This window comes from Natator depressus, chromosome 5 (genome assembly GCF_965152275.1).
Source record: "Natator depressus isolate rNatDep1 chromosome 5, rNatDep2.hap1, whole genome shotgun sequence".
NCBI lineage: Eukaryota > Metazoa > Chordata > Testudines > Cheloniidae > Natator > Natator depressus.
In genome coordinates this window covers 42,539,814-42,598,522 of record NC_134238.1, presented here as the reverse complement: position 1 = coordinate 42,598,522, position 58,709 = coordinate 42,539,814, and the positions used below count along the sequence as shown (strand labels likewise).

At 44.5% G+C, this 58,709-nt stretch overlaps 2 protein-coding genes across 2 annotated transcripts; both read left to right on the top strand.

Moving 5' to 3' along the window:
• The first annotated feature begins 28,156 nt into the window (after positions 1-28,156).
• LOC141987936 (uncharacterized) lies at positions 28,157-32,491 on the top strand. Its single transcript, XM_074953768.1, has 3 exons — positions 28,157-28,874; positions 29,454-29,892; positions 32,476-32,491. The coding sequence occupies exons 1-3, from the start codon at positions 28,292-28,294 to the stop codon at positions 32,489-32,491; spliced, it is 1,038 nt and encodes a 345-aa protein (XP_074809869.1). The 5' UTR covers positions 28,157-28,291.
• A 1,395-nt stretch (positions 32,492-33,886) lies between these two features.
• Positions 33,887-36,662, top strand: LOC141987935 (uncharacterized). The gene is made up of 3 exons (XM_074953766.1): positions 33,887-33,931; positions 34,522-34,588; positions 35,361-36,662. The coding sequence occupies exon 3, from the start codon at positions 35,409-35,411 to the stop codon at positions 36,660-36,662; it is 1,254 nt and encodes a 417-aa protein (XP_074809867.1). The 5' UTR covers positions 33,887-33,931; positions 34,522-34,588; positions 35,361-35,408.
• The last annotated feature ends 22,047 nt before the right edge of the window (positions 36,663-58,709 follow it).

Genomic DNA, 58,709 nt, shown 5'->3' with positions numbered 1-58,709 from the left:
AATCTGAACATCGTTTAACTCTGACTTCTGAGGTATTGGCACAACCCTAGTTTTGCTGCTACCACCCACTAACCAGGGCAATGACTGCCACTTGTTAACATTCCCACTCACATTGAGAAACCCGTGCCAGCCTCCCTGGCAAAAAGGAGCAGGAACAGCTGTTGCTGGAAGAAAGGGAGCTCCAGAGTAGCAGGTCCCTGCACCATCCTCCCTAGCAAATGGGAAAAGAGCAGCTGGCACTGGGGAAAGAGTAGTACGACTGTGGCATCTGTACCACTCTGCCCAGACCCTTCACGGACACTGGAAGAGAGGAGCAGTTGATGCCAGAAGAAGAGGAGCCAGCAGCATCTCAAACCAGTCTCCCCAGTCCTTCGATGGGGACAAAGGGAGAGGGCAAGCCAGCTCAAACGTCAAAGCATTTGACGTATGTTTGAGGGAGGACATATGCGACATATACTCTGTAGCAAAATAAATGTACTTTTCTCTCCTCCCCTCAATGTGCAGGCCATCTGTGCATGTGCTGGAACACCCTTTAGCATGAATGAGAGCCGCGTGCCAAAATCACATGCCTCCTCTTCCAGATGAGAATGCACAGTGCCACAGACGGTAGCATGCTTGCGAGATGCTGCTTTTCCAGCACTGCCAATAAGGGAAAGGACAGCGGAAAGTGTTGTTTTTTAAAAATATAACTGCTGTAACTCATAGTCAGGACAGACAGAAAAGGCCACTCAAGCCATCCAACCTGACCCCCGTCACTTTGCAAGTCTACTTGCTGCCTTGTTCACACTAGTATCTAGTTTAATGTACATTTGAACACGTCTCGTGAGAGTCCCTCGACCCTCTTCTTTGGCAGCCTGTTCTAATGCTATATTGTTCTGTTGAGATATTTTCTTGATGGCTAAAGCTTAACTGTTTCCTTCCTTCTCTCTGCTCCTCCATCTTGTGTTAATGTGAAAGTTCCCCTTTTCCTAAGTTCTCCGTTTCACTGAGTGTATTTATAAGTGGTGATTATGTTCCCACTGAATATTCTCTATTACAGACTCTGTAAACTGAGCACTCCCAGTCCTTCTTTGTTATGTCATATCTGTTTATATCATTTGTGTTGCTGTTTCAACTATATTTTTCCCTGTCATTCTTAAATTGGAGCATGTCACACTCTATTCCACATACTGTATTATAGAGCAGGCCAACACAGCATGGTATTTTCGGCACAACATCACACACAGAGAGTAGCACCGAGCATACTGAAGGATCCCAAGACACTTCCCATGTAAGAGTCCTTTTACTCACCTCTGAAATACAGCCAATTCTGTGATGGAAGGCAGAAGTCAGGCGCACGTCCAGTGCACAGCATGGTGCATCAGAGTGGGGAGAATCGTAGAATCATACAATATTAGGGTTGGAAGAGACCTCAGGAGGTCATCTAGTCCAACCCCCTGCTCAAAGCAGGACCAACCCCAACTAAATCATCCCAGCCAGGGCTTTGTCAAGCCAGGCCTTAAAATCTTCTAAGAATAGAGATTCCACCACCTCCCTAGGTAACCCATTCCAGTGCTTCACCATCCTCCTAGTGAAATAGTGTTTCCTAATATCCAACCTAGACCTCCCCCACTGCAACTTAAGACCATTGCTTCTTGTTCTGCCATCTGCCACCACTGAGAACAGCCTAGCTCCATCCTCTTTGGAACCCCCCTTCAGGTAGTTGAAGGCTGCTATCAAATCCCCCCTCACTCTTCTGCAGACTAAATAACCTCAGTTCCCTCAGCCTGTCCTCGTAAGTCATGTACCATAGTCGCCTAATCATTTTCGTTGCTCTCCACTGGACACACTCCAATTTTTCCACATCCCTTCTCTAGTGGGTGGACCAAAACTGGACGCAATAATCCAGGTGTGGCCTCCCCAGTGGCAAATAGAGGGGAATAATCACTTCCTTCGATCTGCTGCCAATGCTCCTACTAATACAGCCCAATATGCCGTTGGCCTTCTTGGCAACAAGGGCACACTGCTGACTCATATCCAGCTTCTTGTCCACTGTAATTCCCATGTCCTTTTCTGCAGAACTGCTGCTTAGCCAGTTGGTCCCCAGCCTGTAGCAGTGCATGGGAATCTTCCGTCCTAAGTGCAGGTCTCTGCACTTGTCCTTGTTGAACTTCATCAGATTTTTTTTTGGCCCAATCCCCCAATTTGTCTAGGTCACTCTGGACCCTATCCCTACCCTCCAACTTATCTACCTCTCCCCCCAGTTTAGTGTCATCTGAGAACTTGCTGAGGGTGCAATTAATCCCATCATCCAGATCATTGATAAAGAGGTTGAACAAAACCAGCCCCAGGATCGACCCCTGAGGCACTCTTCTTGATACCAGCTGCCAACTAGTCATCAAGCCGTTGATCACAAGGACAACTGTTCTCAAGGGAAATGCCATGGGTACTGTAATGGCCATGAAAAGTGGACAGGGCGTCAGTTTTGAGGTCTCAGTGGAAGACCCACAGGCAGCAGACTGTGGAATCATTTGTTGTTATCATCATTCATAGCTTACATGGCAAGCATCACAAAATGAGGCTCTGTTTTAGTAGCAAAGCTATGATTGCTCTGCTCTGCTTCACCGGGCCCTGAATGAAAGAGCTTTGTTATTGCTAATCTCAGGGAGCATGGCATGGAATGTGCAGAACTCTGTCCTGTGGTGACACAAGCGTTTTTCTTTTGACCAGCCAGTAGGGACAGTTTTCAGCAATGTGGATAACTGGGAATCTTATTTAGTTCTAGCTACTTTTAGTTCTGTCTTTTTTCTTGTCTGACGCAGGCCCACTGGCATGTCTTAACTGGTCTTGTGTCTCAAATGACTTCTCCATATTGTCAAGCCCTGCAGAAACAATCTGCTTCAGCTGTCACTGACTGGTATATCCTTTCCTGTTCTGTGGTTCTCCACAGTATAATACTTTTTCAGGCACACTGAGTGAGCACTCACAGGGAGAGAGGGAGGGGTTAAGGAGGCTCAGTTGTTCTGCAACACCTGGCATCATTTAGACAGCCTTAGGCGGCCTGTCTAAGTTAAAGCAACCTGTCCCTGGCTGCCCGTGGACTGCAGCCTAGCCAAGAATCTCCCTGACACATTCCTCCTGGCTTCACCCCGCCCCCATAACAGCACTTGCTGGATCCTCAGAAGACAGGTTTAGGGTTATCTTTCTCAATTTCTGCACTGGGGAATTGTCCAGTAGCTTGATCCAGGTGTTTTAGAGCCCTCTATACTTCTCTGTCCTTCTACTGGGTGTAAAGGGACCAGAGGGAGGATCACACATCATTTTTTAGAGTGGTAGCCGTGTTAGACTGTATCAGCAAAAAGAATAAGGAGGAAAGTTTCAGAGGTGAGTGACCACAAATAAGAAGATATATATACACAGAGAACATGAAAAAATGGGTGTTGCCATACCAACTCTAACGAGACTAATCAATTAAGGGGGCTATTATCAGCAGGAGAAAAAAAACTTTTGTAGTGATAATCAGGATGGCCCATTTCAAACAGTTGACAAGAAGGTGTGAGGAACAGTAGGGGGAAAAATTAGCATGGGGAAATAGTTTTTATTTTGTGTAATGACCCATCCACTCCCAGTCTTTATTCAAGCTTAATTTAATGGTGTCCAGTTTGCAAATTAATTCCAGTTTTGAAGTTTTTTTCTTGAAGAATTGCCACTTTTAGGTTTGTAATCAAGTGACCAGAGAGATTTAAGTGTTGTCCGACTGGTTTTTGAATGTTATAATTCTTGACATCTGATTTGTGTCCATTTATTCTTTTGTGTAGAGACTGTCCCGTTTGGCCAATGTACATGGCAGAGGGGCCCTAAAACTGGCAATTCTTCAAAAAAAAAAAAACCTTCAGAAACAGACTCCAACAAGAAACTGCAGAATTGGGATTAATTTGCAAACTGGACACCATTAAATTAGGCTTGAATAAAGACTGGGAGTGGATGGGTCATTACACAAAGTAAAAACTATTTCCCCATACTAATTTTTTCCCTACTGTTACTCACACCTTCTTGTCAACTGTTTGAAATGGGCCATCCTGATTATCACTACAAAAGTTTTTTTTTCCTGCTGATAATAGCCCTCCTTAATTGATTAGTCACGTTACAGTTGGTATGGTAACACCCATTTTTTCACGTTCTCTGTGTATATCCATCTTCCAACTGTATTTTCCACTGCATGCATCCGATGAAGTGGGTTTTAGCCCACAAAAGCTTATGCCCAAATAAATTTGTTAGTCACTAAAGTGCCACAAGTACTCCTCGTTCTTTTTACATCATTTTTTGTAGTCTCAGTGGTGCTGATGCAAAGGTTTTTTCATGATTGCCTCCATAGCCTTATTTGTGGTCACTCACCTCTGAAACTTTCCTCCTCTACACATGTTGATTTAGTTGGGGATTGGTCCTGCTTTGAGCAGGGGGTTGGACTAGATGCCCTTCTGAGGTCCCTTCCAACCCTGATATTCTATGATTCTATGTTGATGGAGGGAACTGCTCACAACAGAACACAAGTGATTGCATCTCTTTTCTGATCTGTGCATAGCTTACCGTGTTTCTAAGGATGTGAGACCCTTGGATGCATAAATCTCTGGCTCCTTTTCTTGCAGTGACACAGCTCCACGTCCTTACTTGGATATATTGGCCTGAAATGTTACCTCTTTACATATATCATGCTTGGCAAATGTTCTTGCACAGGCAATTAGCTAGTGCACACTGGTGAACGCTGAGCCTCACTGGGCATCCCATTGAACTTCTTTGTGTTCCTTTAGGAGATCTCTTAGTAATGCCACCATTTCTGCAAGGTGTGGTATAAATGTAGGAAGGTAAATCATCATCCCAAGTATCTTTTGCAGCTCAGCACAATTCCCCAGTTTTATAAATCATTGATACTTTTGAAGGAATAAATTTGATATCCCAGATCTGTCAGCTTTTCCTGCACTTTCGGTGAATTAATCCCAAATGCTACCTTGTTTCAAATCATTTCATCCATCTCAGAAAAATGCAGTCATTTAAAATCTGCTATGAACCATAACAGAGTTAATATTCTGTATGCCATGTTCTTTGGCTATTTGGTGTCTTTTGCCCATATCTACTCAGTATTGGCTGTTATGTGCACTAATTTTTTGCTCAGAAAAGATGTCAAGCTAATTGGCCAGTAATTAACTGGGTTTTCTTTATTCTCTTTCTCAAAGCTAAACATCATCACAGAACTGAAAGAATACTTGAAAAAAAGTTCTGAGAATCTTTGCTCAAATAAAATTGAATTTGTTTCAGCTGCGTTCATGCCTCTTTTGAGTCTGCTTCCCAAGAATATTCTAGCAAATACTGGTAGCACATCACTGCAAAGAAGTGAATTTTAAGTAAATATTACAGAATATTCATTAAAAATGAATTTTGACCTCATAAATGTGTCTGTTCACACCAGAAAGCTAGTTTCAGGACTAATGCACATCCAGTCAGAGAATAGAAACTCTAGTCTGTATAATCAATGGGTCCAGTTAACAATTAGTAATACACATCAAATTTCAAATGTTTGCAACAAACTGTTCACAGTCTTCAGGTCAAGAATTATTTGGAGGATTTATTCTTTTGAATTTTGAATAACAAATAAATTCAAGAAAATCAGAAGCTGTTCCCAGGCAATTAGTACCCAGGAAACACAGCTAAATTTATTGAATAAATTATTGGCAGCACTTTATTTGTTAAGATCCACATAATCGTGTCCTTTGAGAAGCATGTAGGAAGCATAAATATCTCCTGCTGACCATAACCACCTTGGCTTAGTGTCTCTGCTAATCAGCACCAGGGGAGATGTCTGTTGCCTCATAAACATTCTCCTGCAGTGAATTTATCATTTAAAAAAACCAGAAATTCTCCATATGCTGAGAAAGGATTATTGCTGCCATCCAGCTGCTTCCTCATCTCTTTTCTCAGAAGGACAATAAATGTATTTACCCTTAAAAAGCCCAGAAGACAAGGGCATGTCGAGTTTTTCATGTGACTACAGAGTGGATTGGAGTATTGGTATGTAATTTCATAGAGAATAAAATAAGCATTCATAACAAAATGTGGGGATAATGGGTAGATAGTCCCAGCACTCTCTCATATAATCACGTTGGTGAATCAGCAATTAAGTGATTGAGGGCCCTAGCATTTATGTCATGCTTTTCATTTTGAAAGTGCTTGCACTGGGCCAGATTCACCGCAGAGTCTGTGCTAATGGGAGCCAGGTCAGATCCTGGCACAGGGCCCACAGCAGTGATAAGTCTACAGATGCAATGGCATGACGTTCACACAGATTTCCTGCCACTACAGGTTCCACCAGGCTCAACACAGGCCCCCAAAAGTAGGGTTGCCAGGTGTTCACTTTTCAACCAGAATGTCTGGCCGAAAAGGGACCCTGGCAGCTCTGGTCAGCTACTAAAAGTCTGGTTGACCGTATTAGCCTGGGGCTGGGCTGCACGAAGTGGACAGCACATGTTGGGGAGGGGGCATTGTTAGGGCAACTGGGGAGTGTGATGATTCATTGTATTCCGCCTGCAGCCTCCATTGGCTCGGTTTCTTGGTAGCCCCTGGTGGCAATTAAAGTTCCCACTGCTGATGAAACCCCAAAGTGAATCTTGGTGAGCAAGTTTGGTGCAGTGGTGCGCTGAAGAGGGATCAAGCGGGCTCCTTGGAAACTCTTATTAAAATTCCATCAGAAGACTGAAGGGAGGTTGAGGGGGATTTTTCTGCTCTCAAAGGGTATGTCTACACTACGAAATTAGGTCGATTTTATAGAAGTCAATTTTTAGAAACCGATTTTATACAGTCAATACCCATACCACAGCAAGCATGGAGCCCGCTCAGCTCACTATCACCGTACATCTCCTGGGTGCTGCTGGCAGATGCAGTACTGCATTGCTACACAGCAGCAGCTCCTTGCCTTTGCGGCAGATGGTGCAGTAGGACTGATAGCTGTCATACATCTCCTGGGTGCTCCTGGCAGACCTCGGTGAGGTTGATGAGAGGCGCCTGGACAGACATGGCTATTTGCCTCTTAGAGCACCGAATGGGAGCCAGAGACTCCAGGTCATTCTCTTCTTTAAGTTTCATCTCATGGAGATTCAGTCCTGCCTGGAATATCATGTGAGCTGGAGGTTTCTGCCTCAGGCTGCTCTCCCAGCCGGCAGCACCACACAGTCGCACCTTCCCCAGCCTACCCTTTGCTCCCATGGCTCATGAAGCCTGGACAGTGGTAAGGAGCAGTTCAACTATAGGCTGAGCAAGTGCACAATGGTGGTAGAATGTGCCTTTGGACGTTTAAAAGCTCGCTGGTGCTGTTTGCTGACTAGGTCAGACCTCAGCGCAACCAACATTCCCATTGTTATTGCTGCTTGCTGTGTGCTCCATAATATCTGTGAGAGTAAGGGGGAGATGTTTATGGCAGGGTGGGAGATTGAGGCAAATCGCCTGGCATCCGATTTTGATCAGCCAGACACCAGGAAGATTGGAAGAGCACAGCAAGGTGCGCTGCGCATCAGAGAGGCTTTGAAAACCAGTTTCATGACTGGCCAGGCTTCGGTGTGACAGTTGTGTGTTTTTCTCCTTTATGCAAACCTGCCCCCTTTGTTGATTTTAGTTCCCTGTAAGCCAACCACCCTCCCCTCTTCGAAACAAAGTTACTATTGTTTTGAAACCATGCATTCTTTGTTTATTAATGAAAAAAAATGAGATAACGGACAAGGTAGCCCAGGTTTGGTGGGGGAGGAGGGAAGGACAAGGCCACATTGCTTATTGTAGCCACACTAAAAATCAAACTGTTTGAATGACAGCCTTCCGTTGCTTGGGCCATCCTCTGGAGTGGAGTGGCTGGGTGCCTGGAGCCTCCCCGCCGTGTTCTTAGGATTCTGGGTGAGGAGGCTATGGAAAATGGGGAGGAGGGTAGGCGGTTATACAGTGGATGCAGCGGGGGTCTGTGCTTTTGTTGGCTTTTCTGCAGCTCCAACAGATGCTTCATCGTGTCCATTTGCTCCCCCAACAGACGCTTCATCATGTCTGTTTGCTTCCCAATTAGCCTCAGCATCGCGTCCTGCCTCCACTCTTCACACTCACTTAATTCTTTCCTGGCCTCTGCCATTGAATGCCTACATGCATTAAGCTGTGCCCTATCAATGCGGGAGAACTGCATGAGCTCGGAAAACATGTCATCGCGAGTGTGTTTTTTTCGCCTTCTAATCTGCGGTAACCTTAAGGACGGAGATGACAGGAGGAGTGTAGAAACATTCTACGCTCTACAATTCTGGGGGGACTGCATGGTCACCTGTGTTGTTGAGTGCTGCTGAGTTCACCACGCTGACCAAACAGGAAATTAAATTCAGAAGTTCCCGGGGCTTTTCCTGTGTACCTGGCTAGTGCATCAGAGTTCAAAGTGCTGTCCAGAGCAGTCACAATGGAGCACTCTGGGATAGCTCCTGGAGGCCAATACCATCGATTTGTGTCCGCACTACCCCAAATTCAACCCAGCACGGTCGATTTTAGTGCTACTCCCCTCGTCGGGGAGGAGTACAGAAATCGATTTTAAGAGCCCTTTAGGTCGACGGAATGGGGTTGGTTGTGTGTACACAGTCATTTTTAAATCGACCTAAAGCAGCTAAATTCGACCTAACCCCATAGTGTAGACCAGGCCAAAGAGTTCACCCGCTACTCTTTGTGTGTGGGTAAGTCTTCCCTGATAGTGAGGATTTGGCCACAGCACTTAGTACTGCTGACAAATCCTACACACACGCGCACACACACTCAGAGGCAGCCCTGGTTATATATGGTTTATCACAGAATAAAGAGGAAATCAAATTTGAGGAGCACCCCTTTGTGAAAGCACTGGCAGCACTTTATTGTCCAGGAAAGTTTGCAACTTCTTGTGCCAGCCAGAAAGAATCTGTCCCATTGTGGTCTTGATCCCAAGGTCAGTAGGATTATGCACATGCTTAAAGTTAAGCATGTACTGAAATGCTCAGCACCATGCAGGAGTCCTAACTAATTGATCCTGTCAGTATTAAAGATAAGGTGATAGTAACAAGAACAGGGTCATTTTCATTTTCAAACCTCAAATGTAAACTTCTCAATCATCCTATCTATAAAGATAGTTACATGTTATTAAAGAAAGAAAAGACACACAGAGAGACAATATTCTGGCTCCCCATCCATAGGGGCACAAGGGAAGGGAAAGGCTGAGTTATCCTCGGGCTTGTACTCTCTGATGAGCGCAATGATCCTAGTCTCTTCATAGCCTGTGCCTTGTGCTTTGCCAGCTTGTGAAGTTAGCCCTGAACATTTGTGTGGGAGCAGATAAAAAAAAAGTCAAATAACAGGCTTCCCACTCTGACAGCCCCTTTGCAGAACTCTTCCTTCTGAATGCAATGAGAAGGACACCCATGGAGTTGTCATGTGGTGTATTTCCACCCTCTTCATGGCTGATTAATGGAAGTCACCATGTCTCTGTGCTCTCTGATACCAGGGTATCTGGGCAACAGGTGGCTTGTATTACATTCTTTTGAATTTTTAACATCATGTGTCCCAATTGCAGCTTAAACATCACAAAGTAATCTTTATGCTAGATACTAGAAGTGCATTTCATTTGCATAGCTCTGGTAGGATTAGAGAAGGCATTAGAATAATTAAGGTCAGAGGGGTCTGCCATTTACTAAATCCCTAAATTCATCTCTAGCTCCAATATTATGCAGTAATATTATGGGTGAAAGGGGTAACTGCTATCCAATATGTGTTTCTATCTATTCATAACACATAGATACACTGTATGCAGTGTAGTTGTAACCATGTCAGTCCCAGGATATTATAGAGACAAGGTGGGGGAAGTAATATCTAGAAAGGTCCCGTAAATGATCCCTTACAATATGTGTGAACCACTTGTGCTAAACAATCTGTTCCACCTTGAAATTTGCTGTGATGCTGGGAGTACCTTTCCCAGACCTGAAGAAGAGCGCTGTGTGGCTCGAAAGCTTGTCTCTCTCACGAGTAGAGGCCGGTCCAATTAAAGATATTACCTCCCCACATGGAAACACCGTTATTTGGACAATTCAAAATTGAATAGGGAGGATGCTTTGTATGCACAGTCATGCCAAATCAGCAACAGTGTGATGGGGGTATCCCCATGGATAAGTCTGCAGAAACAGCACATTGTGTGCCACAGAATTTAGTCATGCATAACTGTTCACTCGAATATGCTCACATTTTCAAATAATAAAAACACTGATGTTTTAAAAATTTGAGAGTTGGACAAAGTGCAGTCTTTTGGGGGTGGGGGAGCATACATCAGTTAGAATTGAAAGAAAGAATTTTTTAATTCCACAGCTTTTAATGTAAAAATGGCCATTTCACTGATTTTTTTTTTAAATAGAAAATGATTTCTTTTGGTCATAAGTGGCCCTGTATGTGTGTTTTATATATGACATATACATTCTTTGGAGTGTGCCAGTACATCTATATCCCAAAACCTTTGCCTAAAACACAATCTGAATCCAAAACAAACCATGCATTATATCATATTTTCACATCTCTGTGTTTTCTGGCTCAAAATGGAAAGGAAAGTTATGATATTTTGCATACGCAAGAGTTTCTACTTCTTCAAATAAGCAGCCAAATCTTAAATATGCATTCCAATAAAATAACTTTATTTTGGTTTATAAGATAAAATATTGAATGGCTATGCTGTTTAAATGGTAATAAATGTACAAGCAACATGTTGGAAAGGATTCCATTTTCCAATATTATATGTCCCTCTGGACTACAGTTTTAATGCAGCTATTATTTGTAATTAAATTTACATGCTTTTAAGACCAGTGAAGGTCTTAAGCCTATATAGGTGTGATGGGCATTCCCGAGGTGCAGTCTGGAACTGCAGTACAGCTGAGCCCTCTGTCTCACCAGCCTCGGCTCCCTCTCTCACTGTGATGCTGTGACAAGCTGCAGACCTCTTCCAGTCCTGCACTCACACAAACATTCACAGGCAAGGGACACACCCAGCTGAGTTACATGAATGCTTTTGCCAGCCACTCATGAATCAACAATAGAGAGGCTCCAGCCATAGCTCCCAGCCTAGGACTCCAGAACTGTACTATCTTGCCCTGGTCGAAAGCCTGACCAGTTTAAGTTTATTATCCAGTCCACCTCTCCCTCAATGAGGAAAGGACATACACAGGTTTTTTTAACTGTGCTAAGATTTTTTCATGCACTTCACTCAAACTACACTGTTTTTAGGTAAAATATAAAACAGATTTATTACTTGCAGCAAGATAGATTTGATGTGATTATAAGTAATAAGTGTACAGATCAAAGTAGATTACCTAAGAAATAAAGCAAAATCACAAACCAAGTTCTATAAACTAGACAGGATTTGAATCAAGCAGTATCTCACCAATCTTCCCTACACAGGCTGGGATTCCTCCTTTCTCGCCTGGGACCACCTCCCCACTTGAAGTCTTTGTCCTCTAGACGTGTTTTCAGGTGTGGGAGGAATGAGGCCAAGTGATGATGTCACTTCCCCCTTTTATGGTTTCTTCTAGCTTTCTGGAAAGATCCTTTGCTGTGAGGTGAGTCAAACAGCCTCCATTGTGTACGTGCTATCTCTGAGAGGTTTCCATTGTATAGTTCCTGGGGTAATCCTTGTGAGTGTGTGTATTCCCCTTAATGAGCCATCATCATTGTCTGGCTTCTTCACTGTTGTACCTGAAAAGTTGCTTGTGGGTGTTCCCAACCTCACAACATGTTTTAGTAACACATACATAGCAAACTTCATAAGTTCACATACAACGATAGCACATAAACATTAATATCCCATTGATTGTAACAGAGTAAGAGTTTTAACATGATACCTCACAAGGCATACTTTGTACAAAACACATCATAATTATATCACCAGGGTAAATATGGGGGTGGTAGGCTGTTGCCCCAGCCCAGCCCCTATTCACCAGCCCATGAAGCAGGGCCAGCGCAACCAGGGGAGCAATCTGCTCCAACCCACTGTCTAATGTAATGAGTAATGAGCAGGCCTGAGAGTCATTGCACTTCCTGATACCCAGTCTGTGCTGATGCTCCAATTCTCTGGCTTCTACACAACCTGAGACCAAGGAAACAGTACAATCTAAACAAGGAAACCATTGTATTGACATTTCCAGTTGGACATAGTGGATGGTCATCTATCCACTTGTTCTTGTTCTTACAACGGTTTCTTTCATGTTCACAAAAACTGTCAGAAACTGTTTCTGACGGACCCATTTTGGCATGCCCACACACAATAGGAATTATTCTGGGGAAGTTCTATGGCCTGTGTTATACAGGAGGTCAGACTAGATGATCACAATGGTCCCTTCTGGCCTTGGAATCTATGAATCTCTGAAACGGTGCACCTTATAACCAGAGTTGTACCAGTGCATTCTGGGATTCCTAATACAACTATGCCAAGGTGCCCAACACAGTTGTTGGGATCAGGGGTTTTGGAGTAATTTTCAAACACAATGCATTGCATCATGGAATGGGTTTAAGAGAAATGACTCAACAGTTGCAGCCACATGTCTGTGGTTCCCTGTCCACATTGAAGCATAACTATGCTTCATAGTCAGTTCAGACCCTGTTCCAAACATTGCCACCTCGTAGCATCACGAACTGTAAAAGGCTCAGCTGTTTTGTGTTGGCACAAAGTGATGTACAGGCATTGAAAAATCACAGTATTCCAAACGATAGTTTGTAGCAACACTTTCTCCATCTAGTGTAGACAAAGCCAAAGAGAGGTCTTTGTGGAAAAGTTTGTTTAAGAAAAAAAAAGAACTGAAGTATAAAGATATAGAAGAAAGGGAAAATGTCAGAAATGAAATCTGTTCACAAATACAAGTGGAAAGTAAAGAGACATAAGTTGCAAAGCTGAGAATTTCTAGATTCTTTTCTTAATTAAAGAGAGATCCATGTGACTTTTGGATTCCCAGCTTCACTAAAGATTAGCTTGAAAATCTGTTTTAGGTAAATAGCATCTGCTCCTACCATGGCCTAACAAAGTGCTGACTAGTTGGTAAATAGATTATCACTGTCTGATTTCTACACTAATAACTGATTCATTACTCAGGCTTCCCCGTGCATTGTAATTGTCAGTAATAACTGCTGATGTTCTTGCATGTCATTCTTTAGGTGCAAGTAATATTTATTTGTGGGCTGGGCTGGAAACACTGGATAACTATTTTGAATGCCCTATGGTCACTTTCCACCAATCTCAGTTTGTAAAGGCACTTCGTTTCAATGACTAAAACCATATTTTACAGGATGGTGTTTCTCTTTCTTCAAAATTAATATTAAATCCTGGTGTAAAACTTTAGAGAACTCCACCTCAGGGGGAGGGATAGCCCAGTGGTTTGAGCATTGGTCTGCTAAACCCAGGGTTGTGAGTTCAATCCTTGAGGGGGCCATTTAGGGATCAGGGGCAAAAAAAATTGGGGATTGCTCCTGCTTTAGGCAGGGGGTTGGACTAGATGACCTCCTGAGGGCCCTTCCAACCCTGATATTCTATGAACTCCTTACCAGTGGCAGATTAATGATTTTGCCGCCCTTAGGTCCTGAAATAATTGCTGCCCCCCATATGAACTTGTTTTCATTTTTTTACAAATTCATTTGAACTAAAATGAATCTAAATATCATTAAAATAATTGAACATTTACAAGTTTTATTATAAATAAAATTATTTTTATGCACGTTCAAGCGAGGGTCCGCTGTGTTAGTCCCATGTGAGAGCTCCCCTGTTTCTCTGAGAGTTCCATTCTTAACACAGCCACAGCATGTAACACCTTTTCCCTTTGTTCTCCAGCTCAGGACTTGCTCTGGTTCTCTACAGAGAGGTGGAGGGAAATCGTCCTTTTGGCTGTTGTTTGCTAAGTGTGAATGTCTTGGTCATTGGGGTTTCTATTGTCTCTTCCGGATCCTCCAATCAGATATGTCAGCTTTATTCAGCTTGGTTGGAAATGAACGTGCATCTGTATAGCGCGATTTCGCTTATAGCGCAGCACTGCACATGGATCCAAAACCCCGCGTTCAAGCGGAGGTCCCGTGTATATCAAATACTTTTATTTCTTTTATTGTATCAACATAATATAAAAAATAAATATGTGAGTAGTAAGTAATTACATTTGTTTTCGGGTACACCTTTGAGTGGCAAATTTATTAATTAATTCTGTATAATCCAGAGAAGTTGTTAGATCCTTTTCAATTGTCAGGAAAGAAAGGGAGTTTCCTTTTTCTTCACTGAGATTAGCCCTCAAATAGTTTTTCACCCTTTTTAATGCCGAAAATGATCGTTCCACTGAACAGTTTGTAGCAGGTGTGCAAACGAACATTCGGAAGGCAATATCAATCTTTGGATATACTGAATGAATGTTTAGATTTTGAAGAAGGCTGCAATATCTTAAAATTGACTTCTTTTCATTTTCAGGAATTTCGACACCTTCCAAATACGATTGAAAATGTAGACACTCATTCACAAATGATTCCTTTAAATCTCCTTGGTAGCATAGCTGTAATTTTTTAGTGTGAACTTCAGTGTGTCAATGTGGACACAAGAACAAATGGATATAAACTGGCCACCAGGAAGTTTAGACTTGAAATTAGATGAAGGTTTCTAACCATCAGAGGAGTGAAGTTTTGGAATAGCCTTCCAAGGGAAGCAGTGGGGGCAAAAGATCTATCTGGCTTTAAGATTAAACTTGATAAGATTATGGAGGAGATGGTATGATGGGATAACATGGTTTTGGTAATTAAATATTCATGGTAAATAGGCCCAATGGCCTATGATGGGATATTAGATGGGGTGGGATCTGAGTTACCCAGGAAAGAATTTTCTGTAGTATCTGGCTGGTGAATCTTGCCCATATGCTCAGGGTTTAGTTGATCGCCATATTTGGGGTCAGGAAGGAATTTTCCTCCAGGGCAGATTGGAAGAGGCCCTGGAGGTTTTTCGCCTTCCTCTGTAGCATGGGGCACGGGTCACTTGCTGGAGGATTCTCTGCTCCTTGAAGTCTTTAAAGCACAATTTGAGGACTTCAATAGCTCAGACATAGGTGAGAGGTTTTTCGCAGGAGTGGGTGGGTGAAATTCTGTGGCCTGCATTGTGCAGGAGGTCAGACTAGATGATCATAATGGTCCCTTCTGACCTTAGTATCTATGAATCTATATCTGTTGTTGAAGTATTGGTAATGTTAGAGAGAAACTGAAATCTGCCATAAATTTCTTGATACGCATTACTTCTGCGTTTTAATTCGGAGCACACAAGGTCTAGTATTGTTAAAAAGGTATCTACTTTAAATTTATCTCTACCACACATTTCCACTTCAACTTCGCGTATCTCATCAGATTGAAGTTCACGCTTTCTTTTTCGCCTTGTGTCAAATTCGTAGTCTTCAATTTCAGATTTTTCTTTGGCTGTCTCTTCGTACATATCAAACAAGTCCCATATAGAGTTAATGTATCCTATTAGTGAGTTGTAGAGTTCTACAACTGTCTCTATATCAATATAAACATTTTGCAGTTTTTGGCTAGTTATATTAAATCTTTCCAAGAGTGAGCTCTGTCAGGGTTCCTTCCCCACGCTGAACTCTAGGGTACAGATGTGGGGACCTGCATGAAAGACCCCCTAAGCTTATTTCTACCAGCTTAGGTTAAAACTTCCTCAAGGCACAAAGTCTTTGCCCTTGGATTAGGTAAATGCTGCCACCACCAAGTGATTTAACAAACAATGAAGGAAAGGACCACTTGGAGTTCCTATTTCCCCAAAATATTTCCCCAAGACCTTACACCCCCTTTCATGGGGAGGCTTGAGAATAAACAAGATGAGCACAAACCAGCCTTGGATTTTTAAGACCCAAAAAACCCAATCAGATTCTTAAAAAACAGAACTTTATTAAAAGAACAAAAAAAGATAAGAGAACAACTCTGTAAGATCAGAATGGAAGATAATCTTATAGGCAGTCAGATTCAAATCATAGAGAATCCCTCTAGGCAAAACCTTAAGTTACAAAAAGACACAAAAACAGGAATACACTTCCTCCAGCACAGCGAATTTCACAAGCCAAAACAAAGAAAACCTAATGCATTTTCTAGATAGATTACTCACTAACTTTACAGAGTTGGAGGGCTTGCACCCTTGATCTGTTTCCAGCAAAGGTATCACACAGAGAGACAAATGTCTTTTCCCCACCTCCAGAGTTGAAAATATCTTGTCCCCTCATTGGTCATTTTGGGTCAGGTGCCAGCCAGGTTACCTGAGCTTCTTAACCCTTTACAGGTAAAAGGACTTTGCCTCTGGCTAGGAGGGATTTTATAGCACTGATTACAGAAAGGTGGTTACCCTTCCCTTTATATTTATGACAAGCTCCAAAATACAGCCATAAAAGCTGCCTCAAGTCAATGGAGTTTTCGCTGCAGGCCTGCAGCTTCATTTCATGTAACAGGTTTCTCAGTAGCATCTTCCTTTATTGTATTTAAGGGTTTAATTATAGCATTCCAGTTTTCACTCAAATTATGACAAGCTTCCACTCGAGATGACCACAGAGTCTCAGAAAGTCTTTTTATTACTTTACTGCCTGGCGTCAAATTAGATAGTAAAATCTCCCACCCGTGAGTAGAGGCAGAAAAAAATAAATAAAGATATTGGGCAGTTGAGAAAAATGAACGTGCTTCTTGACAACTTTCTGCTGCACATACTCCAACCAGATTTAAAGACTGGGCAGAGCAAGGCACATACAAAGCATAAGGATTTATATTCGTTATTCTTGCTTGCAATCCGCTATATACACCAGACATGTTAGTGGCATTGTAGTACGACTGGCCACGGCAGTTTATGATATCTAATCCATAACAATTCAAAGTTGAAAGTACAGCATCAGCTAACTGTTCTGATTTGTGGCCAGTATTTGGTAAAAAACAAAGAAACCTCTCTACTGGTATGCCATCATCGTTTACATATCTCAGTATAAAAGCCAATTGATCAACATGAGACATATCGGGAGTTGAGTCAACGCTTATTAAGAAATATTTGGCTTCTTTTACTTCTTTAATAATATTTGAGATCACATTTGAAGCCATCAATTTTATAAATTCATTACATATATAGGATGAAAGATAAAATATGTTACCTCAACCTTCATTTCCGTAACGTGCAATGTGATTTGCTAGAAATGGATCCAATTCTGTGACAAGCTCAAGGGCCATCATGTAATTGCCGTTATAAGGTGATCCAAATTTTTCCACCTTACCTCTAAATGCAAGTCTTCTGCTTGAAAGTTTCTTTACCACTACTACAATCCTCTTCAACACATTTTTCCAATAAATAATGTCTTCTTCCATTTGAAATATTAAATTCGTATCAATTCTTCTGGATATCTCGCCTCTCTTCACATTGTCAGTACACATGTTTTATGTTCAGTCGAATCTTCATGTTCACGTAGTCAAGCTGATATGTCTTTCCAGTCACGGTATCCATGCCAGACTAGAGATCCCTCCGAATAATTGAAATGGGGCACAAAACACGGCTCCTTTGCTCTCCGAATATACAAGATATTGCCGTGGCTTTACTTCACCATTTAAAAGATGTCATTCAAACACATTTTTTGTTAGAACACGCATTTTATCAGTATATTGTCTTTTTGAGTTAGTAAAATCATTATCAATATTTTGTTTAATACCATACGTTGATAAATACTCAATTGTAGCATCATTCAATATCCATTGGGCTGGGTCCTCACTTATGGTAGATATTTCAGTGTCAGATTGAATTTCTGATTGACATGATTTGCAAATCTCTGCAGTATTGTCAAAGAAATCCAGATCAACATGATTCCCGGTAGTCTCTGATATGCTAGTAATTGGAGCATTTTCTTCAACACTAACCGCAGCTGGAATTTCTTCATTAGTTTCAATATGTACTTTAATCACATCAATATTTTCAACATCAACACCAGTATTTTCACTTTTTACTTCACTACTACTTTCAAGTATTTTTCTGTCTCATTGTTGGCACTAACTGATACAACAAAGGGATCCATTTTGCACATTTTTGCTATCATTTCATTTTCCCTTTCTTTCTTTTGTACAGCATTTTTTTAAACTGAGAATGGCTTAATTTCTTCCTTCCAGTCATATTGTTAATGCTCAGGATTGTCGCGAGCACGTTCTTTACTAAATGGCGTCGCGCCGTCGTGGGTGGTTTCAATACGTGCTATGATTGGTAAAGTCGCGGTGCGCATCACTGATGCTGCGATTACAAAAATGCTGCTATTACAAATTTGCCGTCCCTGAATATTTGCCGCCCTAGGCCTAGGCCTTGTTGGCCTAGGCGATCATACGCCGCTGCTCCTTACCAGTGATATTCAGGGAGGAGAAGGTTGCTCTTTGTCTGTGATATACTTATGCTTGGAAGGATTTGATTTTCCTCCATAAATGTCTGTAAACATGGATTTCACCATACTCACACAAACTGATGAAAAAAATATGAACATTTAAATAAATACAAATAGAAAAAATGCTAAAACCACAATTTTGCATAACTGAAAATGTAAACTGATCAAACAAAAGCTTAAAAATAATCAATATTATGTGTTGAAATTATTTTAAAAAATCAATTTTTTATGCTCGTTTGGTTTGTGCACTTGGTCTGGGAAGGGTCTTTACGGAAATATTATTAATTCCAGTGCCTGTTCTGATACTCTGAGGAGACGTTGTCGGGGAAATTGCAGATATGGGATGCTTTAAATAAAAAGCAACCACAAGCTGGAGATGCATTTTTTATTCTGCTTTCCCCTCTTTTAATTTCTTTATGCATTTATAATGAACCTCTGGTGAACAGATGGCAGCTAGTTCCTCACAATGATACTTTACTAGTTGTGGCAAGATGATGATGATGATGATGATGAAGCAGTTATCCATTAATCCTGTGGCAGCTGATGGTTACAAGCACCAGGGCAGGTCACCCCTGTTTATAAGGTTATTCAAAACTGGAGATTTTTTTTCTTTTCCACTAATTCTTTGGGGAAATTTTCTGAAATGTTAATTTCCTATTCTCATGCCTTGGAAATGTCATCAAGATGCTAATACCTTGGGAAAAACATGCATGTAGAATCATATTTTTTTGCATGTTCTTGCAGTGAAGACGCTTTCGGATAAGAAGGGACCCATTTTAACTCCTTTAAAAAAAAAAGGGACCAGTTTTGAATTGGCAATGATCAAATTTCCATCACTTCGAATTGCATTGCAAATAATCACCAAACTCCATGTTTACTCTTTTCAAGCCTCTACATTTTTCATCCGCAAAGTAAAAAATTTCTCTAATGAATAAAAAGCTTTTCAGTGTAAAACAGACATGAGAAAGTATTACTGACGTAACAAATTGGACATTCATACTCTTCTGGATGCCCAAATTATAGGCCTGCATTTTAGGACAACTCCTGCAAACACTGTGTATTAGCCCAACTGTGTTATGTTCAAAACATACACCCCGAGAAGTTGGTTAAAAACATAAATCCTCTTGCTGGAAGTTTGCAATGTGACTCTACTTTATTTCTTAGAAGTCAGAATGAATACACACAAAAAACCCCAGACAGAAAGAGGAAACAGGCTGCTTCCTAAAACGGAGTGGCACAGTTCACCCTACCTTGCTTTAAGCTGGCTGTGTCCAGATTGACTGCTGAATGCTCTTCTCCTTCCCCCCGCAAAACACACACACACACACATGCATGGACCACCTCTAGCACAGTCCTCAATCCACCACAAAGTGCCCTAGGGATTCCCACGGGGACTGAGCTGGAAGAAATCCCAGCGCCCAATCCACAGTGCTAGCAGTAAGGATGCCACGGTGAGGCTACACTACTGACCCTTCAGGATTACAGTAGCTCCTGCAGCTGCTGTGCCAACTACTCTGCTAAAGAGAATGTCCAGCGGAGCTGCAAAATTGAGAGTCCCTCCACCCTGGCACTCTGCACTCTAGACTGCAGGGCACTGTGGCAGCAAAGCTGCCCAGGACACAGTCCCATGGGGTTCCATATTTGTGCTCTCTTTTTTTCCCCAGATAAAACGTGCTCCAATTCTGACTAAAACTGCATTTTGTATAACTGCCAAAACTGAAAACCAAACCTCAGGACTCAGTGAAAAAGGCTTCTTTCCTTCTCAGATAAGGTTCTGCAAGTCGAATTAGACTCCCAGTGACTCCTGTGCAATCCCACAGCCTTCAGTGGATGTATACTGGTGTGACTCTCTTAGACTTCATTAACACTTCTATTGACAACGCACGTGTGGAAATGGAACCCAGCTCACTCTGCAGTGATCATAAATACAATTTTAAAATGTCCTGGTTTTCCTAAGATCTCCACTTAAAGCAATTCATTTGGAAAGCTAATAAGAGAAAAATGAAAATAGAGGAATCAATCACTGATCGTTGTTACTATTTTGTCTCTTTTTTAAATCAGAAACACACTAAGCAATTATAAGTACTTTGTTCCAACTACTCTCATGTTATCCCTTTCCCTCCGATCAGTGAACAACCTGTCTCACTAATGAATATAGACAGCAGTTGCAGATTAGAAGCTGTTTATTTACATATTTTGAGCTTGCATTTTGAAACGCATTACTAGATTATGTTACTCTGAAAGCCTCTTGGAAGATGTTCAGAACAATTGTAAACCAGAGCAGTCACATCCTGAGCTTCCTTATGAAAACTGCAATCCTGAAGTCGTTATTCAGTCCTTACTCTGGCAAAACTCCCATCACAGTCAATTTAGAGGAAAAAAAATATAAGGTTCATAGTTTGAGGCATTCAGCACTGCTAACCGTTCAACACACAATCATCTCCTCTCACAGAAGCAACCATTGTATGAACAACGGAATGTGAAATATCACATTTAAACAATGCCTGGCAGAATCAAGTCAGCAGAAATTCACACAAATGCAGGAACATTTCGGGTGGGGTTCTCAAAATGGCCTAACTCTGTTCCCATTCAGGTCAAAGTTCAAATTTCCCCATTAGTCAAGGCTAAGCACTTTTGAACATCTCACTCTCAGAATGGAACTAAGAATGGTTCAAACAGAAGCTTACCAGTTCTCCAAGGCCTGTTCAGACACACTCATAGCAATTCTTTCAGTCAGGACCAATACCAAACATCTGCTAAAAAGTGGCCTCACCTAAGGAACATTTGTCCATGGACAGACAGAAAATATTAACATCCCTGGATCCAAGCCACAATGTACAGCAGTGAAGAAAGGAAGGAACCAAAATCAAACAAGATGTTATGGATGAAAGTGTGTCTGCTGTGGTATTATGTTCCTTAGTTACCTTTTCATTAAAAGACTTATTTAGTGGAAAAACTGTTTCAAAAAAGCGTTTTCTGGAATAGATCCAAAAATGCACATTCACAGCAGACTCTAGCAGCTCCGGCCACTGAAGACAAATATAGAGAATTATTCAGTTGTGATTTTCTATTAGCTGTTTGTCAATCAATTTTAGTCTGCATGACTTTAATTAGGCTCTGGATAATTCATGTAATTATTTTCCAAAAGCTATAATCTGACAAGTTGTCAAACCTGTTTTTAAATAAAAGACTTGTCTGTATATTTCTGCTGCCTGCAGGGTCACCACTGATGGGAGTTATGGTTTCCCATCTCATATAACAACAGAGATGTGCCGGAGCTGCAACTCAGCCATACAAAGGTTGAAGAGAAAAACTGTCAGAAAGTGATCGAAATGTGTATGCTTATGGAAACAAGATTCAACCATCCCAACCTCAGCTGGAAGGTCCATCTTATTTGATCTGTTTATTAATAAACTTCTAGCTCCAATGAAGCCATTTCCTGTTAGTTTGTATCAAAGAGATGTATTGATCCGCTGTCTTCCTGTGTTTGGAAGATGTGAATTCCGGTTGTCATTCATCAGTATCTAAAACTCTAACCTCAATAATGTTCAATTTATGGCTACATGAGATAAATGTAAACAGGGGAAAATATGTTCACAGTAATAACCACAAGGAACTGTGTCCAGTGACTTTGTGATGCAGGAACAAGTCAAAACTGTAAAAACAATGATAAAACCTCTACAAAACCTAAATTTTAATGTCTGGAAGAAGAGGGGAGAAATATTGAGAATATTTTCCTTTCCTTCACTTCAAAACGTCCAAATAGCTCGTCTCCCATGTCCTAATGCAGGACAATGAACTTAGTAAAATTTAATCCATTTGTTCTTCTAAACAGAACTATTTTTAACAAAATAGTTTTCATGGATCTTTAATTGTAATGGGTTAACCATTCCATTGCTATTATCTTGTTCTTCTTGATAATTAAATATCCTGGATTCCCTTCATACTAATTGATCCTACAAAATGTATGTATTTTGTAAACATTAAATGTGTGTATATACATATTTCTTCCCAGATATGTGTTGGTTTTCCCAGCTATGGAAAAAATAGTACAAAGACTTGACTGCACTGTGAAAATGTGTGGCTTTGCAAACTTACCCAAAAAAATTAACACTTTTGAGATTTCACTCCCCAAAAAATAATCAAAATTGAAGTATTATGAAATAGGTGAAATGGCATTGCAGAAAATTGTTCAAAACGTTTCCTGCTATTCTAGCAAAGTAAAATATCCATGAAGATTATGCAGACCTTGTATGAATACAGTTTATTGAATTGTAGCTTTAACTGCAGAATTTGAAATTCTTCATTTGCAGTTCATGCTGTGATTCTTAGTTTAGTTAGTTCTAACTAGATCCTTGTATCTGCAACCATGACTCATCGGGGGCTGCTTCAATGCCCATTGAAGTCTATGGGACACTTTGTCAGACGGGGCCAGGAAGTTCAGCATCTTGCAGGAATGGATCAATTAAATATATAATTCACAGTTCACTCCTTGTTGATTAATTAGGAACATAGGAATGAAATGCTATACTGGATCAGATCCAAGGTGCAGCTAACATAGTATTCTGTCTCCAAAAGTGGTCAGTATTACATGGTTCAGAGGAAGGTGTAAGAAACCCATAACATATTACATATTTTAAGTTGGTGCCAAGTTACTTGAATCATCCATTGAGATAATAGAAAGAATACCATGTGACATATCTGACAAACAGGTTTTGTGAGTATACATAAATTATCTGCAGGCCAAGAATAATTCACCTAAGGAATTCCTGACAAATTTGGAATAAATAGTAAATTCAAGGCTTTTGCAACATGTTCACAAGGCAATCCACAAACAGGGGGGAAAAGGCAAAAGTAGCCAATGTGTTTGATTCATTGCGAATCATTCATTCACTGTTAATGTTTATGCGCTTAACAAACCTTTCAACTTTATTTCTTTAAACAAGTCACAGGCTCAAAGACTTGAATTTTCCTTCACTCAGCTTTCTAGGCAGTTAATTATGTTCTTCCTGACTGACTGTGACCAAATAAGTTTAAAAAAAAGTACTTAGATGTGCTTCCAACAATTGCACAAAATATGCTTAAGTGGAAAAATAGGTCAAATTTGCCCTTCAGTTCAGTTATGTTTGTCAAACATATAAAGGATGAAATCATGGCCTCGTTCAAGTCAATGGGAGTTTTGCCATTGACTTCAGTGGGGCCAGAATTTCACCCAAGATACTTATTGCTGAGAAGCTCAGACTACATACAGAAGACTGAATGCAGCCGTTAAATATTTGCACTACCAACTGCCATAATGAGCTCTGTCTTCTTTGTTTTGTTGAATGATATATTATGTACCCTGTGTCGTTCTGAATGCATTTGGTGTGTACTTATTTTGTTTAGACATTTAAAACAGATCAATAAAAAAAATCTTGTAAGCAGAAGCAATATTAAAACTGTCCTTTACAAACCTAGGGATATCCAGACAATTTATTATTAAAGCCCAGGAAGGAGTTCATGTGGGTGTGTGTTTGGAATATCATCCTGGGGGTTCACATAACATGCAGTGTACGTGTTTTTAAAAAGTGGAATGAAATGGAATTTGAATCTGCACAAGACCTGAAGGCATTTTCCACACTGGTTCAGCATGATCATTTCACCACTCCTCATACGAGTGCAGCCTTTTCTCAGGAGTGATAAAGTTCCATGCTGTGCAAACAAAACCAAGTAAGTTTGTCTCATGTCGCAGTTTGAAATTATCCAGCATGCTCTGTGTTGGAAATACTTGGCTTGTTTAGCCTAACAAAAGGAAGGCTGAGGGGAGATATGATTGCACTCTATAAATACATGAAACACCAGGAGTTATTTAAGTTAAAAGCCAATGTTGGCACAAGAACAAATATATATAAACTGGTCATCAACATGTTTAGGCTTGAATTTAGACAAAGGTTTCTAACTATCAGAGGACTGAAGTTCTGGAACAGCCTTCCAAGAACAATAGAGGGGGCAAAAAACCTGACTTGTTTCAAGATGGAGCTTGATAAATGTATGGAGAGGATGGTAGGATGAGGTGGCCTAGAATGGCACATCCTCATCTGTTATTAGCAAATATCTCCAATGGCTGGAGATGGGATACTACAAGGGGAGGTTTCTGAGTTACTGCAGAGAATTGTTTCCCAGGTGCCTGGCTGGTGAATCTTGCCCAGATGCTCAAGGTCTAACTGATTGCCATATTTGGGGTCAGGAAGGAATCTTTCTCAGGTCATATTGGCAGAGACCCTGGGATTTTTTTGCTTCCTTATTTGGGGCACAAGTCACTTGCTGATCTTAACTAGAGTAAATGGTGGATTATCTGTAACTTGAAGTTACAAGATCAAGATTTAAATCAAGATTTGAGAATTTCTGTAACCTAGCCAGAGGTTGTGGGCCTATTGCAGGAGCGAGTGGGTAAAGTTTTATGGCCTGTGATGGGCAAAAGATCAAACTAGATGATCATGATGATCCCTTCTGGCCTTAAAATCTGAGTCTGTACTTTAGTTTAATATTTCAATCCTTTTATTGCTGGGAATCCTCAGTAATGTTCCCGTTTTTCCTTGGTTCACATACTTTAAACATAGAATCCACTGAGTCCATGCACCAATACCATGCAAGAGGTGGAAAAAGAAGGTTGCCAGGCTCACACAGACCTGAGGGGCAACGTCAGGACAAGTCACATAACACAATTTCCTATGTATACAGAAAATATAATCCACATTTCTGAATCTATAAGTAAACATTAACCTCTGACTTTCAATGAAAAACTATTTCCAAGATGAGCGCATAAATAAATCTGATTTATCTAATTCTCTTATTTATACAATAAGTTTACATCCTATTCTGCAATCAAGAATAAAACTACATCTGCACTTATGAGCAACCATTACAAACAATAAAGAAGTTTCAGGTAAAAGATAAGTCTGATACTCAGTAGAACTTTCTCAGCACAATAACGTGGGTACATTTTAAATTCCTAGATATTCTAACTACCACTGGAATTCATCCTTCACATTTATAATATAATGACCAGATTACAAATTTTCTCTCTTGTAGAAAACTATGTTTTAAAAAACTACATCTTCCAATATAGACATTTCTAGCAGCTAGTTAACTAGCAATTCCTTGACAGCTTGTGTAGCGAAGCGAGACTCACCGGTGCAGCGCCTCCTGCTGGTTGCCCTGGGAATTAGCTCGCTTCCAGCTCGGAGCACCCTCTGCTGGCCGGCGGCCACCTACTAAATAATGTTATTATGATTAGTTTGCCAGGTTTTGCAACTGAAATGTATGAAGTTCAATTTGGAGACAGTTTCTTTCCATTGCTATTGCCTGATTTGATCTAGAAGGTGAAAAAAGGTCTTTACCTATGTCAAAACCATCCTATTTATTCTTGGCAGATTTAAATTCCTGATATAGTTTGGTTGCATCAGATGACCATAGATCAACACTGAGAGCCAACCCTATAGGGTTGTAACACTAACCCTAATAAGGCGCCACTGGATAATTACTCCTTTAGGCTGTATTTGTCTCTTGCTTTTTATGACAAGAACTTGAGCTCTGATTTTGAATTTTCTCTACTTTAGTTTTGCTTTGACTACTGATACAAGGGAGGAGGGGTGCAATGTGAAGGCAATAGACTTGTTCCCAGGATTGTAGCATCCCAAAGTCTGGAGCAGAGCAAAGGTTGTAGCTGTTCCAAGCCAGGAAAACCACTGATAACTCCAGAAAGCTACTGACCAGTTTCTCTGCTGTGTTTTACCTATAAGATCATGAAGAGATTAACTCTGATGCAGATCAATGAGGTAGTCTAGCCTCAGCTATGTCATGTTCAGGCTGGATTCAGGAGAGGACAATGCACCCAAGATCAGGTACTTTGTCTGACTCAATACACAGAAAACACATTTGAGTCAGGAAAGAAAGTTGGTGCAGTCCTGATTGACCTGATGGCTTCCTGGGACACTGTGTGGCATGTCAGACTGACTGCCAAGCTGCTGCAAGTTATTTCTTGTAGGCTGTTGGTGCAGTTTGTCCAAAAAATGATTACTAATCAAAGCTTAATCCTGCAAGTTGGGGAGAAAATCATTTGCCTTAAATGTCTCAATGGGCTTCCACAAGGGTCAGTTTTGGCTCCTCTGTTGGTCAATACACACACCTCTGACCTTCCTGAAATGCAGGCCAAGAAGCATGTGCACACTCATGACGTCTGTATTGCTGACACTGGAAACGCTCTCTATAGGACTGAAGGGAATCTCAGCCAAGGCGTGGATATTCTGATTCCTGACTTCCAGCAATAGAGACTAATTCTTACCAAAACCAAGATGGTGGCATGTACTTACCATCTAAATAATCATCTTACCAATCAATTCATCTCAGTCCTTGTACCAGGATGGTTACTGTCTTTCCAACCAGTTGTTACATACTTGGAAGTGAAATCTACCATAGCCTGAGATACTGGCCTCTCCTGCAACATCTGAAAACAAAGATCTCATCCTGTACCATTTTGATAAGAAAACAAATGGGAACATCTGGGAAAGTAGACCCTTTGGTCCTTTGTAAGTCCATGTTGGGCCTGGTGTTTGCTCCAGCTGACTACTGCTCTGCAGTCTGGGGGCACACCCACCACATTCCATTTGTTGACACCAAGCTGAATTTGACCACTGGTATTATTTGAATAATACACCGAATTCCAGTTTGCATGTGCAAGCCTGGAGTCTGCCTGGACAGCTGTGACACTGAAACCAACCTATTACAACTCCAGTTGACTGACGCCCCTGTCAAGGTTACTTCCCCACTCTGAACTCTAGGGTACAGATGTGGGGACCTGCATGAAAACCTCCTAAGCTTACTTTTACCAGCTTAGGTTAAAACTTCCCCAAGGTACAAACTATTTTAGCCTTTGCCCTTGGACTTTCGCTGCTACCACCAAACATCTAACTGGTTACTGGGAAAGAGTTGTCTGGAAACGCCTTTTCCCCAAAAATCCTCCCAACCCTTGCATCCCACTTCCTGGGGAAGGTTTGGTAAAAATCCTCACCAATTTGCATAGGTGACCACAGACCCAAACCCTTGGATCTTAAGAACAATGAAAAAGCATTCAGTTTCTGAAAAGAAGAATTTTAATAGAAGTAAAAAGAATCACCTCTGTAAAATCAGGATGGTAAATACCTAATAGGGTAATTAGATTCAAAACATAGAGAATCCCTCTAGGCAAAACCTTAAGTTACAAAAAGACACAAAGACAGGAATATCCATTCCTTTCAGCACAGCTTATTTCCTCAGCCATTTAAAGAAATCATAATCTAACGCATATCTAGCTAGATTACTTACTAAGTTCTAAGACTCCATTCCTGTTCTGTCCCCGGCAAAAGCATCACACAGACAGATCCAGACCCTTTGTTTCCCACACCCCCCAGCTTTGAAAGTATCTTGTCTCCTCATTGGTCATTGTGGTCAGGTGCCAGCGAGGTTATCCTAGCCCTGGTCTACTCTAGGACTTTAGGTCAAATTTAGCAGCATTAAATCGATGTAAACCTGCACCCGTCCACACGATGAAGCCCTTTATTTTGACTTAAAGGGCTCTTAAAATTGATTTCCTTACTCCACCCCTGACAAGTGGATTAGCGCTTAAATCGGCCTTGCCGGGTCGAATTTGGGGTACTGTGGACACAATTCGACGGTATTGGCCTCCGGGAGCTATCCCAGAGTGCTCCATTTTGACCGCTCTGGACAGCACTCTCAACTCAGATGCACTGGCCAGGTAGACAGGAAAAGAACCGCGAACTTTTGAATCTCATTTCCTGTTTGGCCAGCGTGGCAAGCTGCAGGTGACCATGCAGAGCTCATCAGCAGAGGTGACCATGATGGAGTCTCAGAATCGCAAAAGAGCTCCAGCATGGACCGAACGGGAGGTACGGGATCTGATCGCTGTATGGGGAGAGGAATCCGTGCTATCAGAACTCCGTTCCAGTTTTCGAAATGCCAAAACCTTTGTCAAGATCTCCCAGGGCATGAAGGACAGAGGCCATAACAGGGACCCGAAGCAGTGCCGCGTGAAACTGAAGGAGCTGAGGCAAGCCTACCAGAAAACCAGAGAGGCGAACGGCCGCTCCGGGTCAGAGCCCCAAACATGCCGCTTCTATGATGAGCTGCATGCCATTTTAGGGGGTTCAGCCACCACTACCCCAGCCGTGTTGTTTGACTCCTTCAATGGAGATGGAGGCAATACGGAAGCAGGTTTTGGGGATGAAGAAGATGATGATGATGACGAGGTTGTAGATAGCTCACAGCAAGCAAGCGGAGAAACCGGTTTTCCCGACAGCCAGGAACTGTTTCTCACCCTGGACCTGGAGCCAGTACCCCCTGAACCCACCCAAGGCTGCCTCCTGGACCCAGCAGGCGGAGAAGGGACCTCCGGTGAGTGTACCTTTTAAAATACTATACATGGTTTAAAAGCAAGCATGTGAAAGGATTACTTTGCCCTGGCATTCGCGGCTCTCCTGGATATACTCCCAAAGTCTTTGCAAAAGGTTTCTGGGGAGGGCAGACTTATTGCGTCCTTCATGGTAGGACACTTTACCACTCCAGGCCAGTAACACGTACTCGGGAATCATTGTACAACAAAGCATTGCAGTGTATGTTTGCTGGCGTTCAAGCAACATCCGTTCGTGTGTTATCCTCAGGAGAGTGAGATATAATCCATGGTCACCTGGTTGAAATAGGGTGCTTTTCTTCAGGGGACACTCAGAGGAGCCCATTCCTGCTGGGCTGTTTGCCTGCGGCTGAACAGAAATGTTCCCCGCTGTTAGCCACAGGGAGGGGGGAGGGTTGAGGGGGTAGCCACGCGGTGCGGGGAGGCAAAATGCGACCTTGTAACGAAAGCACATGTGTTATGTATGTAATGTTAACAGCAAAGTTTACCCTGAAAGAGTGTAGCCAGTGTTTTATAAACTGTGTCTTTTTAAATACCGCTGTCCCTTTTCTTTTCTCCACCAGCTGCATGTGTTTCAATGATCACAGAATCTTCTCCTTCCCAGAGGCTAGTGAAGATTAGAAAGAAAAAAAAACGCACTCGAGATGAAATGTTCTCCGAGCTCATGCTGTCCTCCCACACTGACAGAGCACAGACGAATGCGTGGAGGCAAATAATGTCAGACTGCAGGAAAGCACAAAATGATCAGGAGGAGAGGTGGCGGGCTGAAGAGAGTAAGTGGCGGGCTGAAGAGAGGGCTGAAGCTCGAATGTGGCGACAGCGTGATGAGAGGAGGCAGGATTCAATGCTGAGGCTGCTGGAGGACCAAACCAGTATGCTCCAGTGTATGGTTGAGCTGCAGCAAAGGCAGCTGGAGCACAGACTGCCACTACAGCCCCTGTGTAACCAACCACCCTCCTCCCCAAGTTCCATAGCCTCCACACCCAGACGCCCAAGAACGCGGTGGGGTGGCCACCGGCCAACCAGCCACTCCACCACAGAGGATTGCCCAAAAAAAAGAAGGCTGTCATTCAATAAATTTTAAAGTTGTAAACTTTTAAAGTGCTGTGTGGCATTTTCCTTCCCTCCTCCACCACCCCTCCTGGGCTACCTTGGTAGTCATCCCCCTATTTGTGTGATGAATGAATAAAGAATGCATGAATGTGAAGCAACAATGACTTTATTGCCTCTGCAAGAGGTGATCAAAGGGAGGAGGGGAGGGTGGTTAGCTTACAAGGAAGTAGAGTGAACCAAGGGGCGGGGGGTTTCATCAAGGAGAAACAAACAGAACTTTCACACCGTAGCCTGGCCAGTCATGAAACTGGTTTTCAAAGCCTCTCTGATGCGTACCGCACCCTCCTGTGCTCTTCTAACCGCCCTGGTGTCTGGCTGCACGTAACCAGCAGCCAGGCGATTTGCCTCAACCTCCCACCCCGCCATAAACGTCTCCCCCTTACTCTCACAGATATTGTGGAGCACACAGCAAGCAGTAATAACAGTGGGAATATTGGTTTCGCTGAGGTCTAAGCGAGTCAGTAAACTGCGCCAGCGCGCCTTTAAACGTCCAAATGCACATTCTACCACCATTCTGCACTTGCTCAGCCTGTAGTTGAACAGCTCCTGACTGCTGTCCAGGCTGCCTGTGTACGGCTTCATGAGCCCTGGCATTAAGGGGTAGGCTGGGTCCCCAAGGATACATATAGGCATTTCAACATCACCAACAGTTATTTTCTGGTCTGGGAATAAAGTCCCTTCTTGAAGCTTTTGAAACAGACCAGAGTTCCTGAAGATGCGAGCGTCATGTACCTTTCCCGGCCATCCCACGTTGATGTTGGTGAAACGTCCCTTGTGATCCACCAGAGCTTGCAGCACTATTGAAAAGTACCCCTTGCGGTTTATGTACTCGCCGGCTTGGTGCTCCGGTGCCAAGATAGGGATATGGGTTCCGTCTATGTCCCCACCACAGTTAGGGAATCCCATTGCAGCAAAGCCATCCACTATGACCTGCACATTTCCCAAGGTCACTACCCTTGGTATCAGCAGATCTTTGATTGCGTGGGCTACTTGCATCACAGCAGCCCCCACAGTAGATTTGCCCACTCCAAATTGATTCCCAACTGACCGGTAGCTGTCTGGCGTTGCAAGCTTCCACAGGGCTATCGCCACTCGCTTCTCAACTGTGAGGGCTGCTCTCATCTTGGTATTCATGCGCTTCAGGGCAGGGGAAAGCAAGTCACAAAGTTCCATGAAAGTGCCCTTACGCATGCGAAAGTTTCGCAGCCACTGGGAATCGTCCCAGACCTGCAACACTGTGCGGTCCCACCAGTCTGTACTTGTTTCCCGAGCCCAGAATCGGCGTTCCACAGCATGAACCTGCCCTGAAGGGTTCATGTTTAGTCCATTCACCTGGAAACAGTCAGGGCACACCCTGACCGTTGTGTAGGAGCAACACATTGCTCCATCCAAGGACGAGGACCAGATATGAACCCTGGGAAGTTAATTAAAGGACAGTAATCGTGGGAAGCTTCCTTGGCCTGGCCTCAAGGCCTGAGAATTAGGATTGTAGTAGATAGAGGCTGGAAAATAAGAATATTAATCAAAGTCATGTATTTCTTTGTTGTGTCTTTTTGCGGTGGAAGTAGGTAATGCGCAAGGGGGAGAAATATAATAAAAGGGAAGGTGGAAAGCTGACAGGCAGCAGCCCTTTTCAGCTAACCAGCTTGCTTGCTTGGATAAACCTGTGTTCTGTCTCATCATTGAACCGCCACAACTGGCGCCCAAACGTGGGGCCCTCAGCACTCACCTCGCCCGGCAAGGGTTTCAGACGCGTCACTCATCCGCTTCGTGGATCCCGGTGAGTATTTTTCATTGTGGTAAGTATGGGAAGCTCCCTCTCTGCTTTGCAAGTGCAACACCGCAATGAGCTACAGTATCTGCTGCGTAAGGCTCAGCATGACTGCCCCGCTCGAGAACTCACTCTCCTGCTACAGGAGGTGAGTGCCCAGTGCCCGTGGTACCCTGAAGCCGGAACCCTTAAGCTAGCGGACTGGGAGCGGTTGGGCCAGACATTGCATGAAGAGCCTCGGGCGCCCGTGCAGGCTTTACATGCCTGGCACCTCTGCCGCGATGCGATACAGCGTGTTGCCTCGGACAGGCCCTCCCTCGCGAGGCTGGTGATCTTGCCATGCCCGTTGGCTCCTGCAGCCACCCCCCCTCCTACCGATGCAACACAGTGTGTCGCTTCGGAAGAACCCTCTCCCGCACCAACAGAGGGGCTGCCGATTTCGCCACCGCCGTCGGCTCCTGCAGCCATCCCTCTCCCTGCTTCGCCCCCAGTGCCTTTATTACCACCGCCTCCCTTACCTTCCCCGCCAGAGCCGGTCTGTGATTACCATCCCCCCCTGAAACCCCATGCTTCGGGGCCCCCTAGGGGGTCGTCTGCATCTGCTCAGAGGCTTTCGCTGGTGCAACAAATGGTTCACGCAGCGAAGGCTCGCTCAGATCTTACAGCAGAGGAGCTGGCTGAGCTGGTCTCGGTTTGTCCAGTGACCTGGCAGAATGATGGCCAGGGCAACCCGGTTGGAACCTGGGTCAGTTTGCCTTACTCGGTGATTAGAGAGGTAAAGAAAGCAATTCGCGAGTTCGGTCTGACTAGCACGTTTGTGCGTGGTCTCATTGAAGGGCTAGGTAGTGGATACTCCCTGATCCCTGAAGATTGGAAGGCGCTGTTGCGCATGATGCTGTCACCCAGTCAATATGTTATTTGGATTAGTGAGTATCGGCAGGAGGCGGAACGCCAGGCCCAGATTCATAGAGCGGAAGGTATTATTTTTGAGCACTTGGCAGGGGAGGGACCGTTTGCTACCGTTGAGATGCAAACTCAACTCCCTCAGGCCCTCTTCCCCCTTATTTCCACCTGCGCCCAGCATGCTTTCCGGAAGGTCCCGGATTCAGGCAAGCCTACTAAAAGCTTTGTTAGTATCCGTCAGGGTGCATCAGAGTCCTTTCTGGATTTTACCAACAGATTGCAGGAGGCTATCCTCCGACAGGTGGATAACGCTGCGGCAGCTCAGGAGATCCTGTTAAAAATGGCAGTTGAAAATGCAAATGAGGATTGCCGCCGCGCTCTCCAGACGGCGCAAGCCTCTGGCATTTTAGAGCTCTCAGACATGCTACGGGCGTGCCAAAACATCGGAACCCAAGCACATAAAGCTGGAGTTCTGGCTGCCGCCCTAAAAAGAACCGGGAAAGAGGGGAAGCGTTGTTACCGCTGTGGCAAGGAGGGTCACTTCCAGCGGGAGTGCCGCTCATCAAAGGCACCCGCCCGACCCTCCAAAAAGTGCCCCAAGTGTCAAAAGGGCTATCACTGGGCTAATCAGTGTCGTAGCGGGCCGGGAAACCGCGCGGCGGGTCCCCCCCGAACCCAGGGCCAAACGGGGGTGTTTCCCACTCAGACAACCGTTCCTCTGCCTTAAAATCCATAGACTCTATGAGGGCGGCGACTGCTGGAAGTGCAGGGCTTGATTTGATCATGCAGGAGGACACTGATTTTCGGCTGCCAGGGGAGGTCTGCGCCATACCTACCCAGGTGACGGGACCTCTCCCTGCCGGCTTTGTGGGTCTCGTTCTCCCTCGCTCACACGCTGGGAAACAGGGTTTTTTTGTCATCCCAGGAGTCATTGACGCTGATTACACCGGCGTTATTAAGGTTCAGGTATGGACCCATCTTCCGCAGTCGCTCCCACGTGGACGGTCAATTGCACAATTGATTTTAGTCCCCTATCAGGTGCCAGCCGCAGAGGATCGAGCCGGGGGCGGAGGCGGCTTTGGATCGACGCTGTCTCAGTCACCGTCTCACAATACGTCCTCTCCACTTGTTGCTCTAACAATGTCGGTCCGCCCCTCGAAACCTCAGTTAACACTTCTCTTAAATGATGTTCCTTTCACAGGGCTGGTGGACACTGGAGCTGACGTTACGGTGATTCGTGATCCAGAGTGGCCGGTTAGTTGGCCTACGGTTCCTTCTAAAGAGTTGTGGGGGATCGGGGGTAGTAAACCCGGGCGACAGAGTTTGTCTTGGGTCACAGTCTCTAAACCGGGAGGCCGTACCCTTGCTACTATCCGCCCTTTTGTACTCCCTGTCCACCTCAATATTTGGGGCCGTGATTTACTTACAAAGCTGGACACCACCCTTGATATTAATATATAATGGCCCAAAATCCTCCCTCACCCACATTGCCCTCCGCATTGCCCTTGGTATGGCAATCCTTAGAGCCCGTCTGGATTGACCAGTGGCCCCTCCCTCTAGAAAAGCTAAAAGCGCTTCAATCGCTTGTGCAGCAGCATTTGCTGGCATAGCGCTTGGAGAGCTTTACTAGTCCTTGGAATTAGCTGCTGTTATTTTGGCCTTTCAACTTTTTGCTGATTGTTTAATTTGATCGTGGACACGCATTATGTTTATCAGGTAATCGATCATTTACCCCTTGCCCTCATTACCCCTCAGGTCGATGCGGACCTCCTTAGCCTGTTTCTGTCCTTACAGTATCTCATCACCACTCGTAATTTCCCTTATTTTGTTGCTCATATTTGCAGTCATACCCCTCTGCCTGGGCTACTCATTGAAGGCAATGCACGCGCTGATCGCGCGTTACGTGGTCAGGTAAATTCCCTCTTTTCTGACCCCATTGAAAGCCATGCCTTTTTCCATCAGTCTGCCTCTGTTTTGGCCCGGCAGTTTCACATTCCTGCTGATCATGCACGTTCCATTGTTCGTTCCTGCCCCCACTGTGCCGCTGCTGCTCCTACTTTTTCTTATGCCGTTAACCCCAGAGGTACTGCAGCAAATCAGCTATGGCAAATGGATGTCACTCACGTGCCACAATTCTGCCCCTATTCATTTTTACATGTTTTCATTGATACCTATTCGGGGTTCCTTTGGGCGACCCCACAGCGTGGGGAAGCCACTCCCAAAGTTATTCACCATTTGCTAGCCTGTTTTTCTGTTATGGGTCGCCCAAGCCAAATTAAAACGGATAATGCCCCAGCTTACTGCTCCACAGCCCTCTCCACTTTTTGCGCCGAATGGAACGTCCGTCTTAAACACGGGATCCCTTATAATTCCACGGGCCAAGCCATTGTTGAACGTGCCAATCGCACGCTCAAAACCTTGCTTGATAAACAATTAAAACAAGGGGAGCTGCGTCTCCGAACCTTAGGAGACATTCAACAACAAATGCATATCCTTTTGTTTACTTTAAATAATTTAACGCTGAACGCAGATCAGCAGACCCCCGCGGATCGCCATTTTCACAAATCTGAGGTACTGGAAAGACCGCGTGTCTTTTACCGTCAGCTGCCCGATCCGCAGTGGCTGGGCCCAGTACCTCTAATCACTTGGGGTCGGGGATATGCTGCTGTGTCTCTCCCTGCAGGACCGTTGTGGGTTCCAGCCCGGTGTGTGCGACCGGCACTGAAACAGCATGGCGTGGCGCCAGGGGCTGTCGAACCCCATACCGGAGTTTCAGCTGACCTTGGAGGAGAACGTGGTGCCTCCCGGGTCGACAACGGCGGGACGGAAACGGAAGAGGCGTAGCCTCCCAAGCCAGCCCGTGACATGGGGAGCAGTAAAAGCATTGGTCGCGGCGGCTCAACGAAGACTGGCAGCAAATCAACAGCCAGAGACTCCTGAGACTTTGTTTGTGGCGATTCTCGCCCAAATCACTGCTAATTCTGTGCTGATTGTATGCCTTTTGTGTCTGCTATTTCCTGTAGGGGTTGGCTCGGGAGCGCTTCCCCCGTTACGGGCCCGAATGACATATAACATATGGGAAAGATTGGCTTCAATAGCAAATGTTACCCACTTTTGTTTGTCTGATTCTGTAGCAGCCGGAGAATTGTTAGGTACATGCCTTATACCAGTATGTCATCACCCTGAGGAAATAGGGAATGAGACAATGCTCGCTGCTTACGCGAATCTCTCTTCCCAGTACTCTGGCATGGCTAATTGGGGCCCGGCCAACTATACCTTGCCTCACACGGCTATATCCCTCCACACACCGTACCCGGCCGGGGCCAACAACGTCACCTGTGCGCGTGTGGTTAATTGCACTAGTACAAAGGTGCCCTTGGGCTGTCGGCAAATTCCTCAACCCCTCTTAAATTGTTCCCACGCTGTAAATGTTTCATACAATTATGGCCATATCATCCTACCATCAGGGTGGTTTTTTACCTGTGGCTCACGCACCTTTAGTTATATTCCTGCAAATTTAAGTGATGGCACCCTTTGCTGTCTTAGTAGAATGACGCTTATATTGCCTTTTGCCAGCCAAAGGCACAGTAAAAGAAGTGTACCCCTTTCAGATAATTGTGTTGCAGATGTTGAGCTTTTTAGTCGCGCTGAGTATACTGCTTTAGCGGCCTCCATTGTTGGGGTCCCCGGGCTTGCCACTTATACAGCCAGAACCCTAAATGCCCTGGCGTGCTTTGCAGCGAAGGCAATTAATACAACATCCAAGGCAATTGCCCTACTTAATGCAGAGCAACATGAATTAAGGGATGCAATCTTGGATAACAGAGCAGCCATTGATTTTCTGCTCTTAAAACATCACCTAGGCTGTTCCACGTTTCGGCATATGTGTTGTTTTAATTTAACTGATAATAGTCGTTCCATAGAATCTAGACTGGCCGAGTTGGCCAATCTTACGGGCACACATACGTCAAGATGTGGGGTTTGAGGGCTTTTGGAATTGGCTTACAGGTTGGCTGCCATCTCTAGGATGGCTGCGACAACTTTTCGGTTATGCTGTGTTTGTGATCATTGGGCTTATTTTTTGCTGCTGCTGTGTACAATGTATTCCCTCTTTGCTAAGGCTTTGTAGAGATTCGCCCTGGCAAGCTCCCCGAGTTATGTCCTTGTCAGTCTGGGAGTTAAATTGCTTGCAAAAGCAAATTGACGGCTACCATGAGATGGCCGAGTATAATTAAACAAAAATCGGGGGAATGAAGGGTTCATGTTTAGTCCATCCACCTGGAAACAGTCAGGGCACACCCTGACCGTTGTGTAGGAGCAACACATTGCTCCATCCAAGGACGAGGACCAGATATGAACCCTGGGAAGTTAATTAAAGGACAGTAATCGTGGGAAGCTTCCTTGGCCTGGCCTCAAGGCCTGAGAATTAGGATTGTAGTAGATAGAGGCTGGAAAATAAGAATATTAATCAAAGTCATGTATTTCTTTGTTGTGTCTTTTTGCGGTGGAAGTAGGTAATGCGCAAGGGGGAGAAATATAATAAAAGGGAAGGTGGAAAGCTGACAGGCAGCAGCCCTTTTCAGCTAACCAGCTTGCTTGCTTGGATAAACCTGTGTTCTGTCTCATCATTGAACCGCCACACTGCCCCATTAGCACCATTATGCATGCATTGGCAGGGCCCATGCTTTCAGAGAAATCTGTGTCCATGTCCTCATCACTCACGTGACCGCGCTGACGTCGCCTCCTCGCCCGGTAGCGCTTTGCCAGGTTCTGGTGCTGCATATACTGCTGGATAATGCATGTGGTGTTTAATGTGCTCCTAATTGCCAAAGTGAGCTGAGCGGACTCCATGCTTGCCTTGGTATGGCGTCCGCACAGAAAAAAGGCATGGAACGATTGTCTGCCGTTGCTCTGACGGAGGGAGGGGCGACTGACGACACGGCTTACAGGGTTGGCTTCAGGAGGCTAAAATCCACAAAGGGGGTGGCTTTACATCAAGGAGTAGTTCAGGCAGGACTTCACGGAGGGTTCCAATAAGAACTGGTGCCCCTAAGTAATTGTTCTTATTGGAACAAGGAGGTTAGACTGGCCTCTGATTGATACATGGCTAGATCTACCTCGCAGCACCTTCTCTGTGAGTGACTGCAGTGTGACCTAGAGGAATGAGTCCCCTAGACAGGGGAGGAGGCAAATGAGTACAAAACAAATCTGGTCTATTTCTTGTTTTGATCCACTCCATCTATCTTTTACATCTTTGGCTGGCAGCAGACGGTGCAGAAGGACTGCAAGCCATCCACATCTCATGGCTGTTCGGCAGAAGATGGTACAGTACGACTGCTAGCCATCCTCATCTCTTGCCTGCCTGGCAGAAGATGGCACAGTACGATTGCTAGCCATCGTCATCTCTTGCCTGCCCGGCAGAAGATGGTACAATACGACTGCTAGCAATCCGTATTGCCTGCCTGCTCACCATTAGACGGTTCAATACGACTGACTGCAGGACTAAAGAGAATGACCTGGTCAAGTCACCAAAAATTTAGTCCCTGCGCCCATGTCTGCCCAGGCGCTCCCAGCTGACGTGGCCAGGAGCACCTCGGACATGACGAGGACGGCTACCAGTCATACTGCACCGTCTGCTGCCAGAAGGCAATGGGTTGCTGCTACTGTGTAGCAATGCCATACCGCGTCTGCCAGCACCCAGGAGACATACGGTGACGGTTACCTGAGCGGGCTCCATGCTTGCGGTGGTATGGCGTCCGCACAGGTAACTCAGGAAAAAAGGCGCGAAACGATTGTCTGCCCTTGCCTTCACAGAGGGAGGGAGGGAACGGGGGCCGGACAATATGTACCCAGAACCACCCGCGACAATGTTTTAGCCCAATCAGAGTGCTCCATTGGGCTGCTCTGGACAGCACTCTCAACTCAGATGCACGATTGTTTGCCGTTGCTCTGACGCAGGGAGGGGCGACTGAGGACACGGCTTACAGGGTTGACTTCACGGAGGGTTCCAATAAGAAATGGTGCACCTAAGTTATTGTTCTTATTGGAACAAGGAGGTTAGCCTGGCCTCTGATTGATACATGGCTAGATCTACCTCACTGCACCTTCTCTGTGAGTGACTGCAGTGTGACCTAGAGGAATGATTCCCCTAGACAGGGGAGGAGGCAAATGAGTACAAAACAAATCTGGTCTATTTCTTGTTTTGATCCACTCCATCTATCTTTTACATCTTTGGCTGGCAGCAGACGGTGCAGAAGGACATATTGCCTGCCTGCTCACCATAAGACGGTTCAATAGGACTGACTGCCGGACTAAAGAGAATGACCTGGTCAAGTCACTAAAAATTTAGTCCCTGCACCCATGTCTGCCCAGGCGCTCCTGATCGACCTCACACAGGCGACCAGGAGTACCTCGGACATGACAAGGACGGCTACCAGTCGTATTGTACCGTCTGCTGCCACAAGGCAATGGGTTGCTGCTACTGTGTAGCAATGCCGTGCCGCGTCTGCCAGCACCCAGGAGACATACGGTGACGGTTACCTGAGCGGGCTCCATGCTTGCGGTGGTATGGCGTCCGCACAGGTAACTCAGGAAAAAAGGCGCAAAACAATTGTCTGCCCTTGCTTTCACGGAGGGAGGGAGGGAAGGGGGGGACTGACGATATGTACCCAGAACCACCCGCGACAATGTTTCAGCCCCATCAGGCACTGGGATTTCTACCCAGAATTCAAATGGGTGGCAGAGACTGCGGGAACTGTGGGATAGCTACCCACAGTGCAACGCTCCGGAAGTCGACTCTAGCCTCGGTACTGTGGAAGCACTCCGCCGAGTTAATGCACTTAATGCACTTCTGTGGGGACACACACACTCGAATATATAAAACCGATTTCTAAAAAACCGACTTCTATAAATTCGACCTTATTCCGTAGTGTAGACATACCCCTAGCTTCTTAACCCTTTACAGGTGAAAGAGTTTTTCCTCTGGCCAGGAGGGATTTTAAAGGTGTTTACCCTTCCCTTTATATTTATGACAGCCCCATTTTGAGACAGGAAACAACATGCAGTACCAACTCGAAGGTCTGCTCATATTTAGGGGGAGGAATCCCATTCCTGAGGTACAAGGCGTAACACCAGAGCAGATCTCTCAACACCCCTTTCTGAAGGCAGCTCTCACAAACCTGGAAAAGAGTACAACTGGCCCTTTACCATGCACAGATGATCAGCACTTCCAGGGAGCTGAAAACTACATTCTTATAGAGTGGTAGCATCGGTAGGAAAGAGAATCTATATAAATTCAGGAGTCCATTGCTGTACCTGCCTCCCTGTCCACTTGATCGTAGATCCTGGACCAGGCTCAACGGGCTACTCTCTAGCTCATCCAGAGTTGCCAGAGCAATGCACTGGATTGGGCTGGTTTCCTCTTGATGCTATGACTGGAGGCAGTGTTGCAGACAATAACTCATATGGTGGAACAGTGCCTAACTCAGTATCTGGCAGGCAATCTACAACACCTGGTCTCCCTTGATGCAGAAGCTGTCCTCTGGTTATGGAACCTGGATCAAGCTCTCATATCTGCCTCTACGAAGTAATTACAGGTAAATGTCTGAGTGTTATAAAATGTGTCTACAATTATTTGTGCCCACAGAATTGTACATAATTATATCTAGGCACATAATATGAGTTTAAGCTCAGAGGCTGAGTTGAAGCCCTTTTAAATATGAATGAAAGTATCTAGGCCACAAACCTGGCTTCTGTGTTAATGGAAAAAAAAAGAAAAACAGTTGCAGAGAATGGAAAGAACACAAGAGAAGGAAAAGATGGAGACACTTCTATGAAGCTGTAGGAAGATCTTCAAAAACATTCACTTGTTCACAAATTTATGTCATGTCACACATTTTGTGTATTACATTGAGATGATAAACAATGCCATTCACAGTCCCACAAAAACAGCTTCAGCAATTACATGGCTATTAAAATATTAGTCATGTACCTTTATGACAATTAGGGAATCAATCCTTTCCAAGAAATGTTTCTTTCTGGCTTAACATAAGTTTTTAAAAGGAGACATATAAGCTATATCTAACTACAAGTATAAGATATTAGGGACCTCTCATTTTCCAGCTCTGACTTCTCAATCTTGGGTTCTGTCAGGGTTCCTTCCCCACTCTGAACTCTAGGGTACAGATGTGGGGACCCGCATGAAAGACCCCCTAAGCTGATTCTTACCAGTTTAGGTTAAAAACTTCCCCAAGGTACAAACTTTGCCTTGTCCTTGAACAGTATGCTGCCACCACCAAGCATTTTAAACAAAGAACAGGGAAAGAGACCACTTGGAAACATCTTCCCCCCAAAATATCCCCCCAAGCCTTACACACCCCCTTTCCTGGGGAGGCTTGAGAAGAATATCCTAAGCAATTGGTTACAAAATCATCAAAGACCCAAACCCCTGGATCTTGGAACAATGGAAAAATCAGTCAGGTTCTTAAAAGAAGGATTTTATTAAAAAAAAGAAAGGTAAAAATCATCTGTGTAAAATCAGGATGGAAAATACTTTACAGGGTATTCAGATTCAAAACACAGAGGATCCCCCTCTGGGCAAAACCTTAAAGTTACGGAAAACAGGAATAAACCTTCCTCTTAACACAGGGAAAATTCACATAAAACAAAAGATAAACTAATCCGCCTTGCTTGGCTTACCTATATTGGTTGCAATATTGGAGACTTGCATTAGGATGGGTTGGAGAAGATGGATTTCTGTCTGACCTCTCTCAGTCCCAAGAGAGAACAACCACATAAACAAAGAGCACAAAAAAAAGCCTTCCTTCCCCCAAGATTTGAAAGTATCTTGTCCCCTTATTGGTCCTTTGGGTCAGGTGCCAGCCAGGTTAGCTGAGCTTCTTATCACTTTACAGGTAACAGGATGTTGCCTCTGGCAAGGAAGGATTTTATAGCACTGTATACAGAAAGGTGATTACCCTTCCCTTTATATTTATGACAGGTTCCCATATCAGAGCCGCTAGCCTTTTTGTTCAAGCCTAAACAGGATTCCCTTGCAGAAATGTTCTTGTGCCCAGCAACAGTCTAGATGAAAGTGTTTCTCCACTTCCAAGGTAGCCCCCAAGGCTACCTTTTTTCTCTGTCCTCTCTCTTTACTTGTGTTTGTTAAATAAAGGAAATGGATTTGATTTAAAAAAATCCCACAGTCTTCCTTCACATTTGTAACATTCTAGAGAAGGTTTCTATGCTTCTGTGGTATTAAACTATGGCAAACAATGTTGCTAACACATGAATGCTCAATGTGAGCAGTAGCATGTCTGAAGTACCTTTAAACAGAGGAACACATCAGATCTTTGTGTTGTGATGTAATAAAACAGAGAGAGTTTCTTTCTTGAAGCAACGTTTTAAAGGGGTATTTTCCTAGGGGCCATATAATCATTTGGACTCATTACTAGTTCTGCCATTTTAAGAGGGGAGAAGTTCTCATCGCCAGCAACAGAGAAGTAGAATTGTATTAAACATAGCTAGTCATGTGGAAGTTCTGACATGTATGTAGGAAAACAGGCATCATGGGGAGGACCCTCTATCAGTATGTTGCATCTCAGGCAGGATATAATGCCAGCAACTCCTCTCTGGGAGCACTCAGTACCTGCTTAGGCAGTTGAAAGCACAGGTATCAGCGTTCTCAAACTTGCTCTCACATGCCCACTGTTGCAAGCAGATAATAAGGACAACTTTCTGTTTCCTTTTCTGTAGATACTTTTCTAGTTCCACTGCCGTGTTGGATACTCTTTGTAAACCCTGCACAGAGAAATCCAAAAGCATGCAATTCTTTTAGCAGCCTACTATAGTCCAAGATCCAACACAAGCTTTCAACAAACAGCTCTGATAGGAAATTGAAAGGAGGATTGAGACAACATACAGAGGAAGAAGTAAACCAGCTGAAAAAATGATAAATGAAGATACCCACTGTTGTTCCATTTGATATGTGAATGAGATAGCGCTCCACGTACAACATATAAAAGTGCATATGGACAACATGAAGATAGTAGAAGGTGACTATAGAATAACAACTTGATCACAGTGTTGTATTTCTATATGCACAACATCATTCTTTGAAACACTAGTGGTGTCACCATAAGGTTTTTTCCATAATTGTCTCCAAAGGTTCTTGGTCAGATTCCACTGTACTTTTCCTTGCATAATGAAGACACAGAGAAACACAATTGCATACATCACTTTTTCAGACTGTGCACAGTTTATTTCCATAGCAGGGAGAGCTTTGAATGCATAAACCACTGGCTTACATTCTTGCAGTAATAGCCCCACAGTCTTGCTTAACCTGAAGCATTGCCTCTTTATTTATATTGCAATATTCCTATGTGCCTAAACTAGCAATTTGTTAATTAGTTCTGAAGATATACTCTTACTCTGAGTTTCTTAGGAGATTCCTTAGTGGTGCGAAAACATCTGCAATGTGTGATGTCAACTTGGCAAGATAACATCACCATTAGAAGATATTGTTTCTAGCTCAGTGCTTGTTGCTTCTTCTGTAGAATTGGGCTTAAGAACCTCAGCTGAGAAAACGTAAAGAAAATACTTTATTCTGGTAGTTCAGACGATGCATTTGTTTCAATGTAATTTGACCCAAACATTATGCTGCCCTGAATCATTCACGTCAGTCAATGTCAGTCAATACCAACCACTTGTTCTATGGCTTCACTTGTTCCTTATATGCTGTTTTAAAGGGTATATCCTGCAAACAATCAGGTTAGCTCTGGGGAATGACATATTCCTTAGACAGCCTATGCACACTTTTCCTTTCAGCTGATATATAAACCCAAACATCATATATTTCATTTCTTTTCTTGAAAACCCAGATTTTTCAGACAAAATTTTTCATCCTCATTCTTGGATTTCAGGGGATCCTTGAAAGTTAATTCTGGACACCGCTTGAATATCTTCCACTCCCCAGGAAGATTCCTGCTTTTCCAAATCATTTTGGGTAGCTTAACTCCGGCAAATCCTATAATGTTGACCTGTTGTCCTTCCCTTTTGGTTGTTTCTTCCAGAAGCAGGACATTGCAACCCTCCTGTAGGTTAGCGTACAATGGAAAAGGCCGAAAATGTTGAACCAGAGTAAAGTTTTTATTCGCGTCAAACTACGGAGTGATATGTTCTCCAAAGAATCTGTGTCTTTGACGCCACCATATCTTGGTTCCTTATTTATCACAATAAAACAATAGACAGACGATACCACCATTGATGGTGTCTCGATTATTTTACTGCTGAAATCACAAACCTTACCCAAATTAGGCCCCAAAAATTGGTTTGCAATTTATATTGTCGTTAGATTTACAAAACCAAGATGACATGCTCTCAGTTTAGTCTTTAATGTTGCAAAGGACAGTCCTGTGTTCTTAGACTATATGTTTATAGATATGTGGTCTTCTGGTACTGCATGCTGGTTCGATCAGCGGATCCTGACTCCATCTCCGACAAACAACTGGAACCAGGACGGCTCCTAATATGGTCATAAAATAGAGTAAAGCCAGTTTTGACTAAAATTGAACCCTGCAGACTTCTAGAGCGGTCTGTACATGCAGCTTCTCACTCTGTGTGCCATCTGTACGAGATTGATCACTCACTAATTGCTGTAATCAAGTTAGCAGTGGTGTGGGAGTAACTTCCAGGCACAGGACCATGTGGAGATCGTCTGTAGGCACCTAAGAACGATTCTCATAGAAGTCCAGACAGCACAGTCTTTCCCAGCAATATGCACTATATCTAACTTTGCTTCATTTCTCTGAGTTCCAACCCTGGGACCATTGAACAAGCAGAACTAGCAAGAGCATCTGCAATGTGATCCGTTGACTCTCAGTAATCAACCAGCATACCATAGGAATGCCTTACTCATAATAAGCAAAATGAAATAACCAATATCTCTCTCCTCTTTCTCTCATTCCACTGGAAGGCATTTTTGGTAGATTTGTCTGTAGTATGTTTGGTGTTTTCAAAATATAATTGCAAATAAAACGAATTTGGCATATCATCCTGCAATTGCAGTGTTAGTGGAGTGTTCATTCCTATCCCTTGTGGCAATGAGCTCTCCAGTGCTTGCTCAGCTGTTGAAAAAGTCCTGTCTCCCACACTCATAAATCTTAGTTTTTGTGATTTGGAGCTCCATTGTTGCTGAGAAAGGCAACTGTCCTGGGAGGTGCTGATCAAAAAGGGAGAAGTGGTCTCCCATGTAATTTGGGCCACTATCTAAAAAAAGATTTCAATATTAAAACAGAATCCTTGAATTTGAATGTGTATCAAGTGAGGAGCCTCTACAGAGAGCAAAGCACTCAGGAGATGTGCTCATAGCAACATGCGTTTGCACATTAGGTGAAGTGCTGTGTTCTCTGCCAATAGGGGCTCTCTCAAAATGGGTGGCATTATTACTAATTAAAATGAATTGCAATAATCAAGCATGAATCACTGTGGCCGATAGTATTGAGTGCAGTCTTCTGGCTAGCTGCATATGAAAGAGGTCAGAACCACTATAATTTGAGTAACAGTAAGAAATCTAGCTATGGACCAAGGCTGTGGACAAAATGAACAATGTGAGAGCAGAGGGCCTTGATAGAAAAGGAAGTTATGGAAAAGTTACATTTTTTTAAACATTTTCCTCTTACCATCAGCATCACCCCCATCTTCCCTATATTCATTTTTACCCAGCTGCTTTTCATCCAGATGCTAATTGTAGCCAGGCATTGAAAAATCTCAGACATGGTTTACACTACAGAGTAAGGTCAATGTACGGCAGCAAGAATGGTGCTCCCACAGATGTAAGTCGCCCACTACATAACTCAATAACTCCACTTCTGCTAGAGGTGTAGTGCTTAGGTTGATGTAGTTAGGACAATGCAGTGTCTGTGCAGACACTGCGTTACTTTGATTGCCTGTTGGCTGTCAGCTCTGCACAGGCTCATAGATGGAGCCCCACCACCAGAATTGGCAGCCTGGAGCCCCACCACTGGGACCGACATCGTGGATCCCTGCTGCCGGGACTGATGGCCAGGAGCCCCGCCACTGGGACTGACAGCCTGGAGTACTGCCAGGCTGACAGCTGGAGCTCCATTGCTGGGGCTGACAGCCCGGAGCCCCACTGCCACCTTCTGGTGAGGGATTTGGGGGGAAGGAGAGCCTGAGCTTGGGCTCTCCTTTCCCTCCACCCCAGGCATGGGAAGTAGGGGTGTGGCGGGGTGCTGCAGCCAGGTTTTATGCAGGGCCGCTGGCCCCATGCCCAAGGCGCTACTCCCCAGCTCGGGTCCTGGGGGCCAGCCCCAAGTCCCGCTCCCCAGCCTCTGGCTCCATGCCCGGGGCTCAGGTCCTGGCTACCAGCCCCACTCCCCGGCCGCTGGCCCCATGCCTGGGGCCCCATGCCCAGCCCCACCCCCCACTCTCAGGCCTCCAATCCTGGGGCCCTGTGCCTGGCCCCCTGCTCCCAGGCCTATACTCACAGGGCCCATGCCTGGCCCCATGGCCAGGACTAGGTTCCTGACCCCACAAGTGGGGTCCCAGCTGCCAGCCCCTGCCCGGGGCTCCACTCCTGGCCCCACACCCGTCCCCAGCTGTGGCCACAGCCTCCCTCCTCCTGGAGACACAGGCCTGCTCCCAGCCTCAGCTCAGGGAGTGGGGGGGCATGGACAGGGGTAAGGGGCTGGCTTTCAGCACCCCTGCTACTAAAAATGTTCCAACACTACAGCTCCCTGTATTCTTGTCAGTTTCATGGCTGCTATTATTTCACATTTGGTCTCCAGCTCAGGCTGTCAGCCATGGAGCTGGGGCACTCCAGTTGTGAGCCTTACATGGGCCCTACAGCTTGAGCTGTCAGTCTCCTGCCTGAGAGAAAATGTGAAATAATAGCAGCTGTGAAACAGACAAAAATGTTAATTTCATTGTTGTTGGTCTCCCTGCTGTGAAATTGAGCCCGGCGCCTGGCTCACAGCTGGGGCTCTCAGCCCTAGGGCGGGGTTCCCTGCATGGCTGTCAGTGCCCCACACTCCTGCTGTCAGTGCCCCACAATTCTCCGCTTCAGTCGGTGCAAGGCAAACGCTCCTGGTGAGGACAGGGCAGAAGGAGGGTAATGTGGACACCAACAGCTGATTTAACTACTGTGGTGGCTGTAGGTCGACCTAACTTATGTCTACCTAATTTTATAGGGTAGACAAGAGATGATATTTGACAAAAGGAGACCTAGAGTTTGTTGTTCATGTAATGCTAGCACCTAAGTCTATATTATCTAATAATGTCTCCAAACAGCTTCATCTCAATGTTGGATAAGATGGAGGGCAGACGACTGAAGTTTGTGGAACTCCAGGAGTAAAGGCTGTTGAGCTGCACATGCCCATTGTGATACTCTGGGTTCTCTCCGAGAAGAAGGAATGGAGACACTTCTGGCCATTTGATCTTGCAACCTCTAAAAGACAGGACAGCAGTATTTGAAGATAAAAGAGGAGGAGGAGTTTTATGTTTCATACGTGCATGCAAAAAAAAAGAATATGTATAGAAAATATGGGAGCAAGACACCTAATATGATGCTACTTTCATCCTTATTAACATAGTCAATATTGTAGATCATGATAATTGTTTGGAAGGGGGAAATACTTTCCATCCCATGAGCTATTGTTGTTGGCCTGTAAAACACTAATTACCATAGTTACATGTAAGTTTATAACTGGGGCTACAAAGTTCAACCAGCAATGTCTGGCAAAATGTGCCAGCACTTTTTAAAGTGGGGATGCCAATTCCAGTGTTTTTATATTATATCCTAGGACTCTTTACTACCAAAGAAATGGTAGAGTTTTTCCAGGTCCTTGTACTTGTCTCTATATTTCCTTGACAGCATGTCTCCTCTCAGTCCTCTGGGGACGAAATATTAGGGAAGGTCAAAATGGCTTCCTGGCTGAACACTGCACAATCAGGGCACTGAAAAAAAGTGCTCTGACATTACCTTTGACCTCCTGGAACTTTCTCCTCCAGTTTATATATTTACTGCTTCTTAAGCCTTTACCACAGTCTCTCACTTTAGTCACTGGTCATTTCTAAGAGGATTGGAATTTACTTACCATTGGCCATCATGAAGTGGAAGTGACCGAACCTTTCCATACGGCCACAAATAACACCTGCAAAGTCTATGGAGATTTTTACATTTCTCCATCATGCCCGCAGTAGGTCACAATACTCTATACAGAGCAATTTGTCTTAGTATTTGGTTCTGAGAGAAGAGGGGACTCTCTTGGCCTTCAAAATGCTCTTTTAATGGTGGGTATTTTGGTATTTCTTTAATAGATTCCTGTTGGAAGATAAAAATTAGAACGATGGAGAAGAGGGAAGTTGATGGGACCAGCAATACCAGACACAGTAAGAGCAGGACTCACAGCTCAACATCTCTGCTGCCTCTTCATCTGAAACAGTCTTTTTGCTTATCAGTGCTTAATTTAATCCTTGAATCATTTTCAGTTCTACTTCAAAGCCTTTTTTTACTCTCAGGCCTATGATTTCTAACCTTAAACCACATGATACCTTCTGGAAGCCCAGTACCAAATGTGCATCAAAGCCCAAAACACACAGTGAGCGGAAGGCGGTGATCATTCTCACTGAAACTGGCCACTCACTTTTGCCCGACCTTATTTACAGGTGCTGTTTGCAGGTGTTATTACACCTATATTGGTTTGGTTTCGCATGCACATATTCGAATTCAGCCTTGGTGACAGCAGGCATAATTCCACTGAAGTAAATGGAGCTTATTGTAGGGCTGAACTTAGCAATTAGACTGTGATCGTCTTTGAAACATTTTGTGATGCTAAATGATTTGTATACAAAATCCAGTGAAATACATTTTTACTGCCACCTAATGTGATGCTGAAACTGATAGGAAGCAGTAAAACAGGGGCCTGATTGTGTGCTCTTTTATACTGGTGTGATTCTGTTGCCTTCAATGGAGTTACGGGGGGCGGGGGAAGGGGGCATGGATCAGAGTTCATGTCTCGCCCCTGCATCAGTACCCGGCCCAGGCCAGGGAAGCTAATGATCCAACTAGCGGATCAAATTCGGTGATGAATCCTGGTTGCATGCCACCTGAGGCATGTTGCAGATACGCTAAGACGAATGGTGTTCTCCTTATTTATGTCAGTATGAGAAGAGAAGACCAGGTGTTTCAGAACAGTACTGCTCCCAGAAATTAATTGATTTTAGGTGGCTGATTGGCGATGTAGAGTTTGTATGTGTTTTCTCGTGCTCTGAGTCCTTTTCAGCTTCCCTGTGAACTGACAATGGGGCATGGAATCAAAAAATGCACCCCAATGCTAGTAAACATTTTCATGAAATTGGATCAGTATAATGGTATTGATTTGAACAACTGGCAATAAACCAGCTGCACCTGGATTCAAATAGATTGCAGCAAGGAGTAACAGGTCAGAAGTATTCACAAGTAGCAGGTGCCCCTATTCAGTTTGATCACCTAGTACAACTCTGTTCTTTGGATCACATTAGTGCTCATGTTTGCGAGCTAATCAATACACTCAGAAATGATTGCCATTGTAAATTTGGTAGTGGACGTTTCCAACTTTTTCCCAGCTGGTAATATTATTTGCGTGAGGAGATGTTTCTATCTGTTTGACAACTAGCAACAAAAAGAGAACATGCTTGGCACAGAAAAAGCCATCCAGCCCAACTGCATGGTTTTTTATTCTGGGCATATCTTAATCCCACCTTCCTGCTTTTTCACTGTATTGCTTTGAAACCGTTGTGTGAATATATAACAGCTACTGCTGACATGTTTCTAATTATCTCCAGTACTTTGATCAAAGAGCCTTTTCTGCTCATTTCCTCTCTGAAATCATGGCAGGGGACAAGGACATCAAATCCATAGTAAGAATATCCTTCCTTGCACTGCGGTTGTTAGTGACACAATATTGCATTAGAATAATAAAGACTAGAAGGAGTCAGATGGCACTTTATGGAAGGACCCCTACAAATCCCAGCAAGACATATCAACTACTTCATCACTCTTACAGCAAATACCAAAATATTTCCCTTTTTTAAAATGAGGCCAAAAGAGGCCCCTCTGCCCTCAGCATTGAGTACTAAGACATAAGTTGCTATGTATGGAGCAGTATGACCTACTGCCGGTGTGCTGCAGAAATGTAAATCCCTGTAGACTTTGCAGGTGTTATTTGTGGAAGAAAGGAGAAGTTTGGTCCCTGTGTTCACCCTCAAACCATTCCAGAATGTGAAATGCACCAATACTTAACTCTTTATTTCCTATTTTCCAGAGATTTAAGGTGCAACAAAGTTATACCTCTGAGAACATGGACACGGAAGCTATGGTAAGGTCTCCCAGCCCACATGCTCTTAATGCTGCTCCCCTGGTGTTGGCAATACATCAGGCACAAACCAAGCTTATCCTAATAAAATCTGCCATTTTCTGTGTTGTGCTGTTTACGTCCTACACGTGCTCTATGAACTTGCCTCTTCACCCACTCCTCCTGACCCTCCTGGAGTCAGCTGTAGCTGTACTGCTCCTGGCATAAGTTGCAGCAAATTGCCGGAGCTCACCCTGCCATCTGAGGGATCACTTTTTTCTAGGCTGTGCATGGGGTAAATGAGCACAATGCCCCCTCTTGCGTCTAAGACACAGGTCCCCAAAGTGTGGCGTGTACCCCCTTAGGGGAGCATGGAGGAATGTCCGGGGTGGGGGTGGTGTCCCATGCCAGTCCTCATGGGGTTGGGGTGGGAACACCACTCAGCCCCTCCCCAGCCCCAGGTCTGCTCTGGTCCCACCTCCAGCCTGGCCCCGTCCCCAGCCTCTGCGCAACTCCGCTCCTGGCCTCATGCCAGCCCCCAGCCTCAGCCGCTGGCTGCAGCTCCATTCCCAGCCTGGGGCCAAGGCTGAGGGCAAGGCCGGGAGCAGAGCCGCACCTGGCCGCAGCACCACTCCCGGCCCCAGACCCACCCCCAGCTGTGGCCCCAAGCCTTATCCCCCCTTATCCCTGGCCGCACCACCCCCACCCCCCAAGCCACGGTCCCATTCCTAGCTCTGGCTCCTCAGGGTGAGGGAGTGCAGACCAGGGGAAGTGGGGGAGGTATGGCCCTCAAATGTTTGGGGACCACTGGTCTAAGATCTAAGAATGTATGAACAATGTTTTTTTAAATGTCTAAAGAGTTTTAGGGCTGTTTGAATGGCTGCTGCTGACTCCTCCAGGAGCTGCTGTAATACTATGCCAAGAAGGTAGAGGAATATCAGAGTGCTTCAGCCCTTTCTAATACTCCACCGCATAGTCTGAACCACTGCCAGAACCCCACATCTGTATAGCCATTCACACAGTGCCCTGCACTCTCTCTGTTCTCAGTGCCATACCAGTAGCCAAGGAGTTCTAGCACTCTGGTGGCACACATCACACTGCCCAAAAGGCTCAGTAAGGACTCACATAGGGAATACCTAAGACAAGATGAACAGATATTAACATCTGGCAGGTCTTTGGTGGTTTTTTTCTGGAGCAGAAGAGGAGGTTGTGTGTATGTGGTGCCTGGTTCATTCATGTTTGCGATGCCTGACTTAACTTCAATCTTCATCCCAGTGAAAACAAGGCCTAAGAGTTTTCCCCACACTATTCTTGGGCACTTCTCTTACTGTCCTCCACATACTTGGGAAGGGTACAGTCCTTGAGGTCTCTCTCAGGGACTTGTTGGAGCATTGCTCGAAGGGGACAGAGTTAAGATTGGAGCATGGGGAGGGTGTTGTAGAAGACATTACCGTAACTCAGTATTTCCCAGTTTTCGGAGATTTAAGTGCTTGTTTTTACCTTAACTGTTTAAGTACTGGTGCATTTCAAATTCTGGAAGGTACAACGCACTGCTAGTCAACCTTAAGTTGGATGGAAAGCTTGCTAGATCGTCAGGCTCAACGGGTAGTGATCAATGGTTCCATGTCTACATGGCAACTGGTATCAAGCAGAGTTGGTCCTGGGGGCTGGTTTCAAGGGTTGGTCCTGAGGCTGGTTTTGTTCAATATCTTCATTAATGATCTGGAGATTGGCGTGGATTGCACCCTCAGCAAGTTTGCAGATGACACTAAACAGGGAGGAGTGGTAGATACACTGGAAGGTAGGGATAGGATACAGAGGGACCTATACAAATTAGAAGATTGGGCCAAAAGAAATCTGATGAGGTTCAACAAGGACAAGTGCAGAGTCCCGCACTTAGGACAGAAGAATCCCATGCACTGTTATAGACTAGGGACCGAGTGGCTAGGCAGCAGTTCTGCAGAAAAGGACATAAGGGTTACAGTGGATGAGACGCTGAATATGAGTCAACAGTGTGCCCTGGTTGCCAAGAGGGCTAACAGCATATTGGGCTGTAGTAGTGGGAGCATTGCCAGCAGATCGAGGGATGTGATCATTCCCCTCTATTCGGCATTGGTGAGGCCTCATCTGGAGTACTGTGTCCAGTTTTGGGTCCCACACTACAAGAAGGATGTGGAAAAATTGGAAAATGTCCAGCGGAGGGCAACAAAAATGATTAGGGGACTGGAGCACATGATTTATAAGGAGAGGCTGAGGGAACTGGGATTATTTAGTCTGCAGAAGAGAAGAATGAGGGGGGATTTGGTAGCTGCTTTCAGCTACGTGAAAGGGGGTTCCAAAGAGGATAGATCTAGACTGTTCTCAGTGGTACCAGATGATAGAACAAGGAGTAATGGTCTCAAGTTGCAGTGGGGGAGGTTTAGGTTGGATATTAGGAAAAACTTTTTCACTAGGAGGGTGGTGAAGCACTGGAATGGGTTACCTAGGGAGGTGGTGGAATCTCCTTCCGTAGAGGTTTTTAAGGTCAGGCTTGACAAAGCCCTGGCTGGGATGATTTAATTGGGGTTTAGGTCCTGCTTTGAGCAGGGGATTGGACTAGATGACCTTCTGAGGTCCCTTCCAACCCTGATATCCTAAGATTCTATTATTCTAACACTGTGCTAATGAAATTTCTGGCAGTGAGTTCCCCTTGTTTCCTTGAGGACATTATGGTAGTGCCATTTCCAATGTGGCAGCTAGTCCCTCCCATATCATCCTGGGCCTACCCCAACATACCGGGTTTCCTATCCCAGACACAGTACTGCCTGCCAAACTGTCCCAGGGAGGGACTTAGGCAGATGGATACAGGGCATTGGTGGGTGCATTCATGGGTTCTGAACTTCCTCAAAACTGCATGCACCAGTCACACTTCCAAAAAAAGCCCTATTGTGTCCTCCAATAGCTAGCAAACGGCAGGTTGACAGCATGAATGTGCACAGAACCAAAAACACAAGTGTGGAGGATTCAAATTCATCACCCTTGTGTGCTAGGAGCAGTACTTGTTCCTTTAAGATCCCAGGGGAGTACATTACTCCCTCAGTGTCACCTACCAGGGAGTTTCTGAGGAAACAATACCTCACACAGGTGCAAACTGTCTGTAAGCAAGGTGCTAAAGTTTTTAGAATGCAATAACTTTTGAAATATGTTTATACTGGAGCTTGGTACCATTCAGTGGCTGATCTCAGGGGCATTCGGTTCCCTACATTTAATGAAGATGACAAATGAGATTTTTCCCAGCCTCTGCACCAAAAGAGTTAAGAGTCTGAAAAATATTATAAGTAGCTCATTTTGAAGGGGCTGTACCTCACCAACCCCATGACAAAAATGCCCCCTTTCAACACAAACTCTACCCCAGCCCCTGCTGTAGTATACCAACTTTCAAAATAATATCCCTGTGCACATGGGTTTAGAGCAATTTGAATATTAATAAGCAGCTCCTTATCACGGGTTGGGATCTAAGGAATCCATGTAGCACGTGACCCCGAACTTGTACCACTAATTTTACCTGTGGCCCTGACATGGCATAGCAATTTTCAGAACATCTGAGTATGTAGGTGGCTTTCAGAACACTTTGAAATATTAGCTCTTAAACCAGAAGCTTTGCTCATGGGGCACAATTTCCAAAAGCAGCCCTTGCAGAATGCATGTGGAGTGGAACTAATACATGAAGCGTGCATTTCTCAGAAAGCAGCTGGGGGTTCGGGTTCAATAGCCGTAGCATGCCACCTCGAGCTACCTGTTGTCAGGCTGCCTGCAAACTTTCTCAGTTGTAACAGACCCCCCTCCGCCTCCCAGTCCTACTGCACGTACACAAATAATGTTTTCTGGTTCGTCACCATGGCTCAAGTCACAGTGGAGATCCAACTTATACCCTGAGTAACCTTTTAAAGCATCGCTGCCCCAAAGGGGCAGTGGGTGCCAGACACTAGCTGAGCACAAACAAGAGCAGGTGATATCTGTTTGGGGAGGATCAGAGTCATAGGTTGAGCCCCAGATGGGCATAAAAGATGTCGTAAGAATCATTACATTAGGATGTCACATGATTTTGGGGTGGGGGAAGAAATGGCTGAATTTTCAGAATCCCTGGTTCAAATGACCCAGAATTTGGACACAAAGCCTACGCCAGACCCACCTGAGACACAGCAATTCTTAAGACAGTGCCAGTAAGCATGTGGATGTTCGAATGCATAGAAACATGGGCTGTTTAACAATGAGCTAGTCACATCATTAACAATAGTACTTCTTCTACCAGCCCATGATAATGGAAGATGTCTGAAAAAATCCCCTGTGCTGCTTTGAAAAATTTCACCCTACAGATTTTTAAAAGTTGCTGTCTTGCTAGTGCTAGGTGCTTAAGATTATTAAAAGTGAAAGCCAACCTCTGATTTCGCTTTTCACCATTTGAGTCAGGATATGTTTTGCTTTTTTGCAAAAGATTGGATAGAGAATTTAGGCTAGTAATAATGACTTTCTCGTCATTAGAGTCAGTTTTATTTTCTGGTTCTCATGTAGTGAGTGTGAGGTTGTGTTGCATGTGTATGCCCAATAGTGCAGAATCTTAAACTAAAAAAAAAAAAAAACCCATGACATTATTTTAAAACATTGCTTGTTAGGTTTCATGCAATTTGCATTTCATTCACAAAATCAAAGTGTTGGTGTAAGTGGTTCCACACACTGCTGTTGCTGCCCCTTGTGTTGGGGCATAACATTGCAAGGCACTCCCTGCCTCACTTTACAAGGTGTGGCAGCAGATCTGGAGCAGGGTGGCCTGAAGACTAAACCTCACTGGTAGCCTGGCCCTAGCTGATTTTCCTTACCATTGGGGTCTCAGGGCACCAACACCTCCAACAGGGGGCCAAGACAGCCCGGTTGACCCTGTCATGCAGCTCCTCCCACTAGAATTTTGCCTGCCTTGGGGCAGGTCCTTCAGGGGACATTAGAACTTATCTGGATTCTTCCTGTAAAATAAAGTATGGCCAGGAGCTCTGACTTTCCAACATCATGACTTTTACTACCTCCTACATAACAAACTTTCTCCTTTCCATGAAAGTACATGATCCTGGAATGTTCACAACAGATCTCTTCAGTCTCTTCACTTCCGCTGCAGACAATTCTTCTCCTCCAATGTACATGTAAACACTAAAGTGAGGGCCCTCAGAGCCATGAACTGGTGCTATCTGGTTTTCCGCTTTCATCTGCCCCGAGGCTGCAAGATCTGTGCCTGCAGACATTCTACTTCCCCTTCCAGCTCACTGACTCTCCAGAGGAGACGATCCTTCTCCTGCAAAGTCTCTTGGTGTTCTTCTTCCACTTGCTCCCATTCATACTGACAAGGAGCTGCAGTAACTAGTGTGTTCCCCACGGGACACTGTTCGAGTTTCTACTGAGCACCGCTCATTTCCCTATTTGAGCTCCTTCCCCCTAACACCCATTTTGACACAGAGCACAGCCAGCTCCTGGTCACACAGTGCACACTATTGTTTCCAGTGCTCCATTTCCAGCCATGCCCAGGCCAATTCCTGTTCCTGTTTAGTCACCTGAGCTATGATTTTCTGTGAGGAGGTCTTGAGCGTCTCCATTTCTTGTCCAGCCACCAGCAGCTGCTCTTGTAAGACCTCAGCTTGGCCCTTTGGTTCCTGATAACTCCTGTGAGCTGCTTTGCTGTGGGCTTCTGAACCTTTCCCATCTTCCTCAGACCAATCACAAGTTTCTGGCTCTGGTTCTAGCCCCTCAGCTTCTTTCCTCAGTGTTGGGCCCTGTTCCTCTTTAGTAGGGCCACAAACCCCTGATAGTCTCTTCCCAAAATTATGGGCTCTGGGAGGTTCTCTGCTACTCCAACCCATAATCTTCCCAGTTGTCCTTGTACTTGAATTTCTACATTGGTCACAGGATAGACCTACATCTCCCCATGCATGCAGCAGACGTGAACAGATAGGTTTGTGTCCATTCTCTTGGGGAGAAATTTACTCCCCCAAATAAGTCTGTCCACATCCTGAGTCAACTAGGGCCTCTACGTTTACCTCCCCCATACTCAGTGGTACAAGATATGGATTTTTCTGTCTTTGTTCAGGAAGCATCCCAGGCCACTGACCTTGTTTTAGTAACAACCCAGGTAATTGCACACCATAAGCATACAATCCCTCTGGAAGTGTCCGGATTCTCCACATGGGAAGCACACTAACTGGCCTCCTTGCCCATCCTCACGAGAACGGCCACCAGGCTGCAATATTGATCAAGGCACCAATGACCCTTCATGGATTCTAGATTTGGGGCGATCCAAGATCTTTTTGTTATATCTCTGAATCCAGCAGAGAAGGAGATAGGGATCTGATAGAAACACAGCTGCCTGCTGTGCTCCCTTTATTGTTCAGGCAACAAAACTGAAAACAACATGAAAGTGAGGCTTTGCACTGGGGAACGGGAGTGCTCAAACATTTAAAGAGATAGGACATCACACTTTCCTTTTTGGGTGTCCTCCCCACATTCCCCCAATTGGGTCTCCTCCTTTTCCCTTCCTTGAGGGAACATCCATGGTCAGCTTTCCTGAATCATCCATCATTTTCTCTACTGAGCTTGTCTCCAGTGATAATCATCAAGTGGCATGGCCCTGGGCCACAACTTGCCAGCAGGATCCCTAGGGAAATGGCTCTGTCTGGAACCTATGTGTATATCATTCAGGGGTCAAACCCAGTCTGTCCAGGATAGCTGCTTTGACCTCCACATACGAGCCAGCATATTCATTGCTCAGGGGTCTGCTTGGACCTCCCTGGTCAAATATGGGACCACTTGGCCACCCAGGATGATTAAATCCACTAGCCACCCATTCAGATGTGTGGAGGAAGGTTTCTGGGTCATCCTCCAGACCCCGCTTTGACAAGCCAGGAACAGGTCTGCCAGAGTACCCTCTCCTGTGCTAGATGACTTCCAGAAGCCCATCACTCCAACTATTGTAAGAACTGTTCATGCTATTGGTGTTGGGCCTCCTGCCAGCACTGCTGCACAGCAAAGTGCACATCCTGCTGGCTTTGATGGGTTTCCAGGACCTGCAATAGAAGGTTCTGAATTTGCTTCTGTTGCTCCTGCTGTTGTTGTAGGCCTGCAGCCATCTGGATCTTCCATTCTGACTGTAAAACTAGATCTCCCTTGCAACAAGGCATGGCAATACAGCAGCTCTGCCTTGCCACTCAGTCAACATTTGTTGTTCTTAGTATATGTGCAACATGCCTCAGGTGGCACGTGACCAAGATTCATCACTGAATTTGGTCCACTGGTTAGCTTCCCCGGCCCAGGCCGGGTACTGATGGGGAGTGCAATGTGAATGCTGATCCATACCACGCAACCCTCATTAATGCGGGGGGGAGGTGTCTTAAGGTCCCATTGCTTGAACCGAGTTGAAAGTGGATCCACACACCGCTGTTGTGTCCTTTTGTGTTGGGGCATGGCATTTCAGGCACTCCTGCCTCCATTTAAAAGGTGTGGCCACTGGTCTGGAGCACAACAGCCTGAGCAATAAGCTCAGTATACAGCCTATGCATGATTAAACAATAACCAACTTGTAATCTGGCCATCCGTGCCTTTAAATAAACAAACATAAAAGGCAAGTGCTTGGTTGCAGTACTTTACTTTAAATCCAAAATCTAACCTGGCCTTGGGGTTCTGGGTTAGCCCTGAAGAGCTTCTCCTCTATACTCAGTCTCACCCAGCACTATTCTCAGAGGAAGCAGGCAAGCTTTCTTAACTGGCCTATTGTCTCCCTATTGGTTCTTGTCAACTCCTGGCCTTTCTAGGCCTCTGGAGGACTAAATCTTACTGGTAACCTAGCCTAAATGGGATTTCCTTAAACAAGGGGCCTCAGGGCACTGGTGTTTCCAGCAGGGAGCCAAGATGGCCTAATAGACCCTGTCACAGTTGGGTTTAAAGTACTTGGTATCATCTCTACATTTTTTTAAAGCATTAAAGATATTTTTACCTTATTTTTTTCTTATAGAAAAGATTTTCTGTACCAGAAAAGGAAATAAAGGAATATCACTGGCCTCAGCTTTGGAAAAGGTCACGGACACATTCTTACCAGCTGCTTTTGACTGTAGCCTGCAAAGGTAGGGACCAGAGACATCAGGAAAAGGCAATCACTAGGCCATGTGCCACACTGACATTAAGCGAGAGGTCCAAGGACAGACATCTTCTGGATGAAGAATGCCTGTCCTTGATTAACTAAAGTACCAGAACAAAGATAGGGTGAGTGAAAATTTGATTCACTCCACATCATCTGATCTCCCCAAATCACCACAAGAGTTCAAATTTGCCACAGCTTTACTAAGTGATTAATAAGTATTACATTCATTTTGGTCTAATGGATGTAGTTTCCAGTGGTTGTGAATCCTTGGTGAGATAGGCACTGACTTTTGTTTTTGCTGTTGGGTGCTTTTGAAGATGTGTGTGTGTTTGGGGGGAGGCTATTTTCAGCATATTTATACACTTCCTTCTAGGGCTGTTGATTAATTGCAGTTAACTCACACAATTAACTCAAAAAAATTAATTGCAATTAAAAAAATTAATCGCGATTAATCGCAGTTTTAATTGCACTGTTAAACAATAGAATACCAATTGAAATTTATTAAATATTTTGGATGTTTTTCTACATT

What these genes read in the sequence shown, in the direction of transcription:
- LOC141987936 (XM_074953768.1), top strand. Translation starts at nt 28,292, where the DNA reads ATGCAGAGCTCATCAGCAGAGGTGACCATGATGGAGTCTCAGAATCGC. An exon ending in AGGCGGAGAAGGGACCTCCG is followed by an intron (nt 28,875 to 29,453) that starts GTGAGTGTACCT and finishes TTTCTCCACCAG; the next exon opens with CTGCATGTGTTTCAATGATC.
- LOC141987935 (XM_074953766.1), top strand. Translation starts at nt 35,409, where the DNA reads ATGGCGTGGCGCCAGGGGCTGTCGAACCCCATACCGGAGTTTCAGCTG.